We start from the raw sequence: 53,094 nt of genomic DNA on the forward strand, positions 1-53,094 counted from the left end.
GCTTCTCGTTGTTTGCTTAAACGGTCATTCACTCCATCCATAAAGGCCTGGTGGGAAGCTTCAGCGGTCCTTAATTCATCTTCGGCTCGAAGTTTGGCCATGTCCACGGCCGACAGATCAGCTCGGAGGCGTGCACAGGTGGCCCTTAGTCCATTGGAACTGCCGACCTCCTTCTCTAAGGATTCCACAGAATTCAGGGACGAGAAGAGGCCGCGGATCATATAGGCCATGTCCAAGCTCACCTAGCAAGGGAAAAGCAGTCAGAGTAAGGGGCAAAGCAGAGAGCGATGGAAAAGCAGTCAGAATAAGGAGCAAAACAGAAAGTGAAAGGTGGGCAAGAGAGATATACCTTCTCCCAGCCGGCATACAGAGAGGTGCGATGCTGTTCAAAGGTCCCAGAATCGGCATAAGCCAAGTCGCGGGGAAGATGGGAGTCGTAGAACATGGCCGAGGCCACAACAGGGTTTTCTAGAGTAGAATCCTCTACATTGACGGAGCGGCCGCGCACCTTGAAGTGGGGGTGGAAAGTTTCCGGAGCCGCGGACCCAGGGAGAGAGCGAGCGGTTTCTTTGCCAGGACGCTGTAGAGGTGGAGAGGGCGGGGGAGCCGCAGAAAGGCTTGCGGTAGGAGATGATCTGCTGCGCTTGTGTGGGGGCTCTTCGGGACGAGATCCGCAGACGGGGGACAAATTGAGGCCGGGCAACTTGGGAGTTGGGGACTTCAGTCACTTCATCGTCGGAGTCACTGTCGAACAGTTTAATCTTGGAAATGTCCATGGGTGGAGGCGCTGAGTCGGCTGGAGGGGAAGTTGGAGGAATATATTGATCTTCCCAAATCGGGGAGGGAGAAGGGAAGGAAGGAGATGTATATTGGCGGGCGGAGAAGGAAGGTGGGCGGACCTTCCTTCGACTATCTCCTCTAGAGCCCGAGAGCCCGGCCCGAGACTTGGTGGTTTTACGAGTGAAGCCGCGACGGCGAGGCTTATTTTGGGAAGGACGGGAGGCAGATAGTGAGGGCGGCGAAGGACGAGGCTTTCGTTCTTTGGGGGGCGGTGGACGATAAAATGGAGCTGAGTATTTACCCAAGGTGTGCAGAGAGGGGTCAGTCAATAAGGGGGTTCCGTGGGAGGGGTCTATGCCGAGAACTTCAGCTTGAGAAGAGCCCAGATTGCGGATTTGTTCAAAGATTGCGGACTTCAAGCCGACGTAAAATCGGGATTTGGAGTTAGACTTCCAACCCGCATGAGAGAAAATAAAGATAAGAAGTGAGTCCGCGCATAGTAGTCAATAAAGAAAGAGAGGCAGTAAAGCTAACTCACTGCGAGGCAGGAAGGTGAGATGGTTGAGGGTCACTTCAGATGGAACATCCGCGGACAAGAAATTACTAGAGACGTACAGGGGGTAATGATGCCAAGTTTTGTCCGAGGTGGTGAGTTTGAGAATGAAGGATCTGCTTTCGAGACGGACGGGCCTTGAAAAGAGTGATATCCAACGCTCACATCTTTGGTACTCTTGGGTATGTAATAGTGAGAAATTATGTCGCGGAGGACTATTCGGGGCTCATGGTGGAGGTTGTAATAGTTTGCGGCATACATGATACGCCAAAAATTGCCTATACCCTGGCAGGGTGGAATGTTGAAGTGGTTACATACTTCGACATCTAGTCGAGACAGCGGTAGTTGCAAGCCAGAGACAATTTGGCCAACTGTGACCACGAGGCATCCAGGTTTGGAGGGGACCAGATGAGGGAAGTGAGTCACGTCGGGCACGTGCTCGAGGAGGATGTCGTCTGGGATGCCATAGCCAACCCTAATCGCTTCCAGATTAGGTCGGCGGGAGCATGGGGGAGGCGGTGGAAGTTTGAAAGGCCGCCCAGTGGTGGAGGGGGCCGCGGTGGGATCAGGCGGAGGAGTCTTCTCTTCTCCGCATATGACCGCGAGGAAGTCGGACCGTTGGATTGGGAATCCGACATGGGAGAGAGCTAAGGAATATGAACGGTTCACGAAAAAAAATGCAAAAGGTAAGAGTAAAGATTACCAACCTGGTGCACCAATCCAGCAGCAAGAGCAAACGCTTGAGCAGGCGAAGTGTATAAAGTGGAGAAGTGGGAGGAAAACTAGAGAGGGGAAGGGGTCGAATGCAAAATAGGGCGAGAGAAGTGTGGGAAGAAAGTGGGAAGTTCAAAAATGGCGTCTGGTAAGGAAGAAGAAGAAAAGTGAGAAAGAAATGAGAAGGAAAGAGGAAGTGAGTAGAAGTTGAAGCGTGAAGGGGGTAAAAAGGGAAAAGAATAGGATAAAAAACCAAGGAGCCGTCAGTTGAACCAGAGGATAGGTGACACGTGGAGGAGCAAGAAACGAGGTGACCCGAACCAAGCACGCAGGGGACACGTGCGCCAAGGATAGGAAGGCGTGAAACAGAAGCCAAGGAAAAAAGCAGGTAAATCAAGTTCTCGAGCCCTTGAACATTCAGGAGGTTCGCGGACTCGAGAGGGGGCATTGTAGCGGCCCAATTTATGATGACCGAGAGACCGGCGGGTAATGGATCCAGGAAGAGGACTGGATGTGGGACGAAGGGCCTGTTATTTAAGGCCGTGGACATGGGAGTCAAGTATGGAGGCCGAGAGCCGAGGACCGACAGCGTAGAGCCGTGGCGCGGAAGGATAGCTGACTTGGAGTTGTACCATCTGGACACGTGCCCAGCAGGAGCACGGGAAAAACGCTAACGTCGTACGGGAACTTACCACGTGGCAATCCATAGACCGAGAGATGAAGGGACAGATGGAGGGCCCAAGGGAGAGTAGGGGGATTATAAATAGGATAGGAGGGGAGGAGAAGAGGTAGGTCACAACAGGGACCTTACGCGTTCACTTCAGAAGATTTAAAGGGATTGGTGTATTTACATGCAGCCTTGTGTGAGTCTCTGAGGTTATACCCTCCAGTTCCCGCCACTCACAAAGGCATTGAAAAGGAAGATGTTCTACCAAATGTCACGATGGTGAAGCCAGGGATGATGATCTTAATCTCAATGTACACAACGGGAAGGCTGGAATGGGTATGGGGGAAAGATTGTTTGGGGTATAAGCTGGAGAGACGATGGATCAACGAAAATGGGAAGCTTAATCCTATTCCCTTAACTAAATTCTTAACATTCCTTGCCGGTCCAAGGAATTGCATTGGTAGGGACATGGCTTTTACTCAGATGAAGTTGGTGATAGCGGCTGTGCTATTCAATTTTCATGTTGAACTAGTGGAGGGTCATATTGTTCGACCTAAAGCATCCATGGTGCTCCATATGCAGAATGGACTGAAGGTCAGGATCAGAAGGAGGGTTTCTCAAGCGACTCACGCGCAGTCTAATTAGTAACAGTATGGTTTCTATTGGTGATTAATAGTATTCTACATAAAAGCAGTGATGTGTTATGATTTTTTAATTAGTAACCAGAACAAATATAGTTGAAGAGTTCGTATTATTGCTTCTTTCCTTATGATGTAATGGCATCAGGTGCTAATTACCTATGCTACATACGCAAAGAGAAACATGTCTCTAAGACCTGACCATCCTAGCTTTATTTCAAAGACATGGCCACAGTAACCATCAATAAAATTGGAGTCTGATCCTAAATTGCAAAATGGTTCATCAACAAATTAAATTCATGTTTTTAATTCCCTATGAATAATACACCACTAGTGCACTAGTAAAAAGGTCAAACCGCTGAAGTTATCTATGAAATAGACCATTGGTATGACTGTGTACTGCACCAGAAAAAGTCTGTGAATTCTCGGATTGTAATGATTGAACAATTGAACATTTTTTAACTCCCAAGATAGTTCACTGCACATGGCAATTCCATGGCAAGATTTACTTAATTTACACCCGACCTAGCTATGGTTGCCTTTTACGCTCACCACCTAAATGTTGGTTCTATCCCTCACCATGAGAGCGTGAGGAAGAAGGCATCTGATCAGTATAGTTAAAGGCGCGGGTCGCGCTCAATATGCTTTGGGGAAGGCGCAGGGTCGCGCTAATTCTCATGCCTTAGAAGAATTCAGAACTTGAGCACGGTCTTCAGTCTGTGCACACGAAAGTTATTGGAATTTTTGAGTTGGGAAAATAAGAGGACGCGCACGCGCTCAGATTTGCCTATCTGAGAGCACGCCTGCGCTCATGCCTAAAACTTGCAGGTTCTGATATTTTCCAAAGTAAGTGAAATTTTGCAAACGTGCCGAAATTTCAAATTACTATAAAACAAAAGTTAGGTTTTGGAAAACCAAGTCTTGAATAGAAACCCAATTTTGAGAGCAATCAAAATTGAGAGAAAACCCTTGCAAAGAGACAAGCTTGTAAGGAGAGAGGAGTGATCTAGTAAGGTGGAGAGACTTGAGAGGAGTGATTGTAATCTTCTTCCCATACTTATAAAAGGATTAGCTCTTGTGGAAGTAGACATCATTGGCCGAACCACGGTACATCTTTGTGTTGTGGTATGTTTTACTTTCTCTAATATTTCTATTGCTTGTTTGTGATAGTTATATCCATAGTTTAGGATTGTGGTTTTTGGTTGTAGTGAAAAATTAGTTTTTGATTGGAGTAGTAGGTTGTCCAAGTGCAAACTATCTTAGTGGGGATCGATTGGTATCGTTTTCCCCAACAAGTGTTATCAAAGCCAGGTCAAATTAAGCCCAACAAGGTTGTTATCCAAATCTTGCCCAGAAGGTGTTTGATAAAATTCATAAGAGGAGGTTTGAGTTAAAAAAGCTTGTAGAGATGGACCATTATGTAAACACTTGCATGACTAGTCTAAATAGAGGTAACTATACTATTTGGAAAGCCATGATGGAAGGCTTGCTTTATTACAATGACTTGGCACAACCCATTGAGAATAGAGTAGTAAAACCAGACACAATTGTCGCGGCTGAGTAGAAGACGCTTGATGAAAAAGTGATTGGGTGCATTAGACAATGAATTGACAACAATGTAATCTGCCTTGCTTCCTAAGAGACCACCACTTTCAACCTGTGGAAGGCATTAGAATACCTCTACGAGAAGACAAGAAATGATGCACACGATAGCTCCTGTCACTCAGAGATCCTTGTGATAAACATAAAAATGATAGTTTACCTACGAAATGAATGATAAAACTCAAAACGTAAGTAAACTAAAACTTAAATACGTGCTTAATTTATCAATTTTTCTACTCTCAATTATATCAAAATAGAGTGGAGTAACAAATTCGTTCCACTCCTAGTTCTTTAGCATGGAATGATTTCTAGTCTAATTAATCGGTCTTAAGTCTAGTGAGAGATTTACGAAGGGAATTCTATACTACGAGGGGAAAACAATTAACAAGTTACAAATAACGAAATGAGAGAATGCTAAGGGTTTGAATCTAGATAAAGAATTAAAGGAAATTGAATCCACCTTAACTCGACTTAATCCTACTAACAAAGACTCGTCGTGATCCAAATTGAATGCTTTGCATATCAAAATAGTAATTATAATCCCTAATTATACATGGCATTTCTACCAATTCATAACTAGCATGTGAGCGATTAAACCCATTTTTATGGTGAATTAATCGTTTCTAGAGTGGAATAATTATCATGGCGATTCCTAAGTTTAACAAAGATCAAGCGTCATTAAGGCTTCTTCAACCCCTCTAATGGAGGTTTAACCTTGATTCATACCACTATCATTTCCCATTGATTTAAAACTAGACATCATATGAAAATTCTATCTTTATGCAATTTATCTAAACAATAATTTAAATCGCCAGTAATAACTAGGAAATTAATAACAAGTAATAAGGGAATTTAGATCTAAACAATTGTAAATGACAAAAACGAAATTGACAAACTAGCTATTTTATTTATCAACTAATGAAGAACAATGATTCTAAAGATTAATCTAAAACAAGAATTGAAATGAACTAAACTTAATTTTTATTTAATGAAAACTAGATCTAGAATTATCTATATTTTTAGGTCTAACTAGCTACCATTAACAAAGAGCTAAGCTTTTGTTTTTATATGTTCAGATCCAAAAATTGTGCATGGGCTTGGAGCCATGTTTTGGGCCAGAGAATCAGGCCCAAAACCCAATTCTTTCAGTCCAAAAAAGCCTCTTCAGCTGCAGTTGGCTTCGACAGACTTTTCGTCCACTTTCGCTCCTCTGATTGGGCCAAGGCTTGGACCATTGGAAAGCTCTTTCCGAGCTGGCCGTTTTGACATAAGGTAGACCCAATTACGAGGTCTGAGTCTAAAGATACGACCTTTGGCAGTTCTGCTGACTTGTGTGCTGTTTCTGCCCGCGTTGACTTTGACTTTTCAGCTTTGACCGGTCTTTAGAAAGGCTTTGTCTTCTTGAATCTTGGCCTTTAATCACAGAACTCCTTAGCAACCAACCATTTCTCCTTTATCTCATCAAAGTGGTACATTTCTGCACATAATTGACTTTGAAGCCTGAAACGCATAAAAACACGTAATCAGTATTAACTCTTAATTATTACTTACATAATTGGTCTAAAAGTATGACTGTTACAGGGTTAAAACTACAGTTTTGGGCTCTTATCAAACCACCCCCAAACAGAATTTTGCTTGTCCTCAAGCAAATATGAGAAATTAGAATAAGTGACCAAAAATGGAGTTCTAACTACTCTCGTTTCGCTGAGTGCGATTGCATTGACCATATGCAACAAGGCCTTAAACCACTAGGAATTCCCTAGTGGACGAGTTATAGCCTCGTGAGAGTTTTCCAGTGAAGGTACTCACAAACTTCATCTATACTACAACGACTAAGAAATAAAACTATTATTTCCTCATTCATGTCTCAACTATCTATTTTTCTCACTAGCAAATGAATAAGAATAACCAAGTCAAAAACCTAAGATAATTAATATATGCATAATAATCAATCATCTATGATACAAATATATATACTATGAGTAATACTATGAAATGCCTAGCAGGTTCGTTTCTGAAAAACTCGGAATAGCGTCCTTAAGTAGGTCCTCACATAAATGTCAAAACAAAAACAACTTTGATTTTTCTGCTCAAGTTTCGCTACTCCAGTGTGCAGTGGGCACACTTTACCTTACAATCTCAATGACAAACAAGGAAGCCAGAGTCGATCAAACACATCTGCCACTTACTATCACACTAACCTATTCCTAATTGAGCTAGAGGTCTTTATTAGGTGTTGCGGGGATTAGGAGATGGTTTAAGAAGGAAGGAAATGAATATTCAAAAGGACAAGTTTGAGATAATAGAGTCTTCATATTATGATCACATATCGCCTTCGAAGCCTCTGAATAGTGATTATCCAGAGAGAGTATGGTCAGGCAGAGATGTTGATTATGGATACTTGAGGGTATTTGGGTGCAGGGCATTTGTTCATATTCCCATGGATGAAAGATCCAAGTTTGATGACAAAGCTAAGCAGTGCATTTTTTTGGGTTATGGGGATGAGAAGTTTGGCTACAAACTATATGATCCTATCAACAAGAAGGTAATCCGAAGTCGAGATGTTGTGTTCTTAGAAGACCTAACCATAACAGACTTTGGTGAGAAGCTAGAAGCTTTCATTGATGATCTTGTTGACTTAGAACCAGAAGTTCCTACTGTGGAACGTGTAGAAAGCATTGAGAATGCAAAAAACCATGGGTTTGAAGCTCATGATGATGATCCTATAGCTCATGATGGGATAAAGTGCATCCTCCTGAGCCACAAGAAGATATATGGGGTAAGGAGGTCCGACAGAGATAGACAAGCTTCAACCATGTATCCACCACATACGTATGTTTTACTATCTGATGGTAGAGAACCTATGTACTATCAGGAGGCTCTTGAAGGTATAAACAAGGAGAAGTGGTTGAAGGCCATGCATGATGAGATTGATTCTTTGTATCAGAATCACACTTATGACTTAGTTGAGAAACCGAAAGAAAGAAAAGTTCTCAAGAATAAGTGGATCTTCAAAGTCAAGCTTGAGGAGAATAATCCACACCCAAGGCACAAAACTCACTTTGTTGTGAAGGGATTCGATCAAAGGAAAGGTATTGACTTTGATGAAATTTTCTCTCCTGTAGTTAAGATGACTTCTATCAGGGTGGTATTGGGTCTGACCGCAAGTATGAACCTAGAGATTGAGCAACTAGATGTCAAGACAACTTTTCTTCATGGAGACCTTGAATAGGATATCTACATGGACCAAACAGAGGGGTTTGAGGTCAAAGGCAAGGAGCACCTAGTATGCAAGCTGATAAAGAGTTTGTATGGGTTGAAGCAGGCATCAAGACAGTGGTACATAAAGTTTGATTCCTTTATGGTGAAGTATGGCTACATGAAGTCCGCTTTCGGTCATTGTATGTTTGTACATAAAGTTTCATAGTGTTCTTGTTGTATGTGGATGATATGTTGATAGTTGGCCAGAACATCAACAAAATATCCAAGCTGAAGAAAGATTTGAGTAAGTCTTTTGAGATGAAGGATTTGGGTCAAGCAAAGCAGATACCTGGTATGCGGATCACTCGTGACAGAAAGAGTGGGAAGTTGTGGCTTTCTTAAGAAAGTTACATTAAGAAGGTGTTGAAGACATTCAACATGGATCAAGCGAAGCCAGTCAGTTGTCCGCTTGATGGCCAGTTCCGTATGACCAAAGATATGTGTCCAAAGGGTGAGCATGAGCAGAGTCAAATGGAAAAGATTCTTTATGCATCCGCAGTGGGCAGCTTAATGTATGCAATGGTGTGTACAAGACCGGATATTGCTTTCGTCGTTGGTGTTGTAACCCGTTTTCTGTCAAATTCGGGTAAAGAGCATTGGAAAGGTGTTAAGTAGATATTGAGATATCTCAAGGGCACTTCCAAAGTGTGTTTTTGTTATGGTGGAAGTAAGACCTTGCTTGAAGGCTACACAGATGCAAACATGGCAGGTGATGCTGACTCTACAAAGTCCACCTCTGGTTATCTATTTACTTTTGCAGGGGGAGCAGTTTCTTGGCAATCTAAGTTGCAAAAGTGTGTTGCCCCTCCACTACAGAAGTCGAGTATATTGCAGCCACTGAGTGTTGCAAAGAGATGCTATGGATGAAGAGGTTTTTCGATGAACTAGGGCTAAAGCAGAAACAGTTTGTAGTTTTATGTGACAGTCAGAGCGCCATCCATTTGTGCAAGAATCCTAGTTTTTATTCTAGATCCAAGCACATACATGTGCGTTATCATTGGATTAGAGAAGTTCTCGAAGACAAGCATTTGTGTATTGAGAAGATCCATACCGACAAGAACGGGTCGAATATGATGACCAAAGTCTTACCGAAAGGTAAGTTTGATATTTGTTGTGCTACTACCGGAATGGTAGCACACTCCTCCTGTTGATTTGGAAATGCATGGAGGTATCCCCCCTCATGGATCGGGAGGGGGAGATTGTTGGTTTTATCCCTCACCATGGGAGCGTGAGGAAGAAGGCATCTGATCAGTATAGTTGAAGGCGCGGGTCGCGCTCAATATGCTTTGGGGAAGGCGCGAGGTCGCGCTCATTCTCATGCCTTAGAAGAATTCAGAACTTGAGCATGGTCTCCAGTTTGTGCACACGAAAGTTATTGGACTTTTTGAGCTGGGAAAATAAGAGGGCGCGCGCGCGCTCGGATTTGCCTATCTAAGAGCGGGCGCGCTCATGCCTAAAACTTGCAGGTTCTGATTTTTTCCACAGTAACGCGAAATTTCACAGACGCGCCGAAATTTCAGATTACTATAAAACAGAAGTTAGGTTTTGGAAAACCAAGTCTTGAATAGAAACCCAATTTTGAGAGCAATCAAAATTGAAAGAAAACCCTTGCAAAAAGAAAAACTTGTAAGGAGATAGGAGTGATCTAGTAAGGTGGAGAGACTTGAGAGGAGTGATTGTAATCTTCCTTTCCATACTTATAAAAAGGATTAGCTCTTCTGGAAGTAGGCATCATTGGCTGAACCATGGTGCATCATTGGCTGAACCATGGTACATCTTTGTGTTGTGGTATGTTTTACTTTCTCTAATATTTATAGGGTAATCTTAAATACACTCTCAATTTCTAAGAGGGCACTCTCCGACCGGAAATTTGTTATTACATTTGTGTCCCAACTTAAAACCCATTTTTTCTTAGAGGGCACTCCCCATAAAAAATAGTGGTAACCTCCTATTACCCTTAACTAACTAATTTGCACTATGCAACTCTATACACTATCAAAATACACTCTCTTTCTCCAATTATCTACATCCAACTCAATTTTTCTTGACTCAACTCAACTCAATTTTCCTCTACTTCTCAACTCTCAATACCTCTATATTTTAACTCTCAAATGGAGTATGTATCATTACCCAACTCTCAAATGAACTATTTATCGCAATACAACTACCCATATCTCAATGTCGAATAAATTGAAGATTATATGATGTTATAAGAACCAATTGAACATGAAAAAGAATAAATTGGAGATTAATGTAATTGAAATTGCCTAATGGAATTGAAACTAAATGGATTACGATAGTTTGAATCTTAGATTTCAAAATAAATTTTGTGTAATCTTGATGTATGTGCTATTTTGAGGAACGGTAACACATTGCCGTAAAATACTATAAACCACGGTAACGGGTTGCTGAAACATAACCATAAATTATAGTGTCGGGTTACCATTTACCAAGTAAATATACAATATATAGACACCGAAAATTCTTAAACCATTCAGTATCTTGTTGCTATGTTGTCAAATTCCAATATTTAAATGTTTCATCATCTATTTGATAATAATTTTGATAATAATTTGATTAATAATTAGCATATTTTAACTTATTTGTAGTTATTTTAGGTGATATATAACTTAATTCTAACAAGTAGAAAACATTTAGGTTATAATTTTTTATTTTCGAATTGGTAGCAATTGTACATGTCTCTAGGGTTTAGGGTTTGAATAAATACAGTTCTAACTAGACTTTGAATCTAATATCTAAATTTTTACCAACAAATTAAAATTGGATTATATAATATAATTTAAACCCATTATCCAATCTATAATAAAACGTTTAGGTTATAATTTTTTATTTCAGAATTGGTAGCAACTATACTTATGTCTAGGGTTTAGGGTTTGAATTAGTACATTTCTAACTACACTTTGAATCTAATATCTAAATTTTTACCAACATATTAAAATTGAATTAGACAATATAATTATTTAAATTAACCCGTTCTCCAATCTATAATAAAACGTTTGGGTTGTAATTTTTTATTTCAGAATTAGTAACAACTTTACTTATGTTTAGGATTTAGGGTTTGAAACAGTATAGTTCTAACTAGACTTTATTTGAATCGATTTAATATCTAAATTTTTACCAACAAATTACAATTTGATTAAATGATATAATTTAAACCCATTTTACATTCCATAATAAAACATTTTGGTTATTATTTATGATTTCATAATTGGTATGTAGCAACTGTACATAAATTTAGGGTTTAGCCAATACAGTTCTAATAATAATAGAATTATATTTCGGGAAAAAAAAAAAAAAAAAAAATACAGTTCTAACTATATTTTGAATATAGTATCTATCATCTAGTACATTTGGAAGTTAATATTCATTATCTAATCTAACACCTATTTTATTATATATGTTTTTTATTTTTATTATTTTAATTTGTAATGGTATCAAAATCTGAGATTCCTCAATATTCCCAATTTAGGGTTTAGGGTTTAGGGTTAGACATCTCGATATTTCAATATTTCAATTATTTTGATATCTCGACTTCCGAAATTGAGTTTTCATTTTGACCAATTATTTCAATATTTCAAAACAATTTTGATATTTCGACCTATTATTCAATAATTCAATACTATTTCAATATTTTGCCCAATTGTTTATATGAAATTTCGAAATCAATTTATTCACTTTTTAGGTTGATTTGAATTTCCCTCTCAAAATCAAACTCAAAACTCATTTTCAACTTTTTGGCTTCCCCCTCAAATTGAAACTTAAATTCAAACCCAAATTTTAGCCCTTTTTCTACTCTCTTTCTTTCCCCACCCTCAAATCTACTTCTCTTTAAACACTTCTTCTCCATTCAATTTCTAATATAGAAAATTACAAAAACTTAAAACTATGGGAGGTGGTGAGCATGAAAACTCACCCAATCCACACACTTGCAAGATAATTTGTTTGACTTGTCTTCTCTACTTCAATTATTTTCTTTAAGTTGGGTATATGTCTAATTATTTTCTTTTTATTGAATTTAAGTCCAATTTAAACACATTGAAAGCTTACATTGGAATTGGAAGTGGAAGTTGACAACATATGTCATGGGTTTGGGACAAAAGTTATTGTGAAAGGGAAGGGGAAAAAAGAGGAATCGTAGAATGTTGTAGTCTTCTCAATCTTATGTTAATTTCGGTAACTGGTTACTACTTTACAAATACAATTTTCAACAACAGAACACCAAATAAAAGTTTGAGCAATTTTCAGCAATGGAACATCAAAAGTTTGAGCAATTTTCAGTAACTAGATACCATTTATCAAATTAGCAACTGGATACCGAAATTGAGTTTTAATTACGATAACTGGTTACCGCTTTACAAATACAATTTTCAGCAACTAAACACCAATATTTTGAGCAATTAGATACCATTTATCAAATTAGGGATACCGAAATTGAGTTTTACAAATACAATTTTCAACCACTAAACACCAAAATTTTGAGCAACTAGATACCATTTATCAATATTTCAATTTAGGGTTTAGGGTTTAGGGTTAGACATCTCAATATTTCACCCAATTATTTCAAATTAGGGATACCGAAATTGAGTTTTAGTAACTGGTTACTACTTTACAAATACAATTTTCAACAACTGAACACCAAAAGTTTGAGTAATTTTTAGTAGCTAGATACCATTTATCAAATTAGCAACTGGATACCGAAATTGAATTTTAATTTCGGTAACTGGTTACCGCTTTACGATTACAATTTTCAACAATTGAACACCAAAATTTTGAGCAATTTTCTCAAATTAGGGATACCGAAATTGAGTTTTAGTAACTGGTTACCGCTTTACAAATACAATTTTCAACAACTTAACACCAAAATTTTGAGCAATTTGCAGCAACTAGATACCATTTATCAAATTAGCAACTTGATAGCGAAATTGAGTTTTAATTTCGTTACTATTACAATTTTCAGCAACTAGATACCAATATTTTTCAGCAACTAAACACCAACATTTTGAGTAATTGTCAGCAACTAGATACTACTTTACTATGCTTTGAACAGTAAATGTAATTTCTTCAATTTAGAATCCCACTACCAAAATCCAATTTCTCCAAAAAACAAAGCGAAAACTCCAAACAAAGCGAGACTCGGGTGTTTTTTTTTAAGTGAAAATTTTATTAATACTGATAAGGAATTTTACAAATAATTAGAACAAATGTGTAACAAGTTGCGCTGCAAGTCCTTTCTGGATAGCAAATCCTATTCTTTTAAAAATAAACTCGTTAGAACGAACTGTCATAACGTTACTGTTCATAACTTTCTGAAGTTTCTTGAGAAGCTCAACCATTTTTTTTTTTTTTTTTTTTTTTTTTTTTTTTTTTTATTTATAGTAGTTTAAACGTAAAGAAAGGAGAGGAGGCGGTGGGGGTGGCAGGGAGGAGGAGAGAAGAGAAAGTCTCGAAGGTATTTTACAATGTTAGTAACCTATGAAAATAATACTAAAATAATGAATAGAAAGTCACCCGGTTTCTGGAGCGTTCCCCTCTAAGTTCCCCTCTAATTTTTTAGTAAACCGGCTGGGTTACTCTTAACCAAAACCGATTCCCGAGTCGGAGAGTGTCCTCTTAGGAACTGGAGCGTGTATTTAAGAGACCCTATTTATATTGCTTGTTTGTGATAGTTATATCCATAATTTATGATTGTGGTTGTTGGTTATAGTGAAAGATTAGTTTTTTATTGGAGTAGTAGATTGTCCAAGCGCAAGTTATTTTATTGGGATCGTTTGTATCGTTTTCCCCAACACTAAAAAGAACTGATGTGTTCGAGTTTTATCCTCTACCTATTGTGAATGGTGCCGTACTGCAAATGATTGGCTCATGGTGGAACCCAGGTTCTGTACATTCGATAGAAGTCAGGCAAAATATATGGATAAGAACTTTTGACAAATTGCAAAAGTTCATTAGCTATTTGTACCTTAAGAAAGTTCGTCCCCGATAAACATGTGAGAAGTTGAGAACTAAAAACGATCAATTAACCTTGGCCATGTAATCGGATTCTTGATTTGAGATAAATGGTCAACACATAATGAATTATGCACTTTGTTGTTAGGAGATGTAGTGCAAAATCTTGAAATTAAAAAAGCCTACAAGGAATAAAGTTTACAACATGATTGTATTATCTCTTGAGTTAGACTTTTAGAAAAGGTTTGGTACAGTGATTAGATTAATCTGATTGTGGATCAATGGATAATGGGAAAAACAAATTAGACGACACATTGCAGTATTGTACTATGGTCATGATTATTATATGAGGGTATCAAAGTTAATTTGTTAAAATAAAGCGTGTATCTGTAATACTGTGTAAAGAAAAAGTTTATTAACTCAAATGTTTTTGGACTGGATAAGAGTTGAGCTAAAATAAATTGGTAGTAATCAACGACAACATACATATTTGAAAGAGAGTGTAGTAGCCATTGAGAAAAAAATGTGTGTTGAGCACCTATCCCACGTTATTATTATTATTTTTTTTTATTATTATTTTTTTGGCAAGCCTATGAATAATCTTTTGATGCGGTTCGAGCACCAAATATCTAGTATTATCACCTAAAAATTTTACCGACTTTTGCTAGTAGCACCTGCATCCCTAGTATAAAATTATGTAGTCTTTTTTTATTTTATTTTTAGTTGTAACATGAGTGGTGGATAGGTGATTAGGACAACATCACTCTCCTAAAGTAAGACTCGGACAAGCGTGTGGACAAGCAAGTAAAATGGTTTCCAGGAAATGAACAAAAGCACATCCCTCCAACCCCTAACCTTATTTTCTTCTTCATTAGTATTCAATATTGTGAAATCATGCCTTATCTTCATGTGGGGATTCTATTAAGATTATACCTAAGATTGTGACGGGTGCTGATTGATGATGATATGGAATTGGGAGGAAACAATGAATAAAATGTCGATTCCTCCTTGAATAATACCTGTAACAGCAATCTTCTTTGTTGGGGGAGAGAAACCAAAACTACTAAGGCTGAGTCCAATGGTGCATCACTCTCTATCTCCATTCCACCAAAAAATAGTGTTTTGAGGATGGGGAGTCAATTTTGGTGTCTAATGGTTCGGACCATTCTACGCCATTTCCACCGGCACGGAATTTTTGAAAAAAAAATGTATTCTATGCCACTTCAAGTGGCGTCGTTTGGGATTTTACAAACCACGCCACTTCAAATGACGCTGTATGAAATTGAAAAATGCATTCCACGCCACTTTAAGTGGCGCCATTTGGATTTTTACAAACCACGCCATTTCAACTCGCGTGGAATGCACTCTCTATTCTTTAATATTTCTCTCTATAGAGAGTATTATGGAGATAAGGGGCAAAAACCACCGCAACTCCCTCCACTTTTGAGGGAATGAGGAGCCATTTCACCCAGCCTAATAGCAAGATTTATGTTTTCGTAATCACTTATTCGCACATTTCTGATATGGACAGGGGTATATGGTTTTCTAGAGATGCACTCTAGGAGTCTCTCGGAGGTTATTGAGTGGGTCCAATCACCTAGAAAGAGTGAAACAATGAAGTTAATGAACATTAATGCGAGCCATTAGCAAAGAAAAGCTATTGCATAAGCCATTAGCTCTTAACAGTCTTAAGTAACAATGACACAAAAAAGCAGCTACATTCTATTCTAAACTCTTTAGTTTATCAACTTTTGAAATGGCCAGAGTTTTGTCTTGCAATGATTTGCCTCTTCTCTCTGACATGGTATCTAAGCACAGGAATTAAGTCTTAATACAATGGCCTATATATTGTGGGATATTCCCCCTTCTCTCATTTAAAAATGCACGCCGTGTGCATGACTGGACTATCTACAACACGTACAACTGTAAAAAACTGGCTGTCAGGAGATTTTGTTTACGTGTGACCCTCGCAATGCTGAGTACATTGCTAGGAGTGTAAGACCAATTTCCCAAAAGGTAAGCACTACATAAAGACTCGACGTACTAGGAGATGAACTGTCCAACCTGGACTCTGATTCATGGCATGTACGGAGGAGTAAGCATGCATGGCGTTCACATCAAACAATTTTAGAAGCATCATAGCTAGAGTGAGCAAGAAAATGGTTGAAGACGCACTTGTGCCTCTGTTGTCACTTGTAGCAAGAGTCATCTTTTATTGATTTGGGAGAAACTTTCATGAGGTACTCTTTCCCTACTATTGTCATTGCTACCTATGGGAGAATCCAAAATTTCTATTCACTTACTACCTATGGGAGAATCCAAAATGTCTATTCACTTTATGGACCATGGATTTATTTATTTATTTAATCGATCATGGATTTATTAAAACTATGGTTGATTTTTTAAAAAAACTGTATTATTTAGGTTATGTTTGATAGGAGTTATGGTAAATGCAAATTTGTCGGCTTCAACCCTATAATCTTTTTAAAAAAAATGCAAATTTTGTCACAATTTTGCTAATGGCAAATTTTCCATGAGACAATTGTAAATTATTTATAGCAAATTTAAATTTGCGAGTGCTTGATGATACTAGACAAATATCATTTGCCATGATTTGTAACAATTTGCTGCTGTTTGATCGTTTCATTTTTGATTTTTTGTTTTTTTTGTCTTTTAAATAAAATGGGAGCAGCTTGATCTCAACGGTTCCTAAATCTCCTGGATTGATATTCGGAGGAATATAGTCAAATGATTACTTTGAGTTTGACCCTCCATCTCCAAGAAAAGAACTACTCTCATGCATAGGTAGAATCCGTGCAAGATACATGAAAATAAAATATATCAGATTAGTGTTTCTTCTAAGATTGAAAGAAAACTTGAAAGATTAACATCAGTATTTTTTGTGTAATTGCTCATGCGTTGGAATCAAGTGTCTTTGCTTAGTGGGGTTTCACAATGCAACTCCTTCGCTTCAATTCTTTTGTTATCAACGGTTATTCTGATGCTATAATGCAGGTCTGGACTTTTTGCCCAAATGGTTCTTCAATAGTTCTTCTGATGCTATAATGCAGTTATGTAGCTTTTAGCGCTTCTCCATAGATGCTTATCAACTACAGAACAATGCAAAACACAAGTTGAGTCTAAAACTACATTGCAAATCTTTTTGGGCATAAGTAGCATTATATGTAAATGCATATAAATAAGAAGTAAACCATTTCAATCTTTAAAATCATAGTTATAAAAGTTCCACCATAATGTCTCACCTCGTCAATCTCTTTTAGGGAAATGATACATGGAGGAGACATCATTATGTTATTGTCATACCCCAAATTTTATAATGACTAAATACCAAATGCACGTGACATTTACAATCATTACAAAACTCGAGACGTGATACAAACCAACCAAGCAAAACCCAAACTATACAAAGACAGGAAAATCCTACAAAAATTCCGGCAAAACTCCCTTTTTATTTTCAACATTTCATAAATTTTAATCATGTCATAACCTGAAAATCATAACAATATATATCTCATTACTCAACCCAATTACTTAACCGCCTCAACGAATGCCAGAACAGTTAAGTAACCCTTACTTCTCGAGACAATTTAGTTCCTTCCCTTGGAAGACATTAGTTTCTCTAACGCGTCTAAAATCTACTAAAAACATTATAAAATTTACATCATGATTGTTAGTTCCTCTAGAGGCGTCATTTTATCAAAGTTAACCAATAAATAAAATAAATTTACCTTGTTCAAAATCGTTATATGATAATCCACACCTGTAAGAATGTTAGTATATTTACCTACATCGTTATATGATAATATCATCCTACAAAGCATATTTTAAACGAGTAAAACTAGCTAACATATATATATTAATTCAAACTTAACTACATAGTCTAAAATCATTATAATATAACACACAAATATCCCTAACCACGACCACGATAGTTACACAAATATCCAATTTCTCAAGATTAGAATCAAGCCTTATATAACTCTTAACTAAAAACATAATTGTCATACATAACCGTGCGCAAAATAATCATTATTCTCGCTTTAGATAACGTTCATATTCAAAACATCATATATAAAGTTTCAGCCCTAATGATGCACAATAAACCTATAAGTTAGAATTGCTCAAAAACGGATTTTTATTATACTTTTGGGTCTCCAAAACTATCTTAAGATTCATGTCAGTTCCAAACAAAACCACAATCGAAACATAGGCTACAAACACTATACAAAACACCCAAGAAAGGTTTAAGAAACTTTTTGTTCGTTACTAGAAATATTTTCCAAAATAGGTTCTTGCACATAAAAAGAGAACATGGTAGGTTTTCTAGCCAACTTACCAATACAATAACGTTTTCTACAGTTATCCAAATAATACACCACTTGATTATTTGAAAACTAGGATATATACACTTACTTTTTCATGTAGAACTCGAAGTCCCAATGCCAATTTATCGAGGAGTAATTATAGCGCGAACTTAGTAAAAATCCTAATTTTCAGCGAACAAGAATTCTGACGGACCATCTTCGAGATAGCACAACTCTTTCCACAGTTATCCAAAAGCAACGAGGCTTTTTGCATTGTAAAGGTAACACACAGAACTTACTTTCTTACGCTTTACAAAAATTCTCAATCTCATTCGAAATATGTGAAAGCTGGACTCAAATACAGTGTGCAGAAACTGATTTTTGACGCATTGTTTTCTGCCGACCAAACTTCTAAACACAAAATCTTTCTCCACAGGCGCCGGAACGTGATGAGGCCAATTGGGCTAGAACGTAGGCACACAGAAATTATTTTTCATGTTTCGACAAGGGTTTGAATCATAGCCTAATTATGTTAAAAGGCGGTTCCAAAACTGGGGCAGAACCTGTTTTCTGACGGGTTAACTTCTCGACCGAGTTACACCAAATGAACACCACCTTAACAACAAGGCAAACACACCAAAATTTCTATGAAGAATAGAATAAGGTGAAAAATCAACAGTATAGCCCAATTACTAAGGAAACCAAATAATGAGATTATCATTACCGTATAAAAGAAAGTTCAATAGATGAGCGATAATCGTTCACTCATCATCTCTAGCCAAGACTCCGAAACAACAATTAAATTAAAGTGCAGACACCATCTATATATGTATGGACCCAAACAATTAAATCAACTATGATTATCAATTGGTTTGAATATTCCTCTCCACCTCTATTATGATTTACTAACAAGTTATACAAAGTTTCTAATGGTAAATATCATGCCAAAACTCCAATCAAAAGTCCATCAGAAATTGGTGTTAAAAACAGAAAGACTACTATCCATCAAATAACATAATTCATTGCATATTAGTCAGGCAAATATAGAATTAAACCTTGGGTAAATGATTACTCACTAGTTGAAAGCAAATCCAGAATTCCCGCGGGAATTGAACTTCGGTTTCGAAAACATCCCGTGCAAATTAACACCAACAAATCCCAGCTCTCTCTCTTGGACGTCTCCCCACACATGATAATTGCTTCTAATTAGTTGATCTAGGTGAGGTGCTTGCTGGAAAATTTTAATAGAGAGTTTCTCCCCCTCAATTTCTCTCTGTACGTTAAGCATTGTTTCCAATTACACTTCTCCTGCTCCAAAACAAAAAACAAATTTTCTTCAAGGCGCCCTTGGATCAGTTCCATGCTGCCATACATAAACAAGCTCATCCCAACCGGTACTCGCAAAAAGACCCTCAACAAGTACACTCATATCCACTCCAACCGCAAATTCCGTATGGTTTTCATATCTCCCAACAAGTGCATCCTCAATCTTATAATCCCATAAACATACAGTCATGTCATAGGAACATGACGCAATTAAGCTATCCCTATGAGGTGAAAATTTAACTCTCCGCACAGCATAACTATGCCCATTTAAAACTGTTACAGGAACTCGAAAACTCCTCACATCCCAAACCTTAATCGACTTATCAACCGAAGCAGTAGCAAGTAAACAATCATCATACTTATTCCAATCACAAGACAAAATCTCAAAATCATGTGCAGGTAAAATCATAGTAGAATTAGGCTCTCTAACATCCCAAATTCTAAGTGTACAATCACCCGAAGCCGAAGCAAAAACATCCCCATGCCGCGGGTTCCATATCGCCGAATAAACACAATAAGCATGCTCCTTAAAAGTTCTAACACTTATAGGCCTATCAATAGTCCAAAGCTTTACACTATCATCCCAAGAAGAACTTAAAAATGAATCCCTCCTAACCGGATTCCAATCAACCGAATGCACTTCACGAGTATGTTCATGTAACGAACGTATCGGGTTTTGAGTTGGTGGTAATGCAAGGTCATACAGCCTTAAAGCGAACCATCGGCAATAGCGAACAAGTAGATTTTCATTGTTTTTAGACAATGTAACGTCAGAAACACCATCGCCAGTGTCGAATCACGGAAATTTCAATGATGGGGCCTGATGGATTTAAGTCTAGAACATGAATTTTTCCATTGCCTAGTATTCCAAAGTTTTGTGATGTTCCTACTGCTAAACGGTTTTCATAAAAAGGATTAAACTTAACTGAATAGCCATTAAATGGTGTTTTAAAGATGGGCATGTTTAGTAGTAGTAGTTAAACAGTAGTACAATGACTTAAATTAATTGAAAAAAAATTTGCTAACAAAATTTCATGGGAAAATAAGTTGATGAATAAAATAGGAGTTTACCTGATTGTTGTTGAGGTTTTGAAGCACGAACTGGTGAGAGAAAGTTCGAAGATTGTTTTAATCTGGGGTGTCGTGCACTCCTGCAACTTAATTGGGCCACCCCGAACCCAACCATGGTCTACGTACTTTTGGGCTTGGGCTTGCCGTCATGGTGGTCCTTCTGGTTTTGTGCATTAGTGGTTTTAAAATTCTCATTCTTTGAGGCAGAATAAAATCATTGAATTGATTTGCATATTGTTGATATTTATTTATGACGAATGTATCTCGATGCAAAGTATTTGTGGTAACCAGTCAGCGTAAGCTGTGATGAATAGATCAAATTTTGGATTGGGATTTTATTTTTTTAGTTTGGTGGTCTTCCTGGCTGGTTTTGTTGTGTACTAGTATTTGTTCGTGCCGTACGATGAGGTAATTCGACATACATCCTTCCTAATGTATGACGTATTATGAGGTATTATGGTTTAGTTTGTTGTTCCTGGTTTAGTATTGGTTTTGTTGTTTAATACCTTGAACAATGTGTCTGGCAAAATAGTGTAAGTTTCATAATCGGGTCTTCTATGAGGTAATTCGACAGACATCCTTCCTACTGTATGACCCCGCCTAAGCAACTCTAGGTACGTAGAAATCAACTTCGTACACAATAAAATAAGGGAACATAATAATAATAATAATAATAATAATAATAATAATAATCAGTTAGATTCTGGTAAGAGGGTAAGGCTCACATATAGCACACATTAATTACTTAGTTAGATAGACTATAACCTCATCATTCAACCATCATCTACGGCTGAGAAGGTAGAAGCTCACCAGATCCAATTTTAAATCATAGCTATAGTGTATTATATTCAAAACCTCTTTTCTGCTTTTCTTAGATTCATGTTCCCAGGGGCGGATCCAGGATTTAATCAGGAGGGGCTGCCATGGAGTTAATCTTTAAAGATTTTTTTAGGAACCAATAATCAATGTCTATAGAAAATTATATGAATATATATTTGAGTTCATAATTAGCTAGCATTATAAACAAAAGAGTTATCGCTTTTATTACCTTACCCAAAATGGACAAACGAGTGTTTTCATTATAGACCTAGACAAACAAAACAAAGAAATGTGCAAGAATAACATAGCACATTAGCATCACACTAGTGAAGTTTTGACCTGCGTGGCTGGATTCTTATCAAATACATCTATTATTGCATCCAAATCAACTTCTTTAGCAAATTCCCATTCAATATAAATTGCCATGCAATCTGCAAGAAATTCATCCCCCATCTTGTTACGAAGCTGTGTTTTGAGCAATTTCATAGCTAAGAATGCTTGTTCTGTAGTTTTCGTGGAAATAGAAAGTATCAAGACAAGACGAATAAATCTATCAATCAAATAATAGATCTTTATCTTTCTTGTTTCAACTAGTCTTTGACATAATTCGAAGATGGTAGACAATTTCTGAAAAAGATGATGCTTGAGCACATCAAGTTTGTAACGTTGCAGTTGACTTCTCAAATGATGTATATCTTGCTTCGTGAAGTCTCCACAATAAAACTTTTCGGCGAGTTTGCAAATGTCATCAATGCAAAAGGACTTAAAAGAATCTTTCGGATCCAAAGCGGAACTAAGATAAAGAAGCTCTATTGTTTCTTCTGGAAATCTATTATTTAATTCTACCAACTGGTAATCTATTACAACATCAAATAATTCGACGCGGTAGTTTGCAAATGTCATCAATGCAGAAGGACTTAAAAGCATCTTTCGGATCCAAAGCGGAACTAAGATAAAGAAGCTCTATTATTTCTTCTGGAAATCTATTATTTAATTCCACCAACTGGTAATCTATTATAACATTAAATAACTCGATGCAGTAGTGATGCTTAACAGTAATGTAATCTTACTGCTGGCAAGAACGACATGTACCCGCCATGTGTCAAGCACCCATATCAGGCATATCAATGTCACACTTTTTGCAAAACAAAATCACATCGCTAAGGAAAGCGTCCCAAGAAGATCCTCTTAATTCTTGAAGAAGTGCTTTCGTACTGGAGACTAAGTTGATAGCATTTAAAATGTCTTAGGACTCTTCTTGCAGGGCTTTACACAAGACATTAGTAATTCCCATAGTCTTATGCAATAAATGAAAAAGAAAGACAAGCTCAAAACTTTTCATTGCAAAAATAGCACCTTTAGCTTCTCCACACATAGAGTTGCTTGACCCGTTCTTCATGACTGTGGTGGCCAAATATCGTACACTAATTATTTTTGCCCTTATTTCAATCATTGTATAAATTGCAAGTATAAAAGAGTGATAAAGGAATGGACACATGTCACAAAGCTATTAGATGAAGTCATATGGAGGAACTATAAAATGATTGGATGCAAAAGAGATAAGGACCAGATTCATTTCCCACACTTTAATTATTTTTCTATTTCTCACATGTAAACTAGAGAGGAATGAGAGAACATTATAAAACACTATTAATGAATAAGAAAAGCTTAGTAGTTCTTTATCATTCTCTTTTTGTATCTCACAATGACGCTTTCAAGAACTATACAAATTGACCGAAACAAAATGAGAACTCCATCTAGTATCTCCTGCTCGGCAAAGTAGAAACTTGATTAACTCCTTTTTCCAGTAACAAGTTCACCACTAGCTATATAACACCCGACTATTTTTATTTATTATTTTTATAATATATGATTAATAATAATAATAAGAATAAATAAAATAAAACAAAATAGGATAAAGATTAGTGGAGAGAGGAAACGTACGTGGGTAAAGAGGATAAACCTTCTTCCCTGTTTTCGGGGGTTTTGAAAAAAAAAAAGAGTTTACACAGGAGTTTACACGGAGAGTTTTAACACAGATAGAGTTTTACACAGAGTGGAAAAGAGAGAAAGGTGAAGATTATTGGGATTGCTTTCTGATGACTGTTACGTGACATTTTTCGTTCCCAAGTTTATATTCATTCACGTCGCTCGTAAATACAACATAGGTGAGTAGATATTTTTTTTTTTCATTCACTGAACTATTGGATTTTCATGTAGCTTATAGCCTATTTAAATCTTCTGTCAAAAATATAAGTTTTTCCATTTTGTTCTGCTTATTCTCGAATTAGTCTGCATACTGTTGAAACAAAGCTTTATGATAAAAAGATTTGAATATTAATCGATTTTAATTATTTATAAACTATTGATATAAAGTTGTTACTATCAGAATTGTTGATTTTGGGTAAATTGATTTTATTGATTTTTGTTTGAACTATTGTTGGTGTATGTCGAGTTGATTTGGGTTGTTGTTTGAACTGGATATGGTGGCTATTGGTTTGGTGATTGGGCGGTGTATTGTGTTGAGTGGATACTATCGAGTGGGGCTGTTGAAGCTTGAATGGGTTGTTAATGGAGGTCGAGATCTATGGTTGATATGATGAGATATTATTCGAACTGATGAATTAGAGTTTTTGTATTAATTAAAGTGGTTGGGTTTTTCACCTTGAGTGATTTCGGTTGGTTTTGGAGTGGTAGTGGGTGCAACTCGTGGTGGCCGATGGTGGAAGGAGAGCTGCTGGTGAGGATGACCGAGAGCGTGATCCGGTGCTCCCAATCTGGTTTTAAGTTTATTAGATATGTTGGTTAGTTAGGCTTGGGCCGAAATAATCTCTTTTGTTTGTTTGGGTCGATTTTCATTTTTGTTTGGGGCTGGATCCTTATGATTTAAAGTGGGTCAGGTTGAGTCATTAGGTCGGTTTAGACTTTTGGGCCAGGTTATAAGGTTTGGGCTTTGGTTTTGGCTTTGGTTAGGTGGGTCTAGGACCATGGTTTGAACTATTTTAAACATGGGTTTGGGTTTGGACCTAGTTGGGATGATCACTGATTCACTGGTCTAGGATTATTGAATGTTGACCATCGACTTTGACTGTTGACCGTTAACTTTTTGATTGTTAACTTTTTCAAACTTTTAACATGTTGTCGAAACTTGTATAAACATGTTTGGCATTATCTAATAAAGATTTGACGTGGTATTATGCAATTATATATATTGACACTGATGAACTTTGATTTTGACTATGTGACTGATAAGAACTACGAAGGCTTGATTCCAATCTTGAAAGATTTGGATACGTAGGCAGCTTTGAGCAAAAGTGCAGCCACTATATTATATATTATATATTAGTTGTTGTGATAACTATATGTGTACTGATAAGCACCCAAAACTGTAATATTAAACCCCGAGAGACATAGCATTTTGGTCGATTATGTGTTTAATAATCATGTAATAATTATATTTTCGTACTTTTGCAGGTTTTCGCAATTAAAATGAATATAATGATAAAACATGCATCAAAGTACGGGAATACTGGAATATTTAAAGTTTCCCACTCAACCCCCGTGAAGCCCAACAAAGCCTGACTAAAGCCGAAGTTTCCAAAAGAACAAAACCGGTCGTAAGCGGGTCCACATATAAAGAAGCGAGCGACTTCCTTCCGCTCAAATCGGATAAATCTAGATGCCAACGTTGGCTAGTGAAGCTGCCATAGCGACCCGGGCGACGAACTTTGCGCAAGGACAGAAAGTCGTAAAAACGCCAAAATCGGCGCCGCCACTGGACGTACTAAGTGGACCCACTCTGCGGGCCCAAAGGCATGACGAGTCAACATAGGCAGGTGGCAAGTGATGAGTTCAATTTGGTGCCACCTTGCAAGAGGAAAGACATGTACCAATTCAATGTTTGAATTGAATTGGGCTAAAAGACGAAAACAAAACATAAAAAGACAAAACCTTATAAAGAAAAGGACAAAGCTAAATTAAACCGGGTAAAACCAAAACTTTGTATTTCAAGGTTTTGATTCTCTCAATTCAACAAAAGGCCAAAACTAAATTAAAACCGTCTCCAGTCTCCAGCCTATATATATGAGGGGGTAGCCTTCATATATCTTCCTTCAGTATTTTCATGCTTTAGCATCTGCTTAGCTTTAGTTAGTTTTCTTTCAGTACTTACATTCTGTCATTTTCATTCCAGCAGTTTAAATACTGTAAGTTATTTTACCCTTAATAACAATTATTTCTTTTCTAGTTTAATTCCTGTCCTGCATTTATTTACTTAATGTATACAACAAGTTTTATTATTCCTTCTATGACTATGAGCTAATCCCCTCGAGGGAGGGTTATCTTTGCTTCGATGTGAAAATCGGATTGACTCTTTAATATTCTAGAATCACTACTTAGGATTTAGGCATAGATTAGACATCCGGTCCCAAAATGATGAGATCTGTACCAATTTGGAGTCTTTGATGCTCGAGCGGTCTCGTCTTGCGACCCAATGTCGCTCGCTAGCGACTCTGCAGTGTCAAACAGCTCTCCAATTTGTCCAGCTGATGTGAAATCGAGCCAGGAGCTGAAATAATATACCAGAGATGAGATATTAGTTAAACTCCTTATGCTAGTGCAATGCGACCTAGAGATATGGGCATGCGCTAGGGATCAATACTTTCGGCGTCGTCTCCAACACCGCGAGGCAATTAGAGATGTAGTGATGTGGTAGTAAACTGTTGAAAAATGATTTTTGCATGAGCATGATTAACTCTCTCCCTGTTTCTCCATCTTTGTTTACCTACATCAAAATCACCGTAGTAATTTACATTAATTGCATTACCGTAAAATTAATTAAACCAACTAAAAAAAACCTAAAAATCCTACTCACCAAAAGTTGTAATTCCAGTTGTGAACCTTTTCCGAGCCCTAAGGTTTGGACGATCCCTTACTCGACCTATCCTACCAAACCCACGTGAGTAAGGTAACTTGACGAAAACGCATTTACTATCTGGACTTTGGACTTGGAACTTTGGTCTTTGGACTTCGGACTTCAGACTGTGGACCTCGAACTTAATTAATCAAGAAAACCAATAAACGTGAAATAAAATGCGTGCAAATCAAATGGCGCCACTGCACGCCGAAAGACTCTGGACTTAACGTAATAACTGGAATACATCCATAAAAACCCCCTCCCCTACCTCCTCATCTTTTTAATTTTCATTTCTGTTACAATATTAATGAGTTACGTAACTCTTTACCCTAACTTTTGCTACTAACAAATATCTGTGAACCAAGTTTTGTTTATTTTCATTAGCACAGTCTAAGTACTCCGTAGGAATTTGAAGAACTAAACAGACAAAAGAGTCTCGGACGAGACTGAATTAGTAGCACGCGAGACTAACCTAGAGTATCAACACTCGGTTTTCAGTCTGTACAGCCACTTTCCTTTTCGAGTACTCTTTTGGACTCTCCGGTCCTGTTTTCTAGTAAGCATAAGCTCGGGGAGTTAGTCGATCGCTATCATCGAGGAATCGCGGGGCCTTGGGGTTTCAAACTCTTAAACTCCTCAAACTTTGTCGAGGATATTATTTGCTATAACCTGTTTTACCTCCTATATTTGTATGTTGGCATGAGAACTCCTTGCATGTAAAGGTGGTTCGTCATTACATATTCACGTTAACACAATTAATATGATTCGAATATATTTGGATATATGCGTAGCTTCAAACCACCTGCTTAGAATATTTTTGTATGTGTATGTTACATCAATTCACGTACGCGGTATTCAATTGCATGAGTTCTTTCTCGACATTCCCCTAGCTCACATATAACTTACATATAGTTGCACGTATAAGTAATATAGATTTGCATGTGTAGACTTTCTGCGTAAACTAGTATATATTAGTTAGTTTCTATTTTAGCATCTATCGTTTTTAATTGCATATTTCGTAATCATGTCTCCATAATACATTAATTACGTAAACAAAAAATAAATAAATAAAAATAAAAAATAAATAAAAATCATAGTAATTAAAAATTTCATCTTAATAATCTTAATAATACCCCGCATAATACACCATCATAAATCATCATCCTATTCCATCAGTGTCTAGGAAACTCGAAAGATTGAGGTTGTCTAATTAAGGAACGTGCTAGCACGGACAACCTCCCTCAATCCTCTCAGGTGACCAGGCTGCTGGAATATTCACACGTTATCCTAGCTTACCTGCTCGAGTTAGCAACAGCTCAGGAAGACGTGCTTCACCTCCCTCCTTCCTAAATTCTAAAACCGCCAGTCATTATTCGTTCCTTATGAGCCTTAAATTAAAATTTATATTTGTATGAGACTACGGTCTGGTAAACATAAGGAATTAGAACTTACATATCGTCGTCGAAAATACAAGAAACAATTGTTTATGTTATCTCCTAGACATAGTTCCTCCTCCGTAAATCAACCTCGTCAAACATCTCCGTTGCCATTATCTCCTTTAATTATGGATGAGGAAAATCTCAAAGTCGAGAAACCCCTTCGGTTTCTATCTTGCCCTTCACGGGGAAGGACACGCTTCCTGCATTAAACTCGATGCGATTGTAGGTGATTTTCGCATTCTGCCAAACATTTTCGGTTTGTTACTTGTTTACCATGGTTTAGACCATGAAAAACCGTACAATCATCTTCGTCAGATGCAACAAGTAGTCACCACTTTTTGCCATCCGACAGTTACCAACGAACAAGTCTTGCTTAGGTTGTTTCCCTTCACCTTAGCTGATAAAGCTTCAGTTTGGCTCGTCGGACAAGCGCCGCAATCCATTGACACATGGGCCAAACTCGTACAAGCATTCATGATAAAGTTCTATACTCAAAAGAAAACTACAGAAATGCTTCAAAAGATTCAATTATTTTGCCAGCACCCCCAGGAATCCTTTTCGGAAGCATGGAGCAGATTTACTGATCTGCTTCTCGAATGTCCCCATCATCAACTCGACACCGCTAGCTGTATTAGTCCGTTCATTTTTTAATGGTCTCTCTGACCATCAAAAGGAAACATTAGATATCATGAACGGCTATTGTTTTATGGACAAGGGCGCTACTGAAGCCTACACTTTTCTTGAGAAACAGGGTTCACAAAGCACCTATTGGGGAAACACTAATTTTTCTAGATCTTCTAAAGACACTCCTGCCAAAGTTACGTCTATGTTTGAGGTCAAACCCGATCCGGAATTAAAAACTCTAATCGAGTCCCTAAACAAAAAGGTTGATGCTCTTTCGGTACAAGTAAATGAACAAAAACCCAAATAGGTCATGGCTACCAACGCTTCCCCATGCCCTCTTTGCTTAAGTCCTGAGCACGCCGATTCTTATTGTCCTTTGGTATATGAGTGCCCTCCCCAATCTTCTAAAGAGGCTTGTGCTTTCAACATCCCTAATGCACCTTGGCGACAACATCCGAATTTAGCTTGGGCACCCCCTGTCCAACAACAAGCTCCTCCAGGTGTCAACAACGTTCCTGTACGACCACCCGCGAACTACAATTCCTATCGTCAAGGAAATCCTCCGCAATTCCAGCAAGGGCAAAGTAATTTTCCCAACAACGCAAATATAGGGTACCAAAACAACCGCAACCTTGTTCCCGTTAATCAAGGATATGGCTACCAAAATCAACCCGTGAATAATAACCGTGAACTAGTTCCTGCTTTGCTCCTCCTCGGTACAATCCACGGTAGATAAAACGGTGAAACTTTCCGACATACATGAATCAATGAGAATCAAATCCTAGCTTCTATCCAACGGTCTCTTCAAATTTGTTAGCTTCGAAATAAAAGTCAAAGGGTGTGTTCCCCGGGCAAGCGGTTCCAAACCCTAAGCCTACAAACACCGCCCTTTGAACTCAACAATGCACGGGATCTAGTAATCCAAGCCGGGGTGAGGTAAATGCCATTACCACTATTCGTTACGGCGAACCATCGACAATAATATCGTTATGCGGACAAAGGAATCGACGGAAGCCACGACTGACGTCCTTCCAACTCCTACCTCGCAACCTATAACGGACGAAGTTGTACCTTCCAAATCTACACCCACGTCCCTAGGAAAAGATACCACTGATCTTTATACGCGATTCCGCCCAAAAGCTCCGTTCCCTGCCCGTTTGGTAAAGAACAAACATGACGAACATTTTGATGAGATCCGTGAAACGTTCAAAAATTTGACCATAAACTTACCTTTCCTAGATGCGCTAAAGCATTTGCCCAAGCATGCCAAGTTTTTGAAGGACATGTGCACCACCAAATGACGTATGAATGTACTTCAATAAGCGTTCCTCACAGAGCAGTTTCCCTCGATTACCACTACCAATGGTGTGGTAAAGTATAAGGACCAATTAACCGTACCATGCCATGTTGAAGGCGACAAGTATACCGCTACTACACTTTTAGACCTAGGTGCCAGTGTTAACCTACTTCCCTACTACTTATTTAAGCAGTTAGGTCTTCATGAATTAAAACCTACCAATATGACTCTGCAACTAGCAGATCGCTCCATCAAGTACCCAAAGGGCATAGTAGAGAACGTTATAGTAAAGGTCCAAGATTTTTACTACCCAGTTGATTTTGTTATTCTAGATACTGAAGTAGCCTGTGACTCCATCCCTATCATCTTGGGACGTCCTTTTCTTGCAACTGCCAATGCTCTCATAAATTGTCGGGACGGTTCAATAACATTGTCTTTCGGGAACCTTTCTGTCGAACTCAACGTGTTCAAATTAATGAAACAGTTTCCCGATCCTATAATGGAGGGCAAGATTAGCTTGGTTGATAGTCTGGAACATGATTATTTCACAAACTCTTTTCCCCCAGACGAGATACACCAATTTCTTTCTTTTGATAATCCGGAGTTTGACGATGACTCGTACATAAAGGATGTCCATGCATTATTAGAGTCGGTACCACTATTTGACCCTAATCTTTGCGTTGCAAAACCGATTGAAAGAACCGATTAAGCTCTTTTCATTGAAGAGATGATCCCTCATGAATCCTTGATCCCCAATCCTCCAACTCCAGATTTAAAACCTCTACCCTTTGATTTGAAGTACGTGCACCTCGATCTCGATGGTAGTCACCCTATAATAATTTCTGCTCACTTGACTACCGATGAAGAGGCATGTTTGATTCATGTCATTCGTGAACACCGCTCCGCTATCGGATGGTCCTTAGATGATATCAAGGGAATAGACCCTAGCATATGCACATATCGCATACATCTTGATGACGGCGCAAAGACATCGTGAGAACCACAACGCCGCCTTAATCCCGCCATGAAGGAAGTAGTGAGAGAGGAAGTTTTACGTTTACTTGATGCGGGTATCATATACCCTATCTCGATAGTGGATTTGGTTAGTCCCTGTCCCACGTTGTTCCCAAAAAGTCCGGCATTCAAGTTGTACAAAATGAAAATGGTGAGTGCATCTCCACTTGCATTCCTTTGAAATGGAGAATTTGCATTGACTATCTCAAACTTAATGCCAGAACCCGTAAAGATCACTTCCCTCTCCCATTCATTGGCCAAATGCTAGAACGTTTAGCCAGTCATGCTTACTACTGTTTTCTTGATGGCTATTCTGAATACTTCCAAATTGTCATCGATCCAGCCGATCAAGAAAAGACAACTTTCACATGTCCCTTTGGAACCTTTGCATACAAACGAATGCCTTTTGGTCTTTATAATGCCCCAGGCACTTTCTAACGCTGCATGCTTCACATTTTTAGTGATATGATGGAACGTTATATGGAAGTCTTAATGGGCGACTTTTCTATTTACGGAAATTCCTTTGACGACTGCTTATCCAACCTTTCTAAAGTATTAACGCGTTGCGAAGAGAAAAATCTGGTACTCAATTGGGAGAAGTGTCATTTCATGGTTACTAAGGGACTTGTTCTAGGTCATATTGTTTCGAAGGACGGGATAGAGGTCGATAAAGCTAAAATTGTTAAAATTGCTTCGCTACCTTTTCCACGTACAGTTCGTGATATCCGTGCCTTTTTAGGCCATGCTGGGTTTTACAGGAGATTCATTCAGGATTTTTCTAAAGTTGCTCGACCCTTAACCAATCTCCTCTTTAAGGATGCAGTATTCGACTTCAATTTCAATTGCAAACAAGCTTTTGATACTCTAAAAACCGCTCTGACTACCGTTCCTATCATTCAACCCCCTGATTGGTCTCAACCATTCGAACTGATGTGTGACGCTAGTGACTTTGTTATTGTTGCCGTACTAGGCCAACGACGTGACGACAAACCCATTGTCATTTACTACGCTAGTAAAACTCTTAACGACGCTCAACGTAATTATACCATAACTGAGAAAGAATTCCTAGCTGTTGTTTATGCTTTGGATAAGTTTTGCCCCTACCTATTTGGAACATCGACCATCATATATACTGACTATGCCGTAATTCAGTACTTGCGAAAAAGGACGCAAAACAACGATTGTTCCGCTGGATCCTTCTCTTACAATAATTCACCCTGGAAATCAAAGACAAGAAAGGAACCGAAAATGTCGTAGCCGACCATTTATCAAGGCTGGTTGGTGACATCGATAGTGATTCTGAAGCTATCGGTGATTCCTTCCCAGACAAATAATTGTACTCTATTTTCTCATCTCCATGGTACGCGGATATCGTTAACTACCTAGTTACTGAGGAAGTCCCCTCCTTTTGGTCACGTCCTGATCATAAAAAGTTCTTATCTACTGTGAAATATTATTTCTGGGATGAACCCTACCTCTTTAAGTATTGTTTCGACCAACTCATTCGTCGCTGCATTTCCGACTGGGAACACACCGACGTATTATCCTTTTGCCATGAATAATCTTGCGGAGGTCATTTCAGTGGAAAGAAAAGTGCGGCCAAGGTGTTACAATGTGGTTTTTACTGGCCTACCCTTTTTCGCGATGCACACGAACATTGCATAGCTTGCATTCGTTGTCAGCACCTAGGTCGAATTACCAAACGAAATATGATGCCCCTAAATCCTATCTTGATTGTGGAAATTTTTGATGTTTGGGGCATTGATTTTATGGGACCCTTCCCTATTTCTCAAGGTTTTCTATACATTTTAGTCGTTGTAGACTATGTGTCCAAATGGATTGAGGCACTCGCATGTTGCTCAAATGACCATAAGACTGTCGTGAGATTTGTAAAAGAAAATATTTTCTCTCGTTTTGGTGTTCCCAAAGCTATCATCAGTGATGGGGGTACACATTTTTGTAACAAAATTTTTGGGTTTTTAATGAAGAAATATGGAGTTACTCACAAGGTTGCTACTCCATACCACCCACAAATGAGTGGCCAAGTGGAAGTCTCCAACAGAGAGATAAAGTCTATTCTGGAGAAAACTGTCAACCCATCAAGAAAGGACTGGTCTCTGCGCTTATCGGATGCCTTGTGGGCATACCGAACAGCATTTAAGACACTTATAGGGATGTCTCCTTACCTCATTGTTTCTGGAAAACCTTGTCATCTGCCAGTTGAACTTAAGCATCGTGCCTTTTGGGCCATCAAAAGCCTCGATTACAATATCATCGAGGAAGGCGAGAAGCGAAAACTGCAATTAAATGAAATGGGAGGAGATTCGAGGATGCTTATGATCTCTCGAAATCCTACAAAGCTAATATGAAAAGAGTGCACGACAAGCACATTTTGCGTAAGGATTTCAAAATTGGCCAAAAAGTTTTACTGTACAACTCCAGATTACACATCTTTCCTGGTAACACTACACCATAACAAGGATTTTCTAACAATTGCAATTTCACGTTTGTAACACATATACATCCGTTAGTAAATTAATAACGGTTAGTATTCCGTTACAAAGTTATTTAACCATTACTGAATTACCGGGATTATTTTGTGACGATTATCCAGATATTAACTAACGGATAGTCAACTGTGACCAATGCTAAAATGAAATAGAGAAAGTGAGGCCAATTAACCAAAAAAAAACAAAAGAAAAAGGCTAAAGTTTAAGCGGGGATTATTTCACCTCGCGCTCATCAGGTGAAGTGGTCAACATAGCCATGAGTCAGAGTATGAAAAGAGTGAGCAAAAGGGGGAGAAGGGGTGAAGTGTTGGCGCTGCTGGTTCTTGCTGCTACCTCTACCAAGAGCCAGATAAGGTATTTCTTCTTCCTTTTCATCTCTATCTTTCTCAATTTTAATTCATTACTGATGATAATTTGTTTATTGGTCGATCTTCTAAGGGTTTTCAAGTTAGTTGCTTTGGTACCCAAAGGACAAACCTTTCTTCATTATTCCAACGCAAAATCTCCCGATCTAGAGAAGAAAGCTTACTTTAAGTAAGGTAACAAGTAATTTGGGTTTTCAATTTTTTGAAAATTGGGTTTTCACTAAGCGTAAAAGTGTGTTATCTGTTCATTTTCATTAGTTATTTGTTGTGGTTGTTTAACTTAACTTTCGGTTATTTATTATAAATTGTGACATTGTTAACCTCGAAATTTTGTTACTTTTTTACTTACTTGTTACTTATATTGATTAGTTTGTTTGATTACTTATTGAAAGATTGAAGCTTAGTTAGTTTATACTATGATGCTGATGTTTTTTCTTGTGAATTTGATGCTTTTGGGAGAGAAATTAGTTTAATTTTGAGGTTAATTTCACTGAATTTAGCTCGAGGTCATGCAGTTTTCGCGATTTTAGAATTGAAAAATTATCAACAAAACACGAAGTGACCTAAACTAGAATGCAATCTCGATATTGTTGTATTATCATTGTTTCGTGTCTTAGTTTCCATATTATATGGTCGCCAACGCATCATAGCTAATAAGTAACACTCAACAAGTAATTATAAATTACTAACCCAGGCTTCGCTTTTCGCAACAAGTAATTACAAAATAAAAGTGGGCTTTATCCAATGTTTTTGATACATGATAATGTATAAAAAAATTTAATAGAGAAATTGATAATTGTTATTGTGCTTTTCAATGTTTGATTTTCTGGTTTTAATGGTAGGATTAGTTTTCCATGAGGTGACTTGTGGTTTATTCTTCCATTCATGTTTAATAGATAATGAAGATGCTAGGTAGGAATCAGCCCCAACTTCATTCAAGTATCTTGCCACTTTTGTTTTCCATGGTCAGGTAAGTATGAGGTAAATCTAAGCTTGGACACTTTAGACCCTATTTAAATTTAAACATGAGTGTTGCAGCCAATATAGTTTTGGAGGAATTCCATTTCTCTTCTTGGGCACCAATCAAATTATATTTATTATTATTATTTTGTTGTACATATTTAGTGGTATGGCATTTGCAAGCTTAAGTTCAGAAACTAGCTTAGGTGTTAAAGTCACGGAAGGGAATGGGAAATTGCCCAAGGTGGTTTTGAGCTTTGTTGATGGAAGGTAATTATTAACTTATTGATCTTTGGGTATTTTAATGCTTATATATGTGGGGAGGCTGATTATATATATTTTTATTTTTTATTTAAAAAAAAAAAAAAAAAGATCTTTGGTGTTGAGTTTTGACATTTGTCTTTATATTGCATTGAATTAAGTGTTTTGCACTATACTTATCGTCTATTAAATCCCAAACTGAAGAAATGCAATTAACCCAACTAATGTCTTGGATTGAGGGATGGGGTCAATGTTTTTTGTGTCACAATGCAGTGAAATGAATCTCACCTAAGGTGGTGAGGGTTTGTATCAAGCCACACCTTTTTCAATAAATATCTAGTACTACGTACCCTGCTTGCTTAGCAAATACAGTGAGTGCTCTGAGTTGACATACGAAAACTTACTCACATTATTTTCCTTTTTATGTTGACTGATCAGGGATATCTAAAATGAACTATGCAAGTGTAGATATAGCTTAGAACTTGAAATCTATCATCTTTAAAGATCAAAATGGTTCAAATTTCAGTGAGGCAGAGATCTATCTGTTTGGCGACTGTGTTACATCATGGAAAGTTGCAAATGGAAAGGACCTGCTTTTTGTTCGTCCAAATGCAATATTTGACGGGAAGAAACCCATCAGGTTAACCACTTCCATTAGTTCACACCTTTGTTCTTCTCCTTGTCCCGTCTTTTCTCGAGTTTGTTTTACTTACATTGTTTTGTTTTAGGGGACACTTGTAGGCTGTATGATGTTAAATCTAACCTCGTGGGCTTTTCATTTATTTTTATTTGTCTCACTTGTCACTTGTGAAACTAAATGACTTTGAAAATTTGTTAATATTGGACGGTGTAGATATTTTCCTCATCCTACTTAAGTATCATGATTGTTTTGAATCTTGGCTATATGTTTATTATATATCTTTTTATGTTTTAATCAGATGATCTTCTTGTCAAAATTTTCTATAAGCTCCACTTATCATACTAACTATATTTGAATGATAATTAGCGGTGGCATCCCACATTGTTTCCCACAGTTTGGACCTGGCGCAATAAAACAGGTACAGTTTATTTTCTTGTTTTACCCGTTTCCATATCTTCTTTTAATGTGTCACCCACTGGTTACAAAACGAAGTAAGGGTCTTGAAAGATTTATTTCTGGATTAAGAAAGAATTTCCAATAACTAATATAGGGTTAGATGGATAAGGGTCTCTACATCAGTTGACCTCAGGGGTGGAACTAGGATTTGGGTAAGGGGAGGCTGCTACTTTAGGAAATGTTTATGGAAGGAAGAAATCAATCTCACATAGCAAAAATAGCATAAAATAGTATTATGTATATTTGTTAACTGTAGTAGTGTATACAGTATTTTTTATTATTATAGAAAGTCAGGGGGAGGCCTATAGCCCCTGTTAGCCCTGCCCTAGGTCCCCCCATCCTTATTCTAATAAGGCTTACAAAAAGTTTCATTTGTATAAAAGCTCTGTTGGCATTAGTATGTGTTGTGTATGTGCATAAGCAATATTAACAATGAGTCTATTTCAATTTCATTCCCATTTTTTATCGATTCCTTAGAGATGCATATTTCTTTCGCCAGCATGGATTTGCAAGAAATATGAACTGGTCCATTGCAGATTCTAAAAGTGTAGAAGGAAATCCTATTATAACTCTCGAGCTGAAGTATGATCCCTACAGTCGTTCTATGTGGGACTTCAGCTTCAAAGCTTTATACAAGGTCAATACCTTTCTACTACTTCAATTTATTATCCAATGTGGCTTTTAAACTTATATTCACACTGACCCGAAACTGCGTTCTCACTTCTTTATACTCTTTTTAGGTTATACTGAATACTAGCAGCCTTTCAACAAGGTCTTATAGTAACAAATCTTGATAACCGGCCCTTCTTTTTTAGTTCGGCCTTGCATACTTACTTTCGTGTAAGGATCCAATTCTCTTATTTGCATTTCCAAATTGTTTTCTTCTAGACGGGCCCAATCGGGATTAAACATGTACTCATTTAATATAGGATGAGCAATTTTCATCTAGCTGACTCAAACTTCTGGAAAAATGCTTTATTATTGTGTGTTAGGTGTGTGCATAAGAACCAAGAGAAATGAGGATGTTATCTTCCGAATCATTTTTATTCATTTATGCGTCTTATTTATAGACAATGCAGAGATTTTTTGTATCATCGCATGACATATGAGTCGGGTTTACCCATGTTGTCTTGTCAAACCATGTCTCAAGGAGTCGAGGTCATACCCTGGTATTTTATCCAGATGCCATGACAGCTGGAGTGTTGTGTGGCATATCGTTTTTGGATAACTATAGCATCATATGGAGCCCATTTTTGCTACAAAGTTTACTTCTGCCGCGATCAATCTCCAAGATATGTGCTACCAAACAAGTGTTAAATGAAATTGTACTTCAAAATTCTATCTTGATGCTTCCTAGAGTTAATCATCCCCAAATTAGTTCCTATTATTTTTATTGTTTTTTTTTTTGGATTTTTAGGAATTGAGTTTAATTAGCAGTTTAGAGTGTTTTAGGCTATTTATATTTTTGGGTTTATTTGAATAACGAGTTTTATATTTCTATTTTGATTAGAATTGTTTGTAGAATATGTTTCTATTATCAAAGTGGTAGAAAGTTATATTGTAGTGGAAATCTTAAATTTGACACTTATGTGAGTACGTCTTCCGATCTTGCCTTTGTTTTTGTTGTCTGAATTTTAATTCAAAATGCTCTAGTATGATCAGTGGGAAGTGGAAGCCAAGTGGTTAAAACAAGTTAACTAATTCATTGAAGGCAAACAAAGTAATGGATGCGAAACGAAAACATTACTAATGGTATGTTAATAATTAGTATATTTTTGTATGGGTGATATACTGGTCTTGTACTCTGTGAAGATGAAAATATATTTCTTTATTGATATTTGCAGATATTTTGAACTTTTGATAGAGCGTGTTGATAAAGCTGAACCGACCTTTGAAGCATTGGCTCTTTCTTAATTCTTGGGTAATTTTTGATGTAATTTGGGTGGAAAATTTCAAGTTTAGAGTATATGTATACCTGAAAAAAAAACTTTGTACTTTGTGTTCTTCTATAATTATAAGATTAATAAAATTATTATTTTTTTAGTTGTGTATAGTTCTGTGTGTGGATTGTGTTACGTTGAAGTGGTGTGGTGGCAGATTTTTGTTAGAATGGATGAATAGAAGAATTTGGTAAATATGTAATGGAGTGAATAGGTACAGTTGCATTGTGGGTGGCCCGACCAAAACAAAAGCCCACAAAATCTAATTATTTTTTTAATACAACAAAATATTAGTAACGGATATGCATTCGTTAGAAATTGATAATTTAGTTGCAAACAAATTAGTAAGTGTTACTAATATATTGTAACGTTTGATATCCGTTACTGAAATTAATTTCAGTAACATTTAATAACCGTTAGTAAATTTTGTAACGGATATAACCGTTATTAATATCCGTTACTGATATTTGTCACGCTTTTGTGTCAACGCAAGATAACCGTTACTAATATTTTTAGTAACGGATATATATCCGTTACAAATCTTCTGTTATGGTGTAGTGTAAATTGAAAACACGATGGTATGGTCCTTTCATTGTGTCAGCTGTGAAACATTATGGGGCAATCTCTTTGCTTAATCCAAAAGATAACAGCGAATTTCAAGTCAATGGACAACGCCTAAAATATTACCACGAATTACGCCACCGGATGTTGAATGGACTCTTCCGGGGATCCAAAGATACATAGACTAGATGTTTCGTTTGGCGTACTCAATCTTGTTTCTATAGAGGGTACGCCATTTTGGTAGTCGGGCCATCTTCTATCTTATGATCTCCAAAGTTATTTGAAGTGTGTGGTTGCAAGCGCCGGAACCTTAGTCCACGAAAACTCTTTTTTAGAACTGAGTATAAATGTCTTCTCCAACACGAGAAAACGTGCTTTTCGGTAAACGCGATGGGTATCTAAAATTTCACCTCCTTCCTTCTCTTTCCTTTTCTACTCTCGCCTCGCGAACTTCATCAATCATTTGGTGTAAGTCTCACTCATCCCGAATAGGGAATGGTCGTAGTTCTTTTGCTCAGAAACGACGGCGCGCGCTGGAAGGATTGGCTGTATGTATGCATTGCCAAACACCCTTACGTCTAGGCCCCGACTTCCTATTCGATACTAGCCAGTTTAAGGTATACTTTTGTCTGACACCAGCTGCGCAGGATAATCTTTGTTGCCGCGCCGTTTCTCCTACAGGTTGGGATTCGTCTTGAGAATCTGACGTTAACAGACTCGATTCATCTTGAGGATCTGACGTTAAAAGACTCGATTCGTCTTGAGGATCTGACGTTAAAAGACTCATCTTGTAGATATGTTTATATTGTTGCCTTTTCCCTTTGCATTAAGTTTTGCACATGAGATTCGTGTCCAACCTCGGATGTCGCATACTTGGAACATAAACGGGCAATAGATTCCACCAGACCAACCCTAGAATTGGTTATTTTGAGTTCCCTTGGGGCAGTTTGAGGATAGCCGTATGTAATAAGGGTAATTTTATTAGACCGTAGCGCGCACGGTCCAGGATGGTACCGTCCTGCCCCTAACCCCATAATACATAAAGGTAAAGCCACAGTCTGGCTGGATTGGGTTCGCTCCAGAGCCGACATGACAGTTGTCTATGATTATAGATGGTGACTCTTTTGGACATCCAGTGTTCTTCACGTTTATCTCCTTTGTATATAAATAAAATCTTGGTTTACAAATAAAACACCCTCCTTCTTTTCAAAAACTCTTGTGACCTTTGAGGATGACTCATACAATTGGATAGCATTTTTCGTGCCAATCATTTCCATATCTCATTCGTCCAATTCGGAGTCCAAACGAGTCGTGGGTAAGCATTTAGATTTGTTTTTTTAGGCTTTGATGGCTTTAGGCTTGATTTGGGCTTGGGGAAAAATTTTGGCCCACCAAAATATCGAATTCTCGGTCCATTTAAACACAAAAAACCGGAACACATGCGTCACATTTACATCATTCTTCTCCCTAAAAAACCGGATCTTCCCCCCTCTCGGTTTAGTCTCGCACGAGACAGGCCCACACCAAAACCAGGTCTCGCGCGAGACCCTCACATCTTCGACCAAGATTTCCTTCCATCAGAACATCTCATTTCTCCCCCTCATCAGTAATCAATAGCCATCCTCTCCCTAAGACCAGTAATAGCCGGAAACAGGCGGATTTGTGTGGAAATTTTTTTTTGGAAATTTGTTTGAAAACGGGATGTTTGCTCCATTCTTTGATCATGAAACTCACTCTAGAGGATGGGAGAGTTTGTTATATGCCAATGGAGGGCTTTATTCCAAGGATTTGGTGATGAAATTCTACGACAATGGGAGCTTTAATGGCGACCATTTTGGGTCATCATATCGAGGGTGTGGCGCCCGCGAAGTCGCGACTGTTGTTGCTCTCTGAGATCACGGGCATTCCTCTGGTCGACCACGTACTGACTCAGCAGCAGTCCGTGTACCCACGGACTTACGACCTAATGCTCGACACGCTAATCGAGGGAGAGTACAACATCGATGGGAAATGCGCGTATCAGCGCTCGGTGCGACGGAACCAGCTGGCTATGACTCAATGGCTGAGACTGAACGTCATTGGCACCTCGAAGCCTTCGGACATCAACAAGAGCTTCCTCCACCTTCTCTGGATCCTCCAGGAGCGAAAGGGTAACTTCTGCATCGTTACCTTTCTTTTTGATATTATCACACATGCCACTCTTAGGTCAGCCCCTCTTGCCGTTCTAGTAACGCAAGTTATGATTAATCTGGCCGGGTTTTCTGTCCGCCATCCCACTACTCCGCATACCACAATATGAGAATATGCTTGTCTTCAAGAAATGCATACTGGACCCTTGGGAACCCACAACACCTAGGGCTGCCGAGCACGCTAGCGTAGGATCCTCTCACCCACCCTACTTTGATGAGACTGCCATGAGTAAGATCACCCACCCCATAGAGGCCTTTACGTCTTCGCTGTGAACAAATGGTCCGAGAGACATGTACACTTTCGCCGGTATCGATGAGACGCGTACCTTGGGCGAGTTAAGGACGATATGACCACTTTCGCCACGAGTCGATGACAGAAGATGGGCTTAATTCTAGCAGAAATGAGAGCTTCCATGACGCATTTTCGGGATTAATATGCTTACTTCCGCCGAATCAGTTCCTGAGGAACGTTCATGGCGAGCCAAAGATCGATTCGTGCTTCGGTGATGGATACTTTGGGTGATATCCAGAGCAGTTAGCCTCCACGGAGCTCAGATCGCACGACGCGTCGGGGACTCCTCGGTTCTTCTTCTTCGCGCCCCGAGGATTACGCTCTGACGACACTTTTGGGATCATCGGTAGCTAGATTTATTTTTTTCGGTCTTGTATGATATTTATATAAGATATTTTATTAACATGTTTGCATTTTCCAAATTAATAGTAGATTTTTTCTAAAATTTCTATCTTGATATATTAGCTATATCTAATATTATAGTATATAGGTAGGAACATATATTGGTAATAATAAATTATATACATATATATAAATATATATTTTAAATGTCATACTTAAACAACAAATTTTAACGTAAACTAACGTTTTATAAAACGTTCAGAAAACGATAATGAAAACGCATAAAAAACGGTCAGAAAACGGTTATGAACCACATCTAAAAAACGGTCAGAAAACGGCAATTTTCTTTCTATAAATAAGTTCAACTCTTACTCCATATTCACTTATTTCATATTCTTCCCTCTACACTTCTTATTCTAAAAAAACCTTTTTAGATCACTCCAAGTTTCAAGATTCATGGATGCACTAGAAAAGTTTGAGCAGCAGCAGATTGAATATGCTACTCAAGTCTTCATGCTCGGTTGTTTTATTATAGTCATGTTGTTAATGTGGCATATAGTTCTATCTAATATTTAGTTTTGTATTTAATTCCTCGTATCATTATGTTGTGTTTCCATACCGTTGTACGTTCTTACATCTTATTGTGATAGTATATCTACATTTTCCTTGTCCTTCTACTTACGCTAGTCAAAAAAAAAAAAAAAAAAAAAAAAAAGTGGGTCACTCCTTGTCACATGCCCCATTCTTCTCATCCACACTACATCCACTTTTGCGCATATCTTAAAAGATACACGTGGTCTAACTACCCTGTGACACCTCGAAACGTATCTTTTACATTTTTGGATGGGTGCCTATTTATAACAAGGATAGACACCTCAAAAATCTAACTTCCCTTTTTCAAAATAATCTTTTTCTTCACCACTCCATCTTTAATGGCCCTCACTCGAAGTTTCGTGCCCGAGCAAAATTTTATGGAAAATTTTCAAAATGGTCTTTTTCATCCTGTTTTTTTACATTGAAATATTACGTCAAGGATGATACCCTCTTTTACACCATAAGGAAGCATTTTATTCCAGAGAATTGGTCTTGTTATTTTATAAAAGCGGTTATTTCCAAAACGGACAATTCTTTGTCCGTGCTAACGGATGCGAGCATGAATTGACTATGGAAATCATCTCTGAGGTACTTCAAATTCCTATTACAAACCAAGGAGTACACCTTCAGGATTCACCTTTTGATAATATCCGACATTTGATGTTTGCAACTATCCTTCACGGCGAATACAACCGGAAAAACCGTATTGTTTATCAGCGATCTTTGTAAAAGAACCAATTATCTGTGATCCAATGGGTAGCTTATAATGTCCTCAAAGACGCCTAAGACTTCCGAAATAACCAAACCCTCCTCCATTTACTCGGTCTTGCAGAGTAACTGCAATGATTTTGCATTATTAAATTTCTCGAATGCGATCGCGACGCGCGGGGAAAAGGCAGCTCCTTTACCAACCATTGTGACACTTATCATGATACATTGGGGTTTTTCTAGTACTTCTCCTCATACACCTCTTTGAACAGCTAACATTCTTACCATTCACTCAGTATGTAGGAACGGATTCTGGAACCCCGACGTTGCAAAGAACCATGTCGGTGCAGAAACCGACGAAGATTGTTCCGCCGACAACATCTTTACTGAAAATGCATTATGCAACGTATTTAATCCCATGGAAGGGCTTCACTTAATTCAACAAGGATTGATGACATTATTCAAACGTCAGAACATGATCATCATTAGCCTTCTTGAAATTCAGGATCTGCGGACAATAAACGAAGAGGAACAAGCACAATTCTTGCACAGCCACAACCAATTCTTGGCAAATCACACTCTCATAATGGAGAACCACGCCGAGATTTACCAGGCAGAAAGCAAAATGTTGCAACAGGCTGTTGCACGGATTGACGACATAGAAAATCTTATAAACGGATCCCTCCCACAAAAGGATCCTCGCCGTTACTTGGGCCAATGAAACCATTTAAATTTTGCAATTTTATATTATTTATCATTTTCTTTTTAGTTTTTAATTTTCGTATGGTAATTTGTTTTTACTTAATTATTCTCATCATACTCTAATATTTGTTTATCCTTGTCTAAACAGGTCACATTTTTTTTTCACACATCTTCTACAATGGAAGCTCCAAAGATGATTCCAGAACAATCTTTCCATTCGTTGCTGAATTCTCCGGCATATGGACATCTTTTCAGAGACTACATCACTCAAGTTGGTTGGAACTCTCTTATTCTACACCCGGAGCAGACATACTCCCCAGGTTTGGCAACTTATTTTTATGATCACATGGAAGATCTACCAGCTGTCCAGGGTTTCCCTTTGAATGGTTTTACACTACGTATTGGTAACACCCGACACGCTTTTTATGAGCCAACAGTGCCTATGGCTCTAGACCTTCCTCCTCTTCAGCCAGATCTACCCATTCAATACATGATAGAGAATGACTTTAATGACTATTCTAGGGAAGATTTTGCTGCCCGGTATGGCGATGGCCTTGCCCACATCAAAGAACGTGCTGAAGCTGGCCGATGGCCGGACTTCACTATTCCACTAGCCAGTATGACCATGAATGTTGGAACTGCCATGTTATTTATTCTTCTGAAGATCATGGGGGATTGGCATTTTTCCACTGCATCAAAGTCAGCGTGTAAGACATTCCATGCATTGGCCGAGCAACATACCGCCTTCGACATTACAGACCTAGTAATTGAGAATCTTAAGAAGGTTCGGTCTTTTCGGCAACACTATATCACCCTACCGATTAAAGATGCGGGGATAGTGAGGACGTACTTCCCTCAGTTTGCAGCCACCTTTCAGGACTGGGTAAAGGTCGACTCTATGTGTCCAACAAACAAGATAATTCATTCTTTGCAATTTCGGACATGGCGACGCCCTGCAAGGTATCTTAAGAAAGTTCGTTCTTTCCCTAATGATGATAAAATGATAGCTCATCTAGATAATGCAAATAAGAGGAAGTGGAGTGAAGTCTGTAAAGCTATGATAGATTGGCGGGATGCAAGGGAATGTCATTTCTACAGGGACGAGGCAAGGATGGACTATCCCCCAGTTCAAGGTTAGGGCAATGTGAGTTGATGCATGTACATATTTGTTTTACGTTTTGATGTGAAATAAATAAATAACCTAACAGTGTGCTACTCTAACAGTATCTTTCTACTTTTATGATGTATAATATATAGTGTGTTACAATAAATTTCTGTGGAAGATGTTAGCTAGATTTTTGCTCAAAGCCTCTCAGGTATACTCTTTCTTCCTCTTAACACTTTGAGGACACAGTGTCCGACTGTTTGGGGGTGGTGAGAACCTTTTGCAGAAATTAGGCATGCATAGTTGTATATAGTTTACTTAATGTCTAAATATACGTATTTCGTGACAAATTCTCGTTTCCCTTTCTATGATGAAAAATATTTAGAGATCTCACCCTAGCACCAGAATTAGGACTTGTTCTTAGAAACTTAATTTAATACGTATGCAATAGTTTTTACATCTTTTCATGAGTATTCATGCACTGACTATCATTAAATGTACACAACAGTAAGTTTCTGGGACCCACAGTTAGACAACTTAGTTTCCATATCCTGTAAGAATCTAACCAAAAGCCTAAAAATGTGTGATATATGAGTAATGACACGGAAGAGTAGTTCTCCCGAATAGAGAAGTTCACACGTCTACTTACTTGATCACTACCCAAATCCTAGGTGAGAATTTAGGCCTTCTTTGGATCAATATAGCCAAAAATTCACACCTGTAAAAAAAAATAAAAAAAAAATTACCTCTAGTCGCCCCACTGAACCTTTCATTAATCTTTTCTACTTCACTAAAAAAATCATTACCCATCTAGTAACCACAAATAAATAAGCCTACCTAGATGATGAGTATGAGAAATAGGATGAAGTGCAGAAAAATGAAGAGAAAAACCTTGTCAACGAATCAAAATCAGTTACCTGTTTCTAGAAAGAAAAGAAAATAGAAATATGTTTCCAAAAATCAAAAGAAATATCAAAATTAGAATTCCCCCCAAAAATCAAATCAAAAGGGAATACAAAAGCTTGAAAAATCCAAGTATGGAAACCCATGTTAGAAGCAGGAAAGAAAATAAGGATTCTCTAGTATAAATATCTCGAAGACCTTATTCTCTCATACGTATCATTTTTTAATTTTCCATTCCAATTTCTTTTACACTACCACCTAAGCCACATAACACCTAATAAAGACCTCTAGCTCAATTAGGAATAGGATAGTATGATAATAAGTAGTAGTTGTGACTTCTAATTCTCGGCTCCTCCGACCGTCATTGAGTATGTGAGGAAACGCAGCCCACCGCATTAATCGGAGATAGCAAAACTTGAGTGGAAAAATAAGAGAGAAATTGTGTTTCGACACATACCTGTGAGAACCTACTTAAGGACGCTATCCAAAGGTTCCAGAAACGTCCATGCTCGTACATTTCATTATAAGATCACTGCATGCATGCTCATACATAGATGTTTTGATTATTGTATGTATATTAACTTAAAATTTGAAAAAATTAAATCCTTGTTTCCCCCGCTAGTGAGATGTCTAGATACCTGAGATTAATTAAGGAAACAAGCCTTTATTACTAAGTCGTTGTAGTATAAATGAAGTTTGTGAGTATCTTCTCTGAAAAACTCTCACGAGGCTATAACTCGTCCACTAGGGAATTCCTAGTGGTTCAAGGCCTTGTTACATACGGTCAATGCAACCGCACTCTGCGAAATGAGATTTAGCTTAGGATAACACATTTTTGACCACTTATCATTTTAATGTCTCTTCTTTGCTTGAGAACAAGCAAAGTGCTGTTTGGGGGTGGTGTGATAAGCATCCAAAACTGTAATATTAAACCCCGAGAGACATAGCATTTTGGTCGATTATGTGTTTAATAATCATGTAATAATTATATTTTCATACTTTTACAGGTTTCCGCAATTAAAATGAATATAATGATAAAACATGCATCAAAGTATGGGAATACTGGAATATTTGAAGTTTCCCACTCAACCCCCGTGAAGCCCAACAAAGCCTGACTAAAGCCGGAGTTTCTAAAAGAACAAAACCGGTCTTGAGCGGGTCCACATATAAAGAAGCAAAGAAACTTCCGAAGCTCAAATCGGATAAATCTAGATGCCGACGTTGGCTAGTGAAGTCGCCATAGCGACGGCGGCGACGAACTCTGCAAGAAGCGACGTAAAGTCGTAAAAACCAAAAATCGCCACGCCATCGATCGAACTAAGTGGACTGATAAGAGCCCAAAACTGTAGTTTTAACCCTGAGAATAGTCATACTTTTAGACCAATTATGTGAGTAATAATTAAGAGTTAATACCGATTCGTGTGTTTTTATGCGTTTAGGGCTTCAAAGTCAATTATGTGCAGAAATGTGCCACTTTGATGAGATAAAGGAGCAATGGTTGGTTGCTAAGGAGTTCTGTGATTAAAGGCCAAGATTCAAGAAGACAAAGCCTTTCTAAAGCCCAGTCAAAAGCTGAAAAGTCGACGCGGGTAGAAACAGCACACAAAGTCAACAGAACTTCCGAAGGCCATATCTTTGGACTCACACCTCGAAATTGGGCCTACCTTATATCAAAATTACCGGTTTGGAAAGAGCTTTCCAATGGTCTAAGCCTTAACCCAATCAGAAGAGCAGAAGTAGATGAAAAGTCTGTTGAAGCTAGCTGAAGAGGCCTTTTTGGACTGAAAGAATTGGGTTTTGGGCCTGATTCTCTGGCCCAAAACATGGCTCCAATCCCATGCACGATTTTTGGATCTGAAAGTATAAAAACAAGAGCTTGACTCTTTGTTAATGGTAGATAGTTAGACCTAGATTAGTTAGCCTCCATTAATTAGTTTTAGAACTTAGTTTTAGAATTTCAATTAGTTAATTAATTAGTTTTTCATATCTTGTTTTAGATCTAGTTTCATGCTTAATTAATTACTTTAGAACAAAGTAGATTATTAATTTAGTATTTGAATCATTGTTTTATTATTCATTAGATTAATAAAATTGTGTTCTCCATAATCTAGTTTCATTTTCATTTATTTATTAGCTTAAATTCTTAAATTCAATTATTTGTCATTATTAGTTTAATTCAATTATTGCATGAGTAGTTTGGAATTGAGTTTAAACAAGTAAAGTTCAAATCTTTATATCATGTCTTGTTCAAATTTGATTGGGAATAATAGCGTGATGATTCTCGGCTAAACCTCCATTAGAGGGGGTTGAGAAGCCTTGATGAAAGCTTGATTCCAATTATCGTAGAGTCGTCGTAATTTCCTTTCCACTCTAGAAATGATTAGTTCACCATGAGAATGGGTGTAATCGTTCACATGCTAGTTATGAATTGGTAGAAATGTCATATGTAATTAGGGATTAGGAGTAACCAGATTGTTCTGCGAAGCAGTTCAATTCGGATTACAACGATTCGTTGTTAGTGGATTAAGTTGAGCTAAGGTGGAATCAATCCCCCTCTAACTCCTTATCATAGAATTGACGTAGTATTCCCATAGTTGTTTAAATAGTCGACTAGTTGCATCTTGTGGGTAGTTGCATCGTAGTCTAGTTATCATTTCGTAAATCTCTCATTAGACTTTAGTTAAGATTATTTATACGTAGAGAACATTACTTTGTGAAAGAACTAGGAGTGGAACGAACTTCCTACTCCACTATATCTGTTCAATAGATCGAGAGTAGAACAATCTTTGATAAATATAGACACGTAATATAAGTTTTAGTTTACTTACGTTTTGAGTTTTATCGTTCATTTCGTAGGTAAACTATCATTTTTACGTTTATCATGGACCCACTCTGCGGGCCCAAAGGCATGACGAGTCAGCATAGGCAGGTGGCAAGTGATGAGTTCAATTTGGTGCCACCTTGCAAGAGGAAAGACACGTACCAATTCAATGTTTGAATTGAATTGGGCTAAAAGACGAAAACAAAACATAAAAAGACAAAACCTTATAAAGAAAAGGACAAAGCTAAATTAAACCGGGTAAAACCAAAACTTTGTATTTCAAGGTTTTGATTCTCTCAATTCAACAAAAGGCCAAAACTAAATTAAAACCGTCTCCAGTCTCCAGCCTATATATATGAGGGGGTAGCCTTCATATATCTTCCTTCAGCATTTTCATGTTTTAGCATCCGCTTAGCTTTAGTTCGTTTTCTTTCAGTACTTACATTCTGTCATTTTCATTCCAGCAGCTTAAATACTGTAAGTTATTTTACCCTTAATAACAGTCATTTCTTTTCTAGTTTAATTCTTGTCCTGCATTTATTTACTTAATGTATACAGTAAGTTTTATTATTCCTTCTATGACCATGAGCTAATCCCCCCCCCCCTCAGGGGGAGGGTTATGCTGCTCGTGTGAAAATTCGGATTGACTCTTTAATATTCTAGAATCACTACTTAGGATTTAGGCATAGATTAGACATCCAAATCCCAAAATGATCGAGATCGTACCAATTTGAGTGTCGATGCTCCGCATCAGCCTCGTCTTGCGACCCAAAATGTCTCGCGGCGACTCTGCAGTGTCGACAACTCTCCAATTTGTCCAAATTGATGTGAAATCGAGCCAGGAGCTGAAATAATATACCAGAGATGAGATATTAGTTAAACTCCTTATGCTAGTGCAATGCGACCTAGAGATGTGGGTATGCGCTAGGGATCAATACTCGACATCGTCTACGAACACGAGACGAATTAGAGATGTAGTAATGTGGTAGTAAACTGTTGAAAAACAATTCTTGCATGAGCATGATTAACTATCTCCTTGTTTCTCCATCTTTGTTTACCTACATCAAAATCACCGTAGTAATTTACATTAATCGCATTACCGTAAAATTAATTAAACCAACTAAAAAAAACCTAAAAATCCTACTCACCAAAAGTTGTAATTCCAGTTGTGAACCTTTTCCGAGCCCTAAGGTTTGGACGATCCCTTACTCGACCTATCCTACCAAACCCACGTGAGTAAGGTAACTTGACGAAAACGTATGACTATACGGACTTTTGACTTGGAACTTTGGTCTTTGGACTTCGGACTTCGGACTGTGGACCTCGGACTTAATTAATCAAGAAAACCAATAAACATGAAATAAAATGCGTGCAAATCATGTACAATGTTACTACTTAATTGTGTACGTGATTGTGGTTGTTTAAAAGGCATTAAGGCATTTAATTAACGCGTTACTCATAATTGAGAATTTGGATATCTATGATTTATATAATTGATAATGAGGTGAGTTGATTGGTTATTTTATTTTATGATGAAAATATTATAATAATGATAACTTTTGGGTGTTAACAAGTGTTGTAAAAAGTCTTGTGAAAATTTAATGTGTCGTCCACATCTTTAGATCTCTCCACCCCGGCTTCTTTGATGAAAAGAAATGAAATGAAATGTTTATGACTAATAATGTCATGTGAAATGCTGCCTTAGAGAGGAACTAAGGTATTCGCCTTGTGGGTTGGTTGTATTCCTTGAGTGTACTGGAATGTAGGTTTGGATATTCCTTGAATGTGGTGGGAATGACCCAAGGTATTCATTGAATGTGCCATGAATGACATGTTAGTATTATGATGGGTATTCCTTGAATGTGGCGGGAATGACCCAAGGTATTCATTGAATGTGCCATGAATAACCTGTTATATTTTTATGCCCAAAAGAGGCTTTGTTTATATGTATGGAAAGCCCAAAGATGGCTGTGGCTCACAAGTTAGGATTTTACAAGATGAAAATATGTTTCTTGGAGGCGATATCCCCGCTTGGGACATATGTCTTGTAGTGGGACTCGGTGTGAGTGAGGCACACGGGTATGTGTGATTTGGAAAATGTATGAAGTGCAAATCGTAGAGTAGGAATTAAATATTGGGCAATGTCTATTAATAAATGAGTCAATGCAATAATTAATAAACAAATTAAAGTGAAATATTGATTTTACGTATGAGTGAGTTATTGCATATGAATATTTATGTACTATGATGTATATGATTTCTTACAAGAAATATATATGTGGTTTGTGTGAGTTGATACTCATGAGGGCTGAATGTACTCTCTGGTTGTGATTCTCCTCATTCTCATAAGTAGGCGAGTGGTTTTAAAGTAAAATATTGGTTTTATGTATGAGCGAGTTGTTAGATATGATTGGTTGTGTATTATGATATGATACATATGATTTCTTACGAATAAATGTAAATGTGGTTAGTGTGATATGATGGATATAGTGGTGTAACATGAATGTTAATAGTGGCGATATATATTATGCCAGATTATGTATACCCATGATGGTTGCAGTGAGAGTGAAATAAATGTATCATATGGCGATATATATTATGCCAGATTATGTATACCCATGATGGTTGCAGTGAGAGTGAAATAAATGTATATTTGAAAGGATTACGTTTGGGAAATCTAACTTTGTTTTGCTGGAGGATAGGACTTATTAACTTTTTATGCAGAGACGTTGTCCTACCCTAACACGTAAGTGGTTATAGGTAAGATTTTAATTAAATTAATTTACTAGATATTGGGATTAATTGAAATCTTACTTGGGGAGAAACTACATGCCGTTTTGAGAAAACGGAACTAACTTGTCTTCCAAGTTGAAATGATTGAATAGTATATTTCTTTATTCGAAAGATATGAATATATTGCTATTTTATATTTAATTTAGTCTTACTCATACCAGCAAATTCAATTTGTTGACCCATGTTTGCTTTCTTTTGCAACGTGGGTGTGTTCTTGGAAACATAAATGGTAGAATGTAATAGATGACGACGTTTGATTTGGATTCGCTTTTGGAGCCTTACTGGTTTAAGTTTTCTGAAGTGGAAAATTTTGATTTGAAACAGATGTAATAGAGTTGGTTAGTTATTTTTTTTAATTGTGATTGAAGAGTTGTTCTTTCGATTTTAATTTGATCTCATTTTTCTATATTGTATTTGGTAATGAGTTATTAGGGTTTCATTTCATCCTGGGTTTTCAGAATATGGAATAGGGTGACGATTGAGATAATTATATCTTGGATAATTTCCTATTTTAATTTTTTGAGAAATTTGGGGTGTGACAATTTGGTATTGGAGCTTAGGTTAGCCTAGAATGAGAAGGTCTAGGTTATTCTCGGATTGTGGTAATGGGTAGTAGGAGTGTGTCTTTGTGGTGTTAAGTTTCCTTGTTGTTTTCAAGTTTGTTTTGTTTTCGTTTTGGATTTTGGTCTTATGCATTTTTGTATAAAGTGGTGCATCTCATTACGTGGTTTTAATTTACGTATGTCCACATGCAATGTTATACAGTATTATATATGTGTATTCCTTTTAAGGTGTGTCTACTTAGGTATGCACCTATATTTCATTTATTATATATTCTTATCATGAATTTTAGATGCAAGTTGTAAATGACGTGTTTAATTAATCTTCATGACGACATGTTTTAGATTATTTCTTGTAGCTTAGTTCTTGAGATTATATATGTTAACTTTGGACTCTATAAAATATTATTGTTTGGCATAATGTTTGTTTGGTTCATCTACATTCTTTCCTAGAATCTCGGGACGAGATTCCTTTAAGGTGTGTTTATTATAACACCCGGCTATTTTTATTTATTATTTTTATAATATATGATTAATATTAATAATAAGAATAAATAAAACAAAACAAAATAGGATAAAGATTAGTGGAGAGAGGAAACGTGGGTAAAGAGGATAAACCCTCTTCCCTGTTTTCGGGGATTTTGAAAAATAGGAGTTTACACGGAGAGTTTTAACACAGAGCGAGTTTTACACAGAGTGGAAAAGAGAGAAAGGTGAAGATTGTTGGGATTTCTTTCTGATGATTGTTACGTGATGTTTTTCGTTCTCAAGTTTATATTCATTCACGTCGCTCGTAAATACAACAGAGGTGAGTAGATTTTTTTTTTTGTATCATTCACTAAACTATTAGATTTTCATGTAGCTTATAGCATATTTAAATCTTCTGTCAAAAATATAAGTTTTTCCATTTTGTTCTGCTTATTCTCGAATTAGTCTGCATACTGTTGAAACAAAGCTCTATGATAAAAAGATTTGAATATTAATCAATTTTAATTATTTATAAACTATTGATATAAAGTTGTTACTATTAGAATTGTTGATTTTGGGAAAATTGATTTTATTGGTTTTTGTTTGAAATGTTGTCGGTGTATGTCGGGTTGATTTGGGTTGTTGTTTGAATTGGATATGGTGGCTATTGGGTTGGTGATTGGGCGGTGTATTGTGTTGAGTGGATACTGTCGAGTGGGACTATTGAAGCTTGAATGCGTTGTTAATGGAGGTCGAGATCTATGGTTGAGGAGGGATTCTTCGAACTAATGAATTAAAGTTTTTGTATTAATTAAAGTGGTTGGGTTTTTCACCTTGAGTGATTTCGGTTGGTTTTGGAGTGGCGGTGGGTGCAACTCGTGGTGGACGATGGTGGAAGGAGAATTGCTGGTA

At 37.5% G+C, this 53,094-nt stretch overlaps 2 long non-coding RNA genes and 3 pseudogenes across 5 annotated transcripts; 4 read left to right on the forward strand and 1 right to left on the reverse strand.

Moving 5' to 3' along the window:
- Nucleotides 1–1,063: 1,063 nt before the first annotated feature.
- On the forward strand, nucleotides 1,064–3,359 carry LOC147525309 (noroxomaritidine synthase 3 pseudogene; annotated as a pseudogene).
- Nucleotides 3,360–16,084: 12,725 nt separating this feature from the next.
- LOC147525310 (uncharacterized) lies at nucleotides 16,085–17,157 on the forward strand. The gene is made up of 2 exons (XR_015197952.1): nucleotides 16,085–16,422; nucleotides 16,875–17,157. It is a non-coding gene; the product is annotated as an uncharacterized LOC147525310 (long non-coding RNA).
- Nucleotides 16,961–20,898, reverse strand: LOC147525311 (uncharacterized; annotated as a pseudogene). Its single transcript, XR_015197946.1, has 2 exons — nucleotides 19,584–20,898; nucleotides 16,961–17,292 (listed from the first exon to the last, which is right to left on the reverse strand). The product of XR_015197946.1 is annotated as an uncharacterized LOC147525311 (transcript).
- Nucleotides 20,899–33,723: 12,825 nt separating this feature from the next.
- Nucleotides 33,724–35,123, forward strand: LOC147525312 (uncharacterized). 2 transcript variants are annotated; one of them, XR_015197966.1, is made up of 3 exons: nucleotides 33,724–33,876; nucleotides 33,961–34,061; nucleotides 34,784–35,123. It is a non-coding gene; the product is annotated as an uncharacterized LOC147525312 (long non-coding RNA). The 2 variants fall into 2 exon arrangements; XR_015197960.1 differs by lacking the exon at nucleotides 34,784–35,123 and having other exon boundaries at nucleotides 33,961–34,207.
- A 209-nt stretch (nucleotides 35,124–35,332) lies between these two features.
- On the forward strand, nucleotides 35,333–37,092 carry LOC147525313 (putative glucose-6-phosphate 1-epimerase; annotated as a pseudogene). The gene is made up of 6 exons (XR_015205474.1): nucleotides 35,333–35,360; nucleotides 35,472–35,479; nucleotides 35,588–35,748; nucleotides 36,115–36,166; nucleotides 36,704–36,841; nucleotides 36,945–37,092. The product of XR_015205474.1 is annotated as a putative glucose-6-phosphate 1-epimerase (transcript).
- The last annotated feature ends 16,002 nt before the right edge of the window (nucleotides 37,093–53,094 follow it).

This window comes from Coptis chinensis, chromosome 1 (assembly GCF_015680905.1).
Source record: "Coptis chinensis isolate HL-2020 chromosome 1, ASM1568090v1, whole genome shotgun sequence".
Lineage (NCBI taxonomy): Eukaryota > Viridiplantae > Streptophyta > Magnoliopsida > Ranunculales > Ranunculaceae > Coptis > Coptis chinensis.